The sequence below is a fragment of the Myotis yumanensis genome, unplaced genomic scaffold (genome assembly GCF_028538775.1).
Source record: "Myotis yumanensis isolate MYYU_CA2020_CCGP unplaced genomic scaffold, mMyoYum1.0.hap1 SCAF_5, whole genome shotgun sequence".
NCBI classification, from domain to species: domain Eukaryota; kingdom Metazoa; phylum Chordata; class Mammalia; order Chiroptera; family Vespertilionidae; genus Myotis; species Myotis yumanensis.
The window spans coordinates 100,234,856-100,299,838 of record NW_027223756.1 but is presented as its reverse complement, the minus strand read 5'-3'; the positions used below and the strand labels follow the sequence as shown (position 1 = coordinate 100,299,838).

Below are 64,983 nucleotides of genomic sequence, written 5' to 3'. Positions count from 1 at the left end.
GAGTGTGAGGACAAGGCTGGGGAGTGCGCAGAGGGCCCTAGTGAATCTCCCACCCCCACAGCGGTTGGTGGGGGAAGCTTGGTGCTCTTGGGGAGAGGTTAGAAGGCTTTGGAAGTTAAGTGGCAGTGAGGGGCAAGCAGGAATTAGGGCCTTCGGATCCCCCAAACACTACCCTATGCTGAACATAGCCCGAGTCAGGAGGGGTTTTCCTGGGTCATCCTTAATCTTCAGATTCCAGAGTTTGAGAGAAAGAGTGCCTCAGGTCCCCTCAAACCTCTCCTCCATAAACCCCGCATTGAAGTTAAACTCTCCCACGGAACAGAAGGCAGAGAAAAGTCTTCATGTACCAGAGAGTCACCCGACTGCAGACACCTCTGCTTTCTGTCAGACACCCTTCCTTCCTTCCTTCCTTCCTTCCTTCCTTCCTTCCTTCCTTCCTTCCTTCCTTCCTTCCTTCCTTCCTTCCATATATTTTTATTGATTTCAGAGAGGAAGGGAGAGGGAGAGAGAGATAGAAACATCAATGATGAGAAAGAATCAGTGATCAGCTGCCTCCTGCATGCCCCCCCACTGGGTATGGAGCCAGCAACCCTGGCATGTGCCCTTGACCTGAATGGAACCCGGGACTCTTCAGTCCGCAGGCCCACACTCTAGCCCAGGGGTGGGCAAACTTTTTGACTCGAGGGCCACAATGGGTTCTTAAACTGGACCGGAGGGCCGGAACAAAAGCATGGATGGAGTGTTTGTGTGAACTAATATAAATTCAAAGTAAACATCATTACATAAAAGGGTACGGTCTTTTTTTTTTTTTAGTTTTATTCATTTCAAACGGGCCGGATCCGGCCCGCTGGCCATAGTTTGCCCACGGCTGCTCTAGCCACTGAGCAAACGGCTAGGGCATCTGTCAGACTTTGTTTCAAGGGCAAGCAGAACAAACCAGTTCCCTCAAAGAAAATGGCCTGGTTAAATGGGTGGGGAGGAGATGAGTGGGCCAAGACATCAGACCCTTGCCCTGCATGTCTTATCATTCCATGGCCTGGTGCCTCCTGTTTCTTCCTTTAAATTACAAATTATCACTCCTGACTAGTGGAAGTTACTGGTAGCCACATTTGTCAAATGCCTGGACTCTGACATCAGCAGGAAATGAACAAAGCAAAGGATTGAAGCCCTTTTGAGTGAACAGTGATTGTATTCCCCCAAATGTCAGATACTGGCAGGATCACCCAGAGATGTCATCTGGAGCCTACGGATACCAATGGGAGCCACCCCTCTTTAGCCTCACTGAACTCAGTGGTAAACCCCCCTCATGAACACCAGCAGCACCATTGTGGCCATGGAGTAGAGGAGAGGTTCCCCATGGGAGGAACCAAGGACCAGTGAGGTAGGCTGGACTTAGGTGCTTTAGCAAACAGCCCAGCCTGTGGCACTGCTCTGGAGGTCCAGACCCTCTGCAGGAGCTCCCAGTTCTGTGACTGGCTGGGGAACCAGCTGTTGAGTGTTGGGAATTTGTGCTCCTCTTTCTGCCTAGAGCAGCCCTAAAGCAGATAAAATGCAGAGCCCAGAGATTGCTAGCACACAGCAGCAGGTCCATCCCCACTGCCCAGCCCAGCTCCTTCCCTGAACAGATACCTCCCTGCAAATTGTTGACCTATCTTATCTCAGAACTTGCATTTCTCTTGTATTTTGCTAAGCACAGGGTTTAAGAGTCAGAGCACCAGAGTTAAATCCTGCCTCCCCGACTTCTCACTAGATGATTTCAGGCCAACTTAACCTTTCTGTGCTTTAGTTTCCTCATCCAGAAAACAGACATGATGCTGTCACCTCATTGGGTGGATATGGAATTATTATTCAACAAACATACCTAGCACCTACTAGGCTCTCTTAGTGCTAGGTGCCTTTCCAGGTGCTCAGAGCACATCTGTGAACAAAAGTTTGGTATGTGTTGCAAAGGAAAAGGAAAGTGGAGCAGTGTCAGTAACAGTAAGGGGGTGCTGGGTCACTCTTAAAGAAGTCAGGGCAGCGCAGCTCTATCGGGAGCACACTGGTGCCTTTCCTGTCCCCCCAGGTACATTACCTTTACCTTTCTCTTTCTCCTAAATTGCAGGGACCCTTCTTTTGCCTTTGTACCATGTTTCCTGAGCCCATTTTTTCTACAGTTCACTTCTAGCTCTTTGACTTTCTAAATGAATTTTCTTATTTTTTTTTTTTAAAAAGGTAGGCAGGCTCCATTGCCACAGTGATATCTGAAATGAGGGAGCTGATTAAGCTCAAGCCTGGATAAGAACAGGGTTCCTAAGGGGAGGAGGTGGCATAGGGTGGTGGCCAGTGAACAAGGGGAGTGCTGTTGTCAGAGTGGGGACGGGAGGTGGGCACTGAGTGCCATGGGAAGGTGCTTTCCTCTGCAACAAATGGGATTGTGTTATTTGTCACAGGGGAAGCACCAGCAGGGAAACCCTGCTCTAAACCCTGCTGAAGGCCCACCAGCCAATGTGTATTTGGTTTATATTACTGCTGCTGATTGTGTATGTTTTTATAAAATGCTTGCTGTGTGCCACCGACTGTTCCATCCTTGGGGAGACCATGATGGACAGAAGAGCCTGGCATCTGGAAGGGGAATCCGATAGTAAATAAATGGCCCTTCAATATAATGCCATTGTTGATAGTTGCCATAAAAATAAATAAAATAAAATGGTAAGGAGGAGACTGCCATGGCAGTCAGGTAGGACCTCCATGAGGAGGTGGTATTTGAGCACAGAGCAGGTAGATGGAAAGCACAACAGAGGTATGTGGGAAGAGCATGTCAGCAGAGGGAACAGTTCATGCAAAGGCCATGAAGCAGGAGTTTGGTCTCCTTGGAACAAGAATAGTGCAAGCCTGAGTGGTGTGACTCAGTGGTTGAGTGTCGACCTATGAACCAGGAGGTCACAGTTTGATTCTGAGTCAGGGCACATGCCTGGTTTGCAGTCTCCATCCTCAGTAGGGGGCATGCAAGAGGCAGCCGATCCATGATTCTCTCTCATCATTGATGTTCTATCTCCATCTCCCTCTCTGAAGTCAATGAATATAAATATAAATATATATATTCATTGCAGCAATTCTTCTTGGCATTGACTCCACAAGATGTTGAAAGGTGATGTGAGGAATCTGACACCATGCTTGATGAATAGCACTGTCCAGTTGTGTGAAATTTGATGGTTGTGGAACCAGCTGCCTGATGGCTCTTTTAACTTCGTCCCACAGATGCTCAGTTGGATTGAGATCTGGTGATTGTGGGGGCCACCTAAGCAAGGTAAAGTCTCCCTCATGTTCTTGGAACCACTCCTGCACAATACGAGCACCGTGGCATGGCACATTGTCTTGTTGGAAGAAGCCATCTCCATTGGGATATGCCATCAACATGATAGGATGAACTTGATCAGCAACGATACTTGGGTATGTTGTGCTATTCAGACATTGTACATGAATTAAAAGGCCCAAATCATGCCAGGAAAACATGCCTCAACCATAACACTGCCCCCACCAGCTTGAAGGGTTGTACTCGTGCATGTGGGGTGCATGCTTTCATGCTGTTTCCGCCAAATTCTCACTCTGCCATCTGCATGATGCAACTGGAAATGTGATTCATCGGACCACATGACTTTTGTCCAATCCTTGTGTTCCTGTGCGAATTGGAGATGTTTTATCTTGGTAACTGCAGACAGCAAAGGTGTTTGAACAGACCTTCGGCTTCCATATCCCATATGATGAAGTGTATGGCTAATTTGCCTACAAACATCAGGTGGTCATAATAATCTGGCCACGCAGTGTAGTTCGAGAATGTCCAGGCTGGATTCAAGTAGGGTGTGGCCTGATGGGACCATCCTTTACCATGATCATTATTCAGAAGATGTTGGAGCAAAAGAAGCAGGTGCCACATTATAAGGGGCAGCAGAAATGCAGGCAGGAGATGGTGATCCTTAAGTCAGCTGGTGGAACAACTGTGGTTGAGCCTGAATTGGGTCCAGACATGGAAGTAGGTATCTGGGAGGGAGGTGGGAGATGATGGTGGGTTTGGTCCAAAAGACAAACAGTGATGACCCTCCTGGAAGAAGGCTGGAGCAGTTGAGACCCTAGGATGGACAAGGGCGATGGAGAAGCAGCTTCAGAATGGAGAGGGCTGACCACCAGGATCATGCCAGCTTTGGAGACAGGAGAAGAGTGCAAGAGGAGGTAAGGGAGAAGAGGGAATAAGGTGGGAGGGGGGGAGGAGGGAGAAGTAGTCACCCCGAGATGCAGGGAAATATGGACAGTGTCAGAATCCAGACAGGCAACTTCGGTTCAAAGAAGAGAGCTGGTCAGTGGGGGTGAGTGCTGTTTTGAGGTCCAATTAGATAAGGAGAAAGCGCTGATGAGATCACTGACCCAGGATTTGGTAGAGGCCCTGGACAGAGCAGAAGTGCTGAAACTTCTGGGCTAGAGCATAGTTTAGAGAATGGAGTGAGGGAGTAGAGATGGCTGGTGGAGAAAAGTAACTGTGACCAAGGGGGCCTGAGTCCCATATTAAAAATGAGAGAAATTACAGTGTAGGCCTAAAGAAGGGAAGGGCTGGGCAGACACCAAGGCCCAGCAGACAGGAGGGGTCTGGGTTCCAGGGGCATGGGAGCAGGGGAGGCTGGACAGAGTTGGGCATTATGAGTGTGAGGTGGACTTGTAAATGCTTAGACACTTTTATGTGTGTCTACTTGCCCAGGCCATGGTGCTCAGGCATTTGGTCAAACACTATTCATTTTAGATGAGATTCACATTTAAATTAATAGACTCTGAATAAAGCAGGTTACTCTCTGTAATGTGGGTGGGCCTCATTCAATCAGCTGAAGTTCTTAAGAGTAAAGACTGAGGTCCCCAAGGAAGAGGAATTCTGCATTCAGCCTGCCTTAGATTCAAGACTGCAACACTTCTTCCCTGTGTCTCCAGCTTGTAGATTTCAGACTTGCCAGCCCTACGGTTGCGTGAGACAGTCCCTTGTCTATATCTCTCTCAGAATCACAGAGAGCAGGCAGACAGCTCGGGTGGCGGTGGTATTTTGGGAAGATGGAGGATTGAGAAAAAAATAAAAGGAGAGAGAACTCATGGACATGGACAACAGTGTGGTGATTTCGGGGGATGGGAGTGGAGGGGATAGGGGAAGTGGAAGAGAGCGTGAGGATAGTGATGGAAAAATAAAAATGCCTCTCTCTCTCTCTCTCTCTCTCTCTCTCTCTCTCTCATCTCCACACACCTCACTGGTTCTGTTTCTCTGGAGAAGGCTGACCAACACATGAGGTCTGAGCTGACAGGGAGAAGGAGGTATGACATGTTCATATTGCTGAGGAAGGTGAATGGGCTGTAGCAAAGGAAATGACAAGTTCAGCCAAACACAAAATGAATAGTGCACGGTGAAGTAACCATGTGTAGCTTTCCTAAAACCCAGCATCTATACACAAAAGGGCAGCAATACATCTCCCTGCAGCAGGAGGTCAGCGTTCCACAAAACACGCTTATATGTAAAGATAAGCCACCTTGCCCTGGCAGGTGTGGCTCAGTCGTTTGGATTGTCGTCCTGTACACCAAAAGGCTGCAGGTTCTATCCACAGTCGGGGCACGAACATGAGGCAACCAATTGATGTTTTCTGACACATCAATGTGTGTTTCTCTCTCTCTCTCTCTCTCAAATAATAAGACATATACTTGGGTGAGTATTAAAAAAAAATACAGGCTCGGGCCTATTTTTAAAAAAAGATAAGCCACCTCACCATCTGGTCCAGACCTGCACACCTGCCTTTCCCAGAAGCACATTCAAAATAGAACCCTAAGGCCTCAAGCACAGCCTCCAACTAACTAGGCACCAGGACTGAGAGTTGTGCTCTGCAGTGGAGACACTCTGTTGTGAAGGGTTCAGCAAAGGGCCAGGGCATAGTAGCTGCTTAGTAAACTAGCTGTACAGGCAGTCCTAGGAATAATAGTACCAATATTACTCTGACTTATTCACAAGCTTCCAGGAGGCACAGACAGCAGGGCCTTGGTACTTTGGTATCTAGCAGAGGTTGTGGCTGATGCAAAGGCTTGGTGGGAATCCAGTGAGTGAAGGAACCGGGTGTTATTAAGGTTTTCGAAATGCAGACCTCCTAACTGTCACAAAAGATACCTATTCATCACAGTCCTCTTTCCTTTTCAATTAGCTGCATGTGAACTTTTAAACTTTTTAATGTTTTATACCTCTGTGTTAGCATATGTTTACTTTTCTGCTATTGAACACCTGGGTGCCACCACATATTTTTCCACCAGGCAGGAAGAATTTTTAATGCTCCTCATTCCTCAAACACTCCAAGTACATCTAACCATTGAACAATGTGAGGGCTAGGGAGTTTGACCACCTTACAGTAAAAAATTTACATATAACCTTAGACAAACCCAAAACTTAACGATTCTTGGTATCCATAGGGAATTAATTGGTTCCAGAGCCTGTCACATATATCAAAACCTATGGATGCTCAAGTCCTCTATATAAAATGGTGTAGATCAATACTGAATTAAGAAGAAACTGAAAATCTGAACAAAACAATCACTAGTAAAAACATTGAATCAGTTATAAAAAAACCCTCTGAACTAACAAAATTCCTGGACTAGATAGCTTCACAAATAAATTATAACAAATATTAAAAGAAGAATTAATATCTATCCTTAACAAACTATTCTAAAAAACTGAAGAGCAAGGAAAGTGCCCTGCCCAGGGATCAAACCCACAACTTTGGGGTATTGGGACCACGCTCTAACCAACTTAGCTACCCAGCCAGGGCAAGATAAGACCTCTTGAAAACTTTTGCTATTTGGGGGAGGAACTGTGTGGCAAACTTGGAGATGAAGTCAGAGGTCCTCATACTCCAGGCTTAAAGGGTTTAAAATTTTTTAAAAAATATATTTTATTGATTTTTTACAGAGAGGAAGGGAGAGGGATAGAGAGAAACATCAATGAGAGAGAAACATCAATCAGCTGCCTCCTACATACTCCCTACTGGGCATGTGCCCGCAACCAAGGTACATGCCTTTGACCAGAATCAAACCTGGGACCCTTGAGTCTGCAGGCCGATGCTCTATCCACTGAGCCAAACCGGTTAGGGCAAATGGTTTAAATTTTATTCTACAAGCGTTTCTCACACTTTTTTTTTTTTTTTTTTGCCTGCAGCCCAGAGAAAGGCACACACATCAAGATTCACTCTGATAATATGCTCTATTCTATTCTGCTAGTAAAAGGCTGGGCTGTTGCGGCAAAGAAAAAAAAGGGGGGAGGGGTGGAATTTATGGAAAGTAACCTCACAGATGGTTTGATCATAAATTTCTAACTGGGCAGATCATGGTGGGTAGTCATGCCTCAGGCATATAACGTTTTTAAAAAATATATTTTTATTGATTTCAGAGAGGAAGGGAGAGGGAGAGAGATAGAAACATCAATGATGAGAGAGAATCATTGATCGGCTGACTCCTGCACGCCCTGTCCTGGGGGTCAAGCCAGCAACCCAGGCATGTGCCCTGCCCAGGAATTGAACGTGACCTCTGGTTTATAGGTTGATGCTCAATCATTGAGCTACACCAGCTGGGCTATATAACATTTTTAGTAAAAGTTTCATCTTTGTCTTAAGCCCTGTTTATTGTTTCTGTGCATCTATGTGGGTTAACACTCCTTTGCAATGCACCTTCCTTCTAAAGAGTGACTACTCTCAGTCCTGGCATAGGAACTCAGTTGGTTAGAGTGTCATCTCCATATGCCAAGGTTTGGGGTTCGATCCCTTTTCAGGGCACATGCAAGAATCAACCAATAAATGCATAAATAAGTGGAACAATAAACTGATCGATCTCTCTCAAATTAATTAAAATATTAAAATTGTAACTGTTTTGTTAATAAAATAAATCAATAAATTTAAAAAATAAAGAAAGTAGCCCTAACCGGTTTGGCTTAGTCGATAGGGCGTCGGGTCCCAGGTTCGATTCCGGTCAAGGGCATGTACCTGAGTTGCGGGCACATCCCCAGTAGGGGGCGTGCAGGAGACAACTGATTGATGTTTCTCATAGATGTTTCTAACTCTCTATCCCTCTTCCTTCCTCTCTGTAAAAAATCAATAAAATATATTTAAAAAATAAAATAAAAAATAAAGAAAATAGAGTGACCACCATCAAGAGAGGACATAATCTTTCTTTTGTTGTGTTTTTCTTTTTAATCCTCACCTGAGGATATTATTTCCATTGATTTTTAGAGAAAGTTGAAGGGAAGGAATGGAAGGAGAGAGAGAGGGGAGAGAGAGAGAGAGAGAGAGAGAGAGAGAGAGAGAGAAAGAGAGAGAGAGAGAGAGAAAGAGAGAGAGAGAGAGAAATGTGAGAGACACACATCAATTGGTTGCCTTCTGCATGAGCGCTGAATGGGGCCCGGGAAAGAACCTGCAACCCAGGTATGCACCCTTGATGGGGAATTGAACCCAGCACTCTTTGGTGCAAGGACCAAAGCTCTACCAGAGACTCACACCGGCTAAGGTGAGAGCACATAATCTTATTATAATTGAATCTCCCACTTTCATGTAATCTTCCTTATGTTCCCTTTTAACTCCAAATGCATAAAAGAAGCTGCAGCCCTTGCCAGGTATCTCAGTTGGTTAGAGTGTCCTCCTGATACACCAAAGTTGTGGGTTTGATCCCTGGACAGGGCACATACAAGAATCAACCAACGAATGCATAAATGAGTGGAACAACAAATTGATGTTTCTCTCTCTCTTTCTCTCAAATCAATAAATAAGAAATTAAAGAAAAAAGAAACTGTAAAACTGTCATTTTCTGTAATTTTTGAGATTTTTGCTTCCTGGCAATTGTAAGTTTGGCTCAAAGAAATTCTTATAAAAATTCTCTACAGGTTTAAGTGTTCTTAAATTGACAAATCTCTCCTGAACCAAACTCTACTCAAGCTTCCCTGGGCATTTTTTCTAGTAGAACTGACTTTTGGGCTTCCTTGTTCATCTCTGCATTGTCCTATTTTAGTAAGAATCTTGTCAGTTTAGCCAGAACCTCCACCATCGAGATATCTGACCACCCTAGACATCTGGTCAGATTCCTCATCCCCACCCTCTCTCAGGTAATCCCTTCAGCAGGAACCTCCAGAGGTCAGCTCAGTTTAGTCAGAACCCCCATTGCCCTTCATGTTTCCTCTGAGTAATATTCTATCCTCTTACCCCCACCCTCCTTCTGGCTACAAATTTCTACTTTTTTAGAATTTGAGCCCATAAAGCTCTCCCCCCACTACAGGACCTTACTGCAGTGGTCCCTACACCTATCCCAATAGTCCCCAGAACAAAGACTGTCTTACAGTGCTCATCAAGTGTCATGGGTAATTAAAACATTTTTAATGCTGTTGCAAGCCGTTGTGGGGGTTCAGAACCAGTCACCTCAAGATGTGTCTTTGTGGCATGTGGATTGATTTGAACTAGAGGCAACCAAGATCCTGTGGGCTCAAGAGAAATGTCTGCCCTACTTAAAAGAACTTGAATTAGGGGCCTTGCCCATAATAAGAGAGTTATCAGAGATAACCCCCTATTTTTAAAAATGTATATATTTTTAAAATATGTTTTTATTGATGTCAAAGAGGAAGGAAGAGATAGAAAACATCAATGACGAGAAAGAATCATTGATTGGATGCCTCCCCCACAGTCCCCACAGGGGATCGAGCCCAAAACCCAGGTATGTATCCTGAATGGGAATCAAAAGATGACCGCCTGGTTCACAGATCGACACTCAACCATGGAGCCACACTGACGAGGCGAGATAACCTCCTTTGACCTATCTGTGGTAGGCAGTTAGGCAGACATGAGCAGAGTAAGAAGGATGGGCCAGGTACAGATGGTCACCAGGGTGGAAAGCCCTGGGTGCCTAGCAAAGGATGATTGTAAGGTGGGACCTTGCCCCCAGGGTGACTTTTCCTTTCCTAGCATATCACTGGTCATGTTGTTTGGACCCCCTGACCTTTCCTCTCTAGAGATAACGTCTAGGCCTCGGTTGTATTTCTACTCCAGGCCCAGTAAAGCAGCAAAACCAGACAAGCTTCACCATTGCTGACTTCAGGACCAGCTGCATTGGATAATGACCCTCTGCCCTGGCGCCGACCAATCAATCAATGGAGATCTAGATCCTGAAAGGCCACACCCGGAAAGCTCTGAATATTCGATTGAGATCTTTCCCTGGAATGCCCCTAAAATCTCTACCCTTAAACCCATAAGAGGGAGGACCCAGGGCACTCTCCCTCCCGGAGCATGCTTGCACTTTCCTCACTGCCAAGCTCCAAAGGCCCTCCCTTTAGCTCTATAACTTGTTTTGTAAGCTCGTTTTTTTTCTAGGAATTATTTTTTTCTACCTCTGTGATTTTACAAATAAATGTTATCTTATAGTTTGAGTCTTGCCTCTGAATTCTTCCTGGCCAGAACTCAAGTACCAAGGTTGCTGAATCTAGGTCAGCCTGAACCCAATGGTCTAACACCTGGTGCCATTCCCGCTGCCTACAACATATCTATAGGGCAGGACAAACTTCTAATTACTAAACATCTGCTCTTCTTATCATCCAGCACTGGCCCTCTGAAGCTCCAGAGGTATCTTCCCTCATCCCTAGCTCAGGATGTCTTATGTACCACACATTTTCCCTTTCTATCTCTGAACCTCTCATGCATTCGGAGTCCCCATGCATATGTATGTATTAGATTTTGTCCTCTTGCTAATTTGTCTCATGTCTATTTATATTATTAGACCAGCTGAAATAATCTTGAAGGTAAAGGAGTTTCTTGTCTCCAACACTGTAATGGGTCTTTTAATATAACGGAGTGTTGCCTTGGCCGGTTTGGCTCAGTGGATAGAGCATCGGCCTGCAGACTGAAGGGTCCCAGGTTTGATTCTGGTCAAGGGCATGTACCTTAGTTGCGGGTACATCCCCAGTAGGGGGCGTGCAGGAGGCAGCTGATCGATGTTTCTCTCTCATCAATGTTTCTAACTCTCTATTCCTCTCCCTTCTTCTCTGTAAAAAATCAATAAAATATATATATATATATTTAAAAAGTCAATAGGCAATAGATGTGTGGATTTATTTCCACACTCTCAATTCCATTCTATTGATATATATGGCTATACTTCTGCCAATACCACATGATTTTGATTGCTGTAGCTTTGTAGTATGTTTTAAAGTTGGGAAGTGTAAGTTATCCAACTTTGTTTTTATTTTATAAGATTGTTTTGGCTATTTGGGGTCTCTTCCAATTCCATATGAATTTTAGGATTAGCTTTTCCATTTCTGCAAAAATGGCTATTGAGATTTTGTTGGGGATTTTATTGACTCTGTAGATCACTTTGGGGAGTATGCCATCTCAGTTAGTTGGAGCATCATCCCATATGCCAGCAGGTTGTGGGTTTGATTCCCAGTAAGGGCACATACTTAGGTTTTGGGTTTGATCCCCAATTGGGGCATCTACTGGAGGCAACCGATCAATGTTTCTTACATTGATGTCTCTCTCTCTCCCTTCCTCTCTCTCAAAGGATTTTTAAAAACAACCTAAGTCTTCCAATCCATGAATATGGGGTGTCTTCCATTCATTTATGTCTTTCTTAACTTCTTTCAGCAATGAGACCAGAAAAGAAATAAAAAGCATCCAAATTGGAAAGGAGGAAGTAAAACTGTCCTTATTTGCAGATGACTTGATACTGTACATAGAAAACCTAAAGACCCAACCAAAATACTACAGGATTTTTTTTATTGTCTAAAGTTTTACATGTCTCCTTTTCTCCTGATTGACGCCCTCCCCCCTCAGCCATTCCCACCCCGGAGGGCAACCCCCCACAACCCCAGTGTCTGTGTCCATTGGTTATGCTAAAAACTACTAGATTTAATAAGTGAATTTGGCAATGTACCAGGATACAAAATCAACACCCCAAAATCGATGGCTTTCTTATACATCAACTAGAGGCCCGATGCATGAAATTCGTGTGAGAGTAGGTCTTCCTTCCCCCGGCTGCCGGCACTGCCTTCCTGGGACCCAGGCTTCCCTCAGGCTGCCAGCAGGCAACTGGGACCTGGGCTTCATCCGGAAGGTCATAGGAAGAATGTCTGGAAGGATGTCTGGTCTAATTATCATGTTATGATTTTGTAATGTGCTAATTAGGCCAAATTACCGAATGATCTTCCGGATGAAGCTGGGGCTGTGAGGGCCAAGGCAAACCTCTGTGGCTGTGAGGGCCGAGCTCCTTGCATGAATTTCGTGCATTGGGCCTCTAGTTATAGATAATAAATTCTCAGAAAGAGAAACTAAACAAACAATCCCACTTACCATTGATTTGCCATTGAAACAAAAAAATTAAGATTCTTTGAAATAAACTAACCAAGGAAGTAAAAGACTTGTACTTTGAAAACTACAGGACATTGAAAAAAGAGATAGAAGATATAAACAAGTGGAAAAATATACCGTGTTCATGGATTGGTAGAATCAACATCATTAAAATGTTCATACTACCCAAGGCAATCTACAGATTCAATGCAATCCCCATTAAAATGTTAACTGCATATTTCTCAGATCCATAACAAATATTCCAAAAATTGATGTGGAACCCAAAAAGACCAGCAATCTTGAAAAAGAAGAACAATTTGGAGGAATCACAGTACTAGATATCAAGCTATATTACAAAGCCACTATAATCATAACAGCCTGTACTGGCACAAGAACAGGCATATAGATCAATGGAACAGAACAGAGACCCAAGAAATTTACCCAAGCCATTTTGCTCAATTAATATTTGACAAAGGAGGCAAGAGCATACAATGGAATCAAGACAGTCTCTTCAATAAATGGTGTTGGGTAAATTGGACAGATACATGCAAAAAAATGAAACTAGACCACCAACTTACACTATATACAAGAATAAACTCAAAATGGATAAAACACTTAAATGTAAGTCCTGAAACCATAAAAATCCTAGAACAAACCATAGGCAGCAAAAGGTCAGACATCTCTCGTAGCAATATATTTACAGATACATGTCCTTGGGCAAAGGAAACTAAGGAGAAAATAAACGACAGAACTACATCAAAATAAAAAGCTTCTGCACATGCCCTAGCCAGTTTGGCTCAATGCATGGAATGTTGACCTGTGGACTGAAGGGTCCTGGGTTATATTCCCATGAAGGGCACATGCCCAGGTTGCAGGCTCGATCCCTAATAGGGGGCATGCAGGAGGCAGCCGATCAATGATTCTCTCGCATCACTGATGTTTCTGTCTATTCCTCACCCTTCCACTCCGAAATCATAAAAATATATTTTAAAATAAAGCTTTTGCACAGCAAAAGAAACCATCAACAAAACGAAACCGGAGCCCACTGTATGGAAGAACATATTTGGCAATGATACATCTGATAAAGGGTTAATATCGAAAATGTATAAGGAACTCATACAACTTAATAAAGGAAGACAATTGATTCAATTTAAAAATGGGCAAAGGACCTAAATAGACACTTCTCCAAAGTCAACATACAGATGGCCAAGAGACATATGAAAAAATGCTCAAAGTCACTGATTGTCAGAGAGATGCAAATTACACCAACAATGGCTACCATCAACAAATGACAAGTGCTGGCAGAAATATATATAAAAGGGAACCCTAGTGCACTGCTGGCAGGAATGCAGACTGTTTCAGCCATTATAGAAAACAGTACGGAGTTTCCTCAAAAAATTAAATATGCAACTGCCTTTTGACCCCAGGATCCCACTTTTAGGAATATATCTTAAGAACCCCAAAACACCAATCAGATAGAATCTATGCACCCCTATGTTCATAGCAGCACAATTTATAATAGCTGAGATCTGAAAACAGACCAAGTGCCCATCAGTAGGTGAGTGGATGAAAAAGCTGTAGTACATTTATGCCATGGAATACTATGCAGCAGTAAAAAAGAATATTTTACCCTTTGAGACAGCATGGAGGGACCTAGAGATTATCATTCTAAGTGAAATAAGTTAGTCAGAGAAAGGCAAGTATCACATGATCTCACTCAAATGTGGAATCTAAGTAACAAAATAAACTGATGAATGGAGTGGATCTAGAGACTTGGAAGTATGGAACAGAGTGTGGAACCTCAGAGGAAATGTGGGGAGGGTGGGAGGTAATCAGTTAAAGACCTTGTAAGCATATATGAATAACCCTTGGACACAGTAGGGTGGTGAAGACCTGGGGACGCCTGCCCTAAACAGTCACCTTTGGATTTGTGGTCTGTCACTCATCCTTCATCTCTCAATGGTCATGCCACACTTCCTCTGCACACTCACGGGAGAGATCACGCCCAAGTACCTCATTTTATTTTGTAACACTGTTTGGCCACCATAAACTAGATAATAGGTCTCAATGGCCTGAAAATGACACTTTCAATTTTAACACACTGAGCAATTTAGATAATTTCTGTAACTGCAATGAAAAATGGTCAGAGATTCCCTACATTCAGGCCTTTTGCAACCTCCGGTCCCGACCCTCTGTCAGTCCTTCTCTACCCATCAGAACCTTCTCCTTCAAATAAAACACCATACCCCTAACACTTCTGATTCTGAATCTACTTTTGACCCAGTAGATCATCAACCTCCAACCCGTTCCCATCCCCTCCCTCACCTGCAGGAGATTCCCAAAACCCAGATCCTCCTAACAAACAACCACTTTCTCCCCCAGCCCTGAGACCCAATCCCAAGAATGCAAGCTCCAAAACAGCCTTTTCCCACCTAACAATTGCTCTTGGGCCACCCAGAGACCACCCTCCTCAACAGCCTCTGCTATTCCCACACCCATTCTTCCCCTAAAGGAGGTAGCAGAAACTGAGGTTATTGTCTGGGTACACATCTCATTTTCCATGACCTCACACAGATTGAGAGGCATCTCAGGTCTTTTTCCACCAATCTGACCACGTTTACCAAGGAATTTGAGTACCTGACCCAGTCCTATGACCTGACCTGCTACATCTAACTCATCCTGTTCCTCCTCTCTCACCCCAGAGGAGAAGGAGTGTATCTGGCTAGCAGCTCAGGACCATGCCAAGGCCGTCCATAGACAGGACTCAATGGCCAATCTGGATGCAGTCCCCTGAACTGACCCGGGATGGGACTATCAGGTCAATTCTACAGGACACCAGCTCTGTGGCCATATGATCATCTGTATCATTGCCAGACTCAAAAAGGTTGCCCATAAGGTGGTCAACTATGACAAATTTAATTAAATCACTCAGGGCCCTGATGAAAACCCACCTCTGTTCCTCTCCTGACTCATGGAGAAATTTACCACCTTAGACTCGGTGGAAGGAACCACCGAGGGAACCCTTCCTCTGAACACCCATTTTATATGCCATTCAGTCCCTGACATATGTTGCAAATTTCAAAAAAATAGACACAGGTCCACAAACCCCTCAAAAAGACCTTGTTAATCTGGCCTTTAAGGTCTTTAATAATAGATGTGAGGAGACTCACATCAAAAAACAAAGGTGAGATCAGGCCAAGGCTGAGGGCCAGAGGAGGCCTTCCAGCTCCTAGCCACCACTTTCATGAAACCTAAACAAAGTGCCAGTCCTCCAAGGGCAAGTCAGAGGCTAAGCCTCCTTTGGGCCCAGGCTTCAAATGCAACAAAGAAGGACACTGGGACAAGTCCTGCTCAAACCCGAGACCCCTGCTGGGCTCTGCCCAAGGTGTGGAAGGGAAGGCCACTGGAAATCGGACTGTAGTCTAGCCCCTCTGGGTCAAACAGTAGTCTGCCAGTCCAGCAAGGCCACCCTCTGGATCCAGTTTGGAGCTCCCAGGCCTCCTGGGACTGGCCACCAAAGACTGAAGCTGCCCAGGCCCTGACAGGGCCCCACAGATTTACATCACCAGAACAGAGCCTAGGGCCGTGGTCAGCAAACTGCGGCTCGTGAGCCACATGCGGCTCTTTGGCCCCTTCAGTGTGACTCTTCCACAAAATACCACGTGCAGGCGCGCACATACAGTGCGATTGAAACTTCGTGGCCCATGTGCAGAAGTCGGTATTTTGTGGAAGAGCTGGTATTTTGTGGAAGAGCCACACTGAAAGGGCCAAAGAGCCACATGTGGCTCGCAAGCCGTGGTTTGCCAAGCCGCAGTTTGGCGACCACTGGCCTAGGGTAACGATTGTGGTGGCAGGTAAGCTGATCGCTCGTTAATTAACTTGGGGGTTACATATTCTGCCCTCCCCGAATTTTCTGGGACCCTTGTCCCCTCCTCAGTCTCAATTACGGGTGTTGACGGATTAATCTCATAGCTATTAGCCACCTCACCTCTACACTGCATCTTACTAAATACTCCGATTCATTCTTTTCTCATTCTACCTCTATGGGTGATCAGGGCTACAGCACATCCCCTCATAAAGCCCAATTGTCTCACCCCAAAGAACTGAGCCATTATCTTGGACATAAATGCCTTATCTCCTCCACCACTGTCCCCTCCTCTAGATAAGAAATAGGCTCCTTTTTCGGGCTCACTGGATACTTTTGCCTCTGGGTTCCCAACTTTAGTCTTCTTGCAAAGCTCCTCTACGACTCAGTGAAGAGACCACTCACTGAACCTTTAGATCCCAAGGCCAGCATTCTCACTTCCTTAATGCTCTAAAAACTGCTCTCACCTCAGCACCTTTTTACCCTCCTGCCTCCCAAAGAACAGTTTCTTTACTAAAACTGAAAAAGCTTACTTAACAGTGTAGCTACTATCAGGAGCTGAACTCATTATTACCCAAACCTTAGCATGTTATCTTTAAGGAAAAATGTGGCAGTTTTAAATCTAAGCAGCTGGAGGCCTGGAAACTGCAGTCCTAGAACAGGCTGTAGGGCCTGCTCTCCCCCCACCCCCCCACCAGCCTTTTCTCCAGCCTCATATGCCTATTCATAATTTTCCAAAGTCTTCATTGGCAACTTAAAAGCTTTGGAGCATTGCTGGGTTAAATGTTAAACATCTAAATATTTCAATAAGCGTCAAGTTCACCCGATTTTAGCTTTTGTTACAGAAAATCTATAAAGTAGATTTGGAACTGTTAATGTAATGTCTTGTGCTTTGTTAAAGGTATGTTTCTTGAAAGTGAGAATGTTCATAAATGTCAGTCTAAGAAATGCTGGCTGTTTACTTTTTTATTATCATTGGAAAATTAAGGTTTCTAAGAGTTGACAAAGAAGGCATAAGGCATGGACATGCATTCTGAAGGAAAAAGAAAGTGAGTTAAAATTGTAAGAATGTTTGTGAAAGTTGTAAGAAGGTTTGTGAAAAGTTGAAAGAAGGTTTGTGAATGTTAAATAAGGCTTGTAGGAAGAAATCTATCTACACTAATAAAAGAGAAACATGGTAATTAGTGTACGACTGCTACCCTTTTCATTGGCTAATCAGTGAGTATATGCAAATTAACTGTCAGCCAAGATGGCGGCCGGCAGCCAGGCAGTTGGAAGCGAACATGAGGCTTGCTTGCTTCAGTGAAGGAGGACTCCAACGTTCCCCGCCTGCGCTGCCGGCCTCTGAGCTGGCAGTTTGAAACTTTGTAACAAATATAGAAGCTAAACAAAACCTCGGGATCTCAGAGGTGGAGTTATACATTGTTTCGATTATAGAACGCAAACAAACCAGCGGAAGCCTCAGAGCTAGAGCCAGAGCTAAAGCTGGCCCAGAATAAAAAAGAAAAAAAGAGAAAAAAAAGGAGTGGTTGGGAGCTTCAGTCAACAGCCGCCAGCCTGAAAGCAGCCCTCAGCCCTTCACCCAGACTGGCCAGGCACCCCAGTGGGGACCCCCACCCTGAAGGGTGTGTGACCAGCTGCAAACAGCCATCATCCCCTCATCCAGGCTGGCCAGGCACCCCAGTGGGGACCCCCACCCTGATCCAGGACACACTTCAGGGCAAACCAGCCGGCCCCCAGGCCTCTATCCTATATAGTAAAAGGGTAATATGCCTCCCAGCACCGGGATCAGTAGAGCCTCGAGGCCTCCTGGCACTGGATCAGCGTGACAAGGGGCAGCGCCCAAACCCCCTGATCGCCCTGAGACTCTGTGTGTGACAGGGTGCAGCGTCCCAACCCCCTGATTAGCCCTGGTCTGTGTGTGACAGGGTGCGGCGCCCCAACCCCCCACCCCCCACAGGCCCTGCTCTCTGTGTGACAGGGTAGAGCCATAACCTCCCCATCAGCCCTGCCCTGAGTGTGACAGTGGTGGTGCCCCAACCCCCTGATCTGCCCTGCTCTGTGTGTGACAGGGGGTGGTGCCCTAACTCCCCTATCAGCCCTACTCTGTGCATGACAGGGGGGAGCTCCCTAATCCCCTGATGGGCCCTGCTCTGTGCGTGACAGGGGGGAGCTCCTCAACCCCCTGATTGGCCCTGCTCTGTGCGTAACAGGGGGTGGTGCCACAACCTCCTCATCGACCCTGCCTTGAGTGTGACAGGGGGCGGTGCCCCAACCCCCCAATCAGCCCTACCCTGAACGTGACTGAGGGTGGCATTGCAACCTCCCGATCCACCCTGCTCTGTGCATGACAGGGGGCAGCACCCCAACTCCCCAATCAGCCCTGCTCTGAGCCCGCCCAGGGGCTGCACCTAGGGATTGGGCCTGCCCTCTGCCACCCAGGAGCAGGCCTAAGCCAGCAGATCATTATCACCTGAGGGGTCCCAGACTGCGAGAGGGCACAGGCCAGACTGAGGGACCCCCCCTTCCCCCCCGAGTGCACAAATTTTTGTGCACCGGGCCTCTAGTATATATATAAAAGCCTAAGTGACCATTACGACTGAACGACTGGAATGACTGGTTGACCAGTCACTGTGATGTGAACTGACCACCAGGGAGCATATGCTCAGTGCACTCCCATAGCCAACCTCCCCCAGTTCCTCCCCCTCACTGGCAAACCTCCTGCTGTCCCTCTCCCTGTCCCTCCTGTCCCATCCAGCAGGCCCCGGCTGGCAGCTGGCAGGCCCCAACCAGCCTGGCCCTGATCAGGACTGGGTGAGATGGCTCTGATAGGGCCTGATTGCTGGCCAGGCCTAGGGACCCACCCATACATGAATTTCGTGCACCAGGCCTCTAGTGTTATATAAATGACACAGGCCAGTAAGAGGACAAGCAGAATAGGGAAACTGAGATAGTAAAACAGCAGTTTGCAACCATCTAGAAAACCCAGATGCCAAGAAGTTTGCAGTCATCTAGAAAACCCTATCTTCCCTAAACCAAGGACACTTAAGAGTAAATGATTTGAGGATAAACCTCATTTTGGTATATTAGACTACAGCCCTCCAAACCAATGTCTCTTTCCTTACACCAGACCACTTATCATAATTCTTGTTCTTCTAGCTTTTGTCCCAGTAATATTAAAATTTATAAAACAGTTTGTCTCCACCAGGTTACAAGCCCTACTTGTACTCAGGAAATTCCACCCCTTACACACCATCATAACTTCTTTTTGTGCCCAGGCCTCATAATCCCTTTGACCCCAGAGCAAGGATGATGGGCCAGGTACAGGTATAGAAACTCACTGGGCCAGAAAGCTCTGGATGCTAAAAAGGGACAAAACTGGGAAAAGAACCTCGCCCTCAGGGTAACCTATCTTCCCATAGCAAATAACTAGTCAGGCAACTAAGAACCCTGATCTTTTCCTCCCTAAAGATAACGTCTAGGCTTCAGTTGTATTTTAGCTCCAGGCCCAGAAAAGCAGCAAAACCAGACAAGTGATGCTGTGGCAGCCTCGGGAACATCTTTTACCTCCCAACTCACTCAACAGGACCATTTTTGAGCCTTCACCAACTAGTCTCTTGGGGAAATCATGCTGCCGTGACCTGTTGTCCAGCCCACTACTATTAAATCCATTCCCCTGTGATCTCGACATCCCACCTCAGCAGAAAGTAAATACGGAAGGTATGACTTTCGTTTCTATTCCATAAAACAAAAAAGCTGGAATGTTAGGTCTGATCAAATAATTGAATCAATAGCCTCTCCCCTGGGAACTGACCTTTAGGCCACTTCACAATGGGCATTCCACTTGCTTAGACCACATTCTACTTGCTAACACCATTATCTCTCCCCTCTGGAGTTTCCCAGAATCTGGATCTGCACAGAGAATTTTCTGCCCAGAAAAAGCCCACCCAGAGTCTTTTAAAAACCTCTGACTCCCTATCTTTGGGCGCTGGTGCCATTTTTTGTTTGTTTGGTTTTGTTTTTTAAAAAAATATATATTATTATTGATTTCAGAGAGGAAGGGAGTGGGGGAGAGAGATAGGAACATCAATGATGAGAGAGAATCATTGACTGACTGCCTCCTGCACGTCCCCTACTGAGTGTGCTAGGGGCAGGGACCATGGGAGAGAAAAATTGCTAATTATCTCTCTAGAAAAGCAATGTGTTATGATAGAACCCAGCCAGGTGTGACCCTGCTCGTAAATTTTATGTAAACTTTTTACCCTGCCAGTACCAGGAACGGCTAATGAACCACTTTGCAGTTTGTTTTTTCTTTTTTTAAAAAAATACTTTGAAGTCTTTGCAAATAAAAGGTCTTGCTGTACTCTCGGTCTGCACTGCAAGTTGTGGGACTCCTACGGGAGGGACACAATTGTGGTCAGCTGGCCAGCTTAATAAAGGCTCTTGAAATTTAAATTCTGAGTTGGTGTTCTATCTCGTTGAGCTAACCCATAACACTGAGGATCGAGCCTACAACCCAGGCATGTGCCCTTGACCTGAATTGAACCCAGGACCCTTCAGTCCACAGGCCGACTCTCTATCCACTGAGCCAAACCAGCTAGGGAGCTGGAACCATTTTGGGGCTCAGCCTATCTGGTATCCAGATGACCTAATACATTTATAATCCCTTACCATTTTGGCCTTGTGTGTTTCTCCTTTGGAAACTCTAACAAATTTGAAATTAATGAGGAAATGTAAGGAAGATTCCATGGAGGTAGGAGAAAGCTAGGTGAGACTGGGTTACAGAGTAATATAAGATTAAGAGGGTGGTTCCATTGTAGAAGGAAGGGTTTGAAAGGGAGCATTTCAATGGTGTGTTAACCTAGATGCACAGAAACAATGGACAGGGCTTGCTTAGCATTAAGGTAAAGATAAGTCTTTTACTAAAATGTTATATGCCTGGGGCATGATTACCCACCATGACCTGCCCAGTTAGGAATTTATGATCTGATCACTGTGTGAGGTTTCTTTCCAAAGAATCCCCCACTTTTTTGTTTGTTTTTATTTTGAGAGTACATTTATTAAAGCTGGGGACAGTGAAACAAGGAAGGGCTTAGGATAGAAGAAGCAATAGGAGAGAGCCTAGATAGGACTGCTTTGGCTCACTAAGAAATAAAAGTTACAAACAAAAGAAAAAAATCAAAAGCAAATGAACAAAATAAATAAGAGTCACAGTGACAGAAGTGAGCCAAGTTGGGGCTGCTATTAGTTCACTGGAAAGTCAGAGAAAAGGGGGCCTTGGAGACAGGATCAGGAGGCTGGCCCAGGACAGGCTGTGAATGCCCATTGCTCCCCTGAAAAGTGTTAGGTGATCAAATAATTGAATCGATACTCTCTCCCCTGGGAAGTAACTTTTAGGCCACTTCACAATGGACATTCCCTTTTGCTTAGACCACATTCCACTTTCTAAGGCCATATTCCACTTGCTATGCCATTATCTCTCCCCTCTGGACATTCCCAGGATCTGGACCTGCCCAGAGAATTCCCCCAGCAAAAAGCCCACCTAAGTCCTTTAAAATCTCTGACTCCTGTCCCTGGGTGCTGGTGCCATTTTGGAGCTCAGCCCATCTGGTATCCAGATGACCTAATACATTTAGAATCCCTTACCACTTTGGCCTCATGCATTCCTCCTTTGGAGACCCTAACAAAAAGAACGCCTTTTTTGCCCACACAGATTTCACACTATAGGAAGAGATGTTTTAAATGTACTCCCATTTCTATTTTTTTTTAATAAGAGAAAGTTTGTTTGTTTGTTTATTTATTTATTTATTTATTTATTTATTTATTGTGGTAAGGGATTATAAATTTATTAGGTCATCTGAAAACCCAGATGGCCTGAGCCCCAAAGTGGTGCCAGCTGAGAAAGTTTATTTAGAAAGTTACAGAGGCACAGGAAACAATTACAGAAGAAAAGGAAGGGCCTTTGAAGGTTAGGAGAGAGAAACATGCCTGGGGAGAAGAAGAGGAGGAAGGGAAAGGCATGGTCCTGCTCCCGAGAGGGAGAATAAACCTCCCCTTTCCTTTCCTTTCCTTTCCTTTCCTTTCCTTTCCTTTCCTTTCCTTTACTTTCCTTTCCTTTCCTTTCCTTTCTATATATTTATACGTATAGATACATATACATATACATATCCTATATAATAAAGAGGTAATATGCAAATTGACCATCACACCCTCACAAGATGGCGGCCTACAACGAGGCCAGAAGGGGGGTTAGTGAGGGATGACCAAACAACTGAACAGCAGGCTGCGTGGGGTGACCAGGCCAGCATGGGGGGCTGTGAGGGGCGACCAGGCTGGCAGGAGGGACAGTTGGGGGTGACCATGCCAGCAGGGGGGGGAAGTTGGGGGCAACCAGGCTGGTGGGGAGGGGGAAGTTAGGAGTGACTAGGCCAGCAGGGAGGGGGCAGTTGAGGGCGACCTGGCTGGCAGAGGGGGGTAGTTAGGTGTGGTCAGGTTGGCACGCAGAGGCAGTGGGGGCAATCAGGCTGGCGGGGGCAGGGGGACAGTCAGGGGTGACTAGACAGGCAGGCAGGTGAGCAATTAGGAGCCAGCAGTCCAGGAGTGTGAGAGGGATCAGGCCTAAACCAGCAGGGGTCCCGGATTGGAGAGGGTCCAGGCTGGGCTGGGGGGAACCTCCCTGCCCGTGCATGAATTTCATGCACTGGGCCTCTAATGTGTGTGTGTGTGTGTGTGTGTGTGTGTGTATGTGTATGTATATCTACACTAATAAAAGAGAAACATGGTAATTAGCGTACAACTGCTATCTTTCCCATTGGCTAATCAGCATATCCTTATGCAAATTAACTGTCAGCCAAGATGGCGGCCGGCAGCCATGCACTGAAGCGAACAGGGAGGCTTGCTTGCTCCAGTGACTGCGAACTCCAACATTCCCAGCCTGACTTGCCGGCCTCTCAGCTGCAACTCTAAGCAACTTTGTTGCAAATATAGAAGCTAAACAAAACCCCAGAAACCGGCTTTCAGTCAGCCGGGCTTCAGCCAACCTGACCGCAACATTGTATCAAAGTTTTCAGCAGCCAAGGTCTCAGAGCTAAAACTGGCCCAGAATAAAAAAAAAAGAAAAAGAAAAAAAGGAGCGGTTGGGAGCTTCAGTCACCCGCCAGCCGGAAAACGGCTGTCAGCCCCTCAGCCATCCTGGCCAGGCACCCCAGTGGGGGCCCCCATCCTGATCCAGGACACCCTTCAAGGCAAACCAGCCGGCCCCCACCCGTGCACCAGGCCTCTATTCTATATAGTAAAAGGGTAATATGCCTCCCGGCATCGGGATCAGCGTGACAGGGGGCAGCGCCCAAACCCCCTGATCGCCCTGAGGCTCTATGTGTGACAGGGGAAGGCGCCCCAACCCCCTGATCAGACCTGCTCTGTGTGTGACAGGGGGGAGCTCCCCAATCCCCTGATCGCCCTGCGGCTCTGTGTTTGACAGGGTGCGGCGCCCCAAGCCTCCCCCTCCCCCCCACGGGCCCTGCTTTGTGTGTGACAGGGTGCGGTGCCCCAACCCCCTGATCGGCCCTGCTCTGTGTGTGACGGGGTAGAGCCGTAACCTCCCCATTGGCCCTGCCCTGAGTGTGACAGGGTGCAGCGCCCCAACCCCCTGATCCACCTTGCTCTGTGTGTGACAAGGTGGGGGTGCCCCAACTCCCCTATCGGCCCTACTCTGTGAGTGACAGAGGGAAGCTCCTCAACCGCCTGATCGGCCCTGCTCTGTGCATGACAGGAGGGAGCTCCTCAACCCCCTGATGGGCCCTGCTCTGTGCATGACAGGGGGGAGCTCCCCAACCCCCTGATCGACACTGCTCTGTGCGTGACAGGGTACGGAACCCCAACCCCCCTGATGGGCCCTGCTCTGTGTGTGACAGGGGGAGCTCCCCAACCCCTTGATTGGCACTGCTCTGTGAGTGACAGGGGGTGGCGCCGCAACCTCCCCATCGACCCTGCCTTGAGTGTGACAGGTGGTGGTGCCCCAACCCCCCAATCGGCCCTGCCCTGAGCCTGACCAGGGGCTGCACCTAGGGATTGGGCATGCCCTCTGCCTCCCGGGAGCAGGCCTAAGCCAGCAGGTCGTTATCTCCCAAGGGGTTCCAGACTGTGAGAGAGCACAGGCCGGGCTGTGGGGGAGCCCCCCTCCCCACGAGTGCACAAATTTTTGTGCACCGGGCCTCTAGTATATATATATATTTTATATAATAAAAGCCCAGCAACCGAACTGCAGAATGACTAGAATGACCAGTCAACCAGTCGCTATGATGCACACTGACCACCGGGGGGCAGATGCTCAACACAGGAGTTGCCCCTGGTGATCAGTGTGCTTACCACAGTGGATATGCTGCTGGGCTGACCAGGATGAGCGGCTGCTCCTGCTGTGAACCCCAGGTCACGGCCAGGAACCCAGGCTGCGATCATTGCCTCCTTGCCCCAGGCTCCTCCTTCTCGCTCCCTGCTGCCTCCTCTGGACGCCCGCTCACAGAGCTGACCCCAGAGGCTGGGAAGCAGGTTTGTGGCTGCCACGGGACTGAGGCCTACTCCACCACTTCTCAGTGCTATTGTCCCTGGGCCCAGCCCTGGAGAGGTGAGTGCTCTGGCTCCATGGAAGATGCTGGACCAGGGAGCAGCCAGTTAGAAGGTGGGTCCACAGCCGCTTGGCTGACCAGGATGAGCAGTGCTCCCACAGCGGGCCAATCCTTGCAGGCCATGCCCCCCACCAGTGCATGAATCCTGTGCACTGGGCCTCTAATATATATATATATATATATATATATATATATATATATAGAGAGAGAGAGAGAGAGAGAGAGAGAGAGAGAGAGGGAAACATTGATGTGAAAGAGAAACATCAGTTGGTTGCCTACTGCACGCACCCCAACTGGGGATCAAACCCCTAACCTGGGTATGTGTCCTGACTGGGAATTGAACCCACAACCTTTGGTGTATGGGACAACACTCCAACCAACTGAGCTATAGCAGCCAGTTCTATTTATTGATGAGAGAGAGAGAGAGAGAGAGAGAGAGAGAGATTTGTTGTTCCACTTATTTATGAATTCATTGGTTAATTCTTGTATGTGCCCTGACTGGGGACGAGATAACAGTGTAACTGAGCTACCTGGCCAGGGCCCATTTTCTTTTTTTACATTACCTATTCTCATGTGGAAGGTTACAATTTACTTGTATCTTTAGTGTCATTTTATTTTTTGTTTTGTTTTTATTTATTTATCTTTAAAATATATTTTATTGATTTTTTACAGAGACGAAGGGAGAAGGATAGAGAGTTAGAAACATCGATGAGAGAGAAACATCAATCAGCTGCCTTCTGCACTCTCCCTACTGGGGATGTGCCCACAACCAAGGTACATGCCCTTGACCAGAATCGAATCCGGGACCCTTGTGTCTGCAGGCTGACACTCTATCCACTGAGCCAAACCAGTCAGGGCTGTTTATTTTTTTTTTAAATTTATGAAAACAAACACTTATGTTAAGGGCTGACTGTCAATAGAGTGCAATGAGGGAGTTGCACGTATAAAACCCTGACCTTATTGTCACTTAAAAAGAAATCTGCATGTCTCAGGATCAGTTATTATTCATCCCACAACTATTTGGTATCATTCCTCTAAAAGGTTTTTTGTTTTGTTTTAATTTGCTACTTCTACTAATACAGAGTAATACCGTGAGAAATGGTCCAGTATCCAACTCCTTAACTGAATTGAAACCAAGGCCCAGAAAAGTAAAGGACCCACACACAGGGCATTGGAGGAATTTCTGGGGGATATAACAGGTGCACCTCACCCTGATTTCCAGGCTGTTTTGCAGGGACCACTATGTGGCCTCACAATTTCAGAGCTTCCCCTTTGCTGGGCTGGACACTACAGGCCCTTTGGTCTTCCTTTCTCTGGCCCTGTCAATTGGACCCTGGCCTCACAGCTCCTCCTCTCCATCCCACCACCACAGTGGCTCTGAGAGTTCCTCCTGACCAGTCCCTGGGGATACTCCTTACAGACCTTTCCCGGTTCCTGAAGTGGAGGGAGGGGTGTGTGGCCACCTCTAAACTCCTGGCTGGGAAGGTGAGGAGGGTGGGATGATCACATACCCAAAGTCTGTAGGCACCCAGACAGGAATTTATGATAGTTGAAAACTACAGAATTCCCCACTGTTGGTCACCAATGGCCACCGACTTTGGTGCCAGGACTCAGTTGTAGTGATAAGTGGAGTTTGACAAGCAGACTCTCCCTCTGAGTTCTTGTCTTACAAAGTTTTGAAGAATAAAATTCGTGGACTAAAAGATTTTTAGGCAAAAGTGGGGAAATTTATTGGAAGCATATACAAATTTCCCCTGGTGAGGGGTCCCCAAAATGGGAAAACCTGCTCACTTTCTCTAAAATGGGAAAAAACCTACTTCTCTGAGTCTCTTTATCTACTAGTTTATAAAGGGTATCCCAAAATTCATGCAAGAAGTAATTTTGATAGAAAACACAGGTTTATAATTAAAAATTGTAAATTTTTTTATTGATTCATAAAGTATACAGTATAGGTTTATGTATGGAATAGCACATCGGGTAAATGGCCTCCACGGCTTTTCAGGCACATATGCAAAGCTGTGGTCTTCATTGGTCTTCATTGTCCCTGCTCCTGGGCCATAATTTGTACCTGGTAATGCTTATCAAATTGAAGGGAGTGAAATCAAAGGGCAACAGATATTAGAATCTGATTCAATAAACCAAGTAAAATTAGGCTTTTATTTTATTTTTTTGTTTTTTGTTGTTAATGCTCACGCAAAATTCAAATCTTGCGTGAATTTTGGGACACCCTTTATATGCTGGTAGCTTCCTTGTCTTAACATGATACTTTCTAATTGGACCCTTCCTTAATTTATGTCCCCTGTGCTCTCCTAATTGGCTACTTTACGGCAGGGTATCAGTTTCAAAGTTTAAAGCTCACCTGGTGCCCCCCTCTTCTTCTTCCCCTTATCTTGTAACATTCCTCCATCCTCTGTGTATGTATTTCTTCCTCCCCCATGGACCCCATTTCCCTAAAACTGCCTTTCTTGTCTTTAAAATTCCATTCAATAGTAAGAAGGGATAGGTAGGGCAGGCCCTTGCACACTGGGAGGGGTAGAACAGGTCTGAGGTAGCTCTCCCTTCCCCATAAATGAATGGAAAGAGAACTGGGGATGAACATTTATTTCCAAATTACTGTGTAAATACTTGAAATCAGAATCCACCAGCATTTCAGCCCCCACTTCTAGGGCAGAAGGTTTAAAGAAATTTAAAAAGCAAATTGTTTTCTTAGGGAATTTCCTTTAAAAAGGAGGCTACAGCAGGGTAATCTGTCTAATCTGTGGACAAAAAAGGGGTGCTGTAATCTCTATATATAAAAGCCTAAGTGACCAAATGACTGAACGACTGGTCAACTGGTTGCTATGATGCAAACTGACCACTAGGCAGCAGATGCTCAATGCAGGAGCTGCCCCCTGGTGGTCAGTGTGCTCCCACAGCGGGAGCGCCACTCAGTTGACTGATGGGCACCAGACGCCAGGCTCACGGCTGGCAAGTGCAGCTGCAGCGGTGAGTAGAGGGGCTGGGATGAGCAGGAGCGGTGCAGCGCCTGGCCCGGGCTCGGGCTCCTCCCCAACCACCTGCTGCTTGGAAACTACTACATCCTTTGGTGGATGTCAGACTTCCGGTATAGGCCCAATCCCCTGGGATCTGGCCAAAACATCCCCCGAGGGGTCCCGGATTGGGAGAGGGCACAGTCCAGGCTGAGGGACCCCACTGGGGCATGAATCCGTGCACCGGGCCTCTAGTAAATGATAACATCTTAAACTGGGTGGGTCTTGGTGGGTAGTCACACTCCAAGTATATAATGTCCTTAGTAAAAGGCTTACCTTTGTGTCAACCTAAGAAACATTCAAACCTATAGAGAATTTTTGTGAGTTTATTTGAGCCAAACTGTTGACAATTGCCAAGAAGCAAAATCTCAATGGATTGAGATAGTATTCCAGAGAATGGCAGTTTTGCACCTTATTTTATACATTATATTCAAAAGAGAAGATGTGATTGGGTTAGATGAAATTCGTTGGTATCAATTAGGGAGGCTGGAGAATGCAAGGACAGAAACCTCTGGGATTGGATAAAAAATGAAATGATAGAAAAACATTTTATTTCAGTGGGTATAGGATAGTTAAGAGTCAATAATTAACTCAATAACAATGAGGGGTTTTGTGGTTTTCACCTGTACATTGAGGGGTCTGGAAAAAGGAAAACGACTTTGACATTCCAAAGATATGTTATCATAGATGCAAAAAGACAATAGACAGGCTCAGTTAAGGTAAAGATTGACCTTTGTCAGGGAAAATGTGAGCCTAGGACATGACTACCCACCATAAACTGCTTTTAGTTAAAAAGTTTTAATTTCAGACCATCCTTTGTGGTTACTTTATGTCTCTAAATTTGTAAGACCGCCATACAGGCCTGCCCTGAACTCGTAAGGTTTAGTATGTGGTCCCTTTTCGTCCACATTTATTTAGGCAATCCCTGACAGTTGTTGTATCTAGGTAATATATCTTAGAAATGCCTCCTTTTAGACCTTTCCTTTTATTTTTTTAAAATTGATTTGAGAGAGAAACATTAATTTGTTGTCCCACTTGTTTATGCACTCATTGGTTGATTCTTGTATTTGTTGTATGTGCTCTGACCAGGGAATCAAACCTGCAATTTTGGTGCAACTGAGCATCCCACCAGGGTCAGACCCCTCCTTCTAAGAGGGAACCACCCTCTAGAGCAGGGGTCCTCAAACTACGGCCCGCAGGCCACATGCGGCCCACCGAAAACATTTATCCGGCCCGCCGGGTGTTTTTGCCGCCGCTGTGTGCATAGGAATTTGTTCATAGTTTTTTTTTAAACTATAGTCCAGCCCTCCAACGGTCTGAGGGACAGTGAACTGGCCCCCTATTTAAAAAGTTTGAGGACCCCTGCTCTAGAGCAGTGATGGTGAACCTTTTGAGCTCGGCGTGTCAGCATTTTGAAAAACCCTAACTTAACTCTGGTGCTGTGTCACATATAGAAATTTTTTGATATTTGCAACCATAGTAAAACAAAGATTTATATTTTTGATATTTATTTTATATATTTAAATTTTCTTTTTGTTAAAAAGAAAAATCAACCAAAAAAATGAGTTCGTGTGTCACCTCTGACACACGTGTCATAGGTTCGCCATCACTGCTCTAGAGAGCATAATCTTAACTACTCTGTAATCCAATCCCCACCTTGTAATCTTCCTTATGTTCCTTCTTCCTTAAATTCTTTCCTTCCTCCTTAATTTCAAATGCATAAAAGAATCTCAAAACCTGTTGAATACTCCAGGGCATTTGAGATCTTGCTTCTTGGCATATGTTGTCAGTTTGGCTTTCTACAGATTTGGATGTGATACCTTTCCTTTCTTTTTCTTTTCTTTTCTTTTCTTTTCTTTTCTTTTCTTTTCTTTTCTTTTCTTTTCTTTCCTTTCCTTTCCTTTCCTTTCCTTTCCTTTCCTTTTCTTTCCTTTCCTTTCCTTTCCTTTCCTTTCCTTTCCTTTCCTTTCCTTTTCTTTTCATTTCTTTTCTTTATTTCCTTTCTTTTCATTCCTTTCATTTTCCTTTCCTTTCCTTCTCTTCTCTTTTTTAAAAAAATATATTTTTATTGATATTAGAGAGAGAAGAAAGGAGAGGGAGATAGAAACATCAATGGGAGAGAAACATCAATTGGCTGCCTCCTGCACTCCCCTCCCCCTGCCCTGGGGGTTGAGCCGGCAACCAGGGTATGTGCCCAGACTTGGAATTGACCTCTTGGTGCATGGGTCAATGCTCAACCAATTGAGCCACACTGGTTGGGCTGGATGTGGTGTTTCTTATGTGGACAAATCACTGTGTTGAATACCTGAGACTAATGCAATGTTATATGTCAACTGTAATTGAAAAACAAATTTTAAAAAAAGAAGAAAGCAACCATGTCTATACCTCTCAATTATTCTGATGTGTTGTTATTGATGCAAATTAAAGGAATAAACACCAGCTGAAGGTGAAGTATGGTAGCAATCATGTCAGGTAGAAACTATAGTTTAACTTTAACCCTGCTGTTTGGCTTCTGTACTTATTTGCTTTGTTTAACAATAGAAAAGTTATTTTGATTTTCTGAATTATATAAATCATCCCATTCGATTGAATACCCTATTGATTGTAATGTGAATATCCCATTGGTTGTGGTCATACTGGTCTTAGAAAGTACATTCTTCTGTACCTGGGAAGGACAGCACAATTATCCCAAGGCCTGAGCACTCCAGATAATGTGTCCCTGTTGACTGAGTGGTCCCAAGACCCGAGGGCTCTAGATAATGTGTTTCTGTCAACTCAGTGATCCGGAGACCTAAAACTATAATTTAATTAACATGCTTAAGTCTGCTTCTGTAAACTGCTTTTTTTTTTTTTGCAAACCACGTTTCTCATTCCAAACCCTGGGGTGTAATCAATACCTTTGTGATCTTTGCCTATAAATCTAGTGTTGGGGCTGGGGAGGGCATTATGAGATTTGGGAGAGCAAAATGCCCCCTCATAGTCCCAGATTTGCAATAAATGTGACTCTTTAATTCGACTTCTTGAAGCATCCTTGTGTGATTTGCGGGGTACATTACAACATTTGGAGGCCCCAGCCAGATACAGCCCCCTAGGGTTGCTGTTTCGGATGCAAAGGGAGGCCGAACCTCCCCTGAGCCTGTCGTGTAGACTGAGGGGTCTCTAGGGGGTGCGTTCCCTGAGAAGTTCTAGGGCCCTGGAGAACTTCCCTTCGGATCCAGCTAGTGGACAGGGGACGTTGGCCCGTCCCTAAAAAAAAAATTTATCGGAGTCACCTGAGAAATCCTCTAGAGGTGAGTTTTGGCTTTTTGACTGGTCACTGGTGGATTGCAAGGAGGGCTGGATGCACTGCTTGGGATGCCTCACAATCACGAATGACAATGAGCTTCTCCCAGCCACGTGGCTCATTGCCCAAGAGCAAGGCTCCTCTTGGTTAGATCTTGTCTCCTTTAACTGTATCTCCTTACTGGGATCTCCAGACTATTGGGGCAGTGTGGCCTTCCCTCCCCTCAATCACCAGAGCCATTTTAAGACCAGTTTGGCTTCTTTCCTACTGGAGGCATATGGCATCCTGAGTCCAGTTTTTCTTTACTGTAGGTGGCCAAGCTCCAGTGGTAATAAAAATTAGGATCCTGTCTTTAAACCTGGAACCTCATAACATGTCCATGAGTTTCCCTATAGGTCCATGAGTTATGCTGGACTCAATCAAGGCATGGGTTGATGCCACTCTTATTGTTGTTAATTGAAGAGGCGAGTGGAGATGTCTGTGCACATTGTCCTAGCTGGGGAAATAAGTCCATAGATGCTGAGGTTTCTGAAATAGGACTTTCTGCAAGAAGTAAGAATCAGGGGAGCATCCAACGGCCCAGTCACTGACTACTTCCCACAGTTCTCTCCACAATTTGAAGGGTTCTTCTCTAGAATAAAAGAAGACATTCCCCTCTAGAAAGAGTGGTTTGGGTATCAACCTGGAGTCTGGAAAGTCCTCAGAAGTAAACATACAACCTGTGTTTGAAAAGCTACACAAGAAAAAAAAGAAAAACGACACAAGTACACGATTTGAAATCCACCCTAAATACCTAACGTTAAGGGTGTGCTATGCATTTGAAAAGCCATCCAAATATACATTTAAAAGAGGGATTAGAGAAATGCAGGCTTTATTCAGAGCAAAGACAAGCCTGACCTTGAGGGAAAAAAATGTAAGATTGTTATTGTTCATGCATTTGTATCTTTTGGAGCACATGACAAAGTTCTGGTTGTAGAGGGACCCTCATCACACTGCCAGTTTAGTATTGTTATCTGAAATTTCTTCCCATTTTATTTTTATTATTATTATTTGTTGTTGTTAATCCTCACCCGAAGGATATTTTTCCATTGGATTTTAGAGAGAGTGGAAGGATAGATCAGTGGTTAGGCCCCCATGCCAGTTCCAACCTTTGCTGTGATGCCAAGGGTTATTAGGAGAAGGATTATCTGAACTGCCCTTTTGTATCAGATATGGTGGGTTATGGGGACTGATTATACTGACAGGTAAAGACTGATTATTGGGGGCTACATCTACATTGGGTGATGTACAGGTTCCAGTCCAGTTGGTGGGGAGACAGAAGTATGTGTTCTCCTCACAGAGGAAGAAGAATCTCTGATCATGGAGACAAGCTAAAAGTTTTAGAGAGAAGAAGTGGATTAAAGGGTATGAGATTCCCTTTTGGGTTCCGTGATCCAAGCTGAGAGGGGAGTTGCCATGGTGCTACCAATAAGGGATGACAGATTAGTGGTTGAGATTTCATTACAGTAAAAGTGGGAGGGAATGCTAGAATGAGCTGTTATCCAATGGAAAAGAAAGGGAAGGAAAAGAGCAGTTGAAGTCACGGGCCTGGATGGTTGGATAAGAAGTAAAACAGACTGGCTTTAGGAAATAACCATTGGTTTCTGGGGAGACCTGGTAGTCAACCCACTGGGACCAATGGCTATTTGGTAATTCTAGGTCAAGGGTGGGCAACCTTTTTGTGAGTGCGTGCCAAAACCAGCAAAATCTCTGACTTAAAATTCTTCTGCGTGCCAACCCTAATTTTTTAAGAACATGTTATGCCTACTTGATATCTCTTAAGGTGTACATATGTGAAGAACCTTGAAGAAATAATAAAATTCATTCGAGCGACAAAAACAGTATATGATGATGAAAAATACATTTATTTTTTAATGTATACATGTACACTGATAGTCTGACAGAAAACTTTATGACTCCATTTGCTATTATCAGTGGGACTTTTGCTGCTGCATCACTGATGACAGATTTTACATCAGGTTTATATTTCGTGACCTTCAGAGATATGCACGAGCTACTACTTCATCTGTCAGGCTACTCCTATTGGGATACTTAACAAAATTCATCACTGAGAACAAAGATTCACAATTGTAAATGGAAGATCATAAGAGAGGGTTTTGTGTGCCAGCAAAAGTCACTGGTGTGCCCTGTTTGGTACGCGTGCCAGGGGTTGCCCATCCCTGATATAGGGTATAGCTAGGAGTTGTGGAGATGGAGGCTTTCTCTGAGCCACTGTCTTGGACTCTTGGTCTGCTTTGTTATTTCCCTGTATTACGGGATTATTCCTGACTCTGTGTCCTTTGCAGTATATGACTTTTAAGAAGGCTAGAAAAGGGGAGAGAGGTTCCTAAATGCCAAGCAGGAAGATCTATTGAGGCTTTCAATGATAGTGTAAAGGACTGTGAATGAGCAGTGGAAATAAAAAAAAAAGTCTATGCTTCAACTTAAGGACATAAGCAACAGGAGAGAGTTTGGGTAGGGCTGCTTTAGCTTAGGAGAGAAGGGGTCCCTTTAGGAGTTAGGGGAGATCAGGTCCTGATTCACTGGACAACACAAACCTTCTACCCATACACAAAGAACCAGCTTTTCACTAATCATCTGAGAGATGCAAATCAAAACAACAATGTGGTACCATCTCACACCTGTCAGAATGGCTATCATCAACAAATCAACAAATGACGAGTGCTGGAGAGGATGCGGAGAAAAAGGAACCCTTCTTCACTGCTGTTGGGAATGCAGACTGGTGCAGCCACTGTGGAAAACAGTATGGCGTTTCCTCAAAAAAATAAAAAATGGAATTTCCATTTGACCCAGTAATCCCACTTCCAGGAATATACTCCAAGAAAACAGAAACACCAATCAGGAAGGATATATGCACCCCTATGTTCAGAGCAGCGCAATTTACAATAGCTAAGATTTGGAAACAGCCTAAATGCCCATCAGCAGATGAATGGATTAGAAAACTGTAGTACATCGACACAATGGAATACTATGCTGTTGTAAAAAAGAAGGAATTCTTACCATTTGCAACAGCATGGATGGATTTGGAGAACATTATGCTAAGTGAAATAAGCCAGTCACTGAAAGATAAATACCACATAATCTCACTCATTTATGGGTAATAAAGAACATTACAAACTGTTGAACAAAAATAGACAGAGGCAAAGAAGCATCGAACAGACTGTCAAACTACAGCAGGAAGGTAGTGGAGAGTTGGTGAGGTAAGAGATCAACCGAAGGACTTGTATACATGCATATAAGCACAACCAACAGACACAAGACACTGAGGGCAAGGGGATGAGGGCAAGTGCCGGGGGTTAGGGGAGGCCGGGGGGAGGTCCGTTGGCAGGGGGGAAGAGACATATGTACTACTATTTGTAATACCTTAAACAATAAAAAAAAAGAACGAGCTTTAGTAAAAAAGTAAACAATAAGCATTTACATTTATGAATAGACTTTAAACACACTCTTACTCTCAAGAAAATATACACTCAACAAAGTATAAGAGACCTTCTGTAATAAAAACTAAGAGCAGATGAATTAAAACATGTCTAGCAATCAATGTTTCAGTGTTTTATGCTATTTTAAAATATTTAGATGTTTATTATTTAACCCAGCAATGCTCCAAACCCTTTGGAAAATTATGTATAGGCATATGAGGCTGGAGAAAAGGCGGAGGCGGGGGGGTGGGGGGAGGAGGGAAAAGGCCCAGCATCCTGTTCCCAGGCCTCTAGCCACTTGGATTTAAAACTGCCATTTTTTCCTTAGAGATAACATGCCTAGGTTTGGGTGAGAATGAGTTCAGCTTCTGATAGTAGCCAGACTGTTAAGTAAGTGTTCATAATTTTGCAGTAAAGAAAGTTGTTCTTGGATGGGGGTGGCCGGGGAGAAGTCAATGGGGGGAAAAGGAGACATATGTAATACTATATGTAATACTTTACATTTTTTAAATAAAAAAAATATACTAGTGCCCCAGTGCATGGATTTGTGCACATTGAAAAGAAATTAATTAGAATGTAGCCAGTGGGGTGGGACTGAGGGAGATGGGCCAGACACGCCCTGGAGCCAACCTCCCATGGTCCCTCCCTGGCCGGCCAAGTGTGGGGTGGTGCCTTGCCTCAAAGGGCATCTGCAGAGTGAGTGGGGTCCCTCCGGCAGGTGGGGTCCCTCGGCCTGGCCTTTGGGGATCGGGCTGAAACTGGCTCTCTGACATACCCTGAGGGGTCCCGGATTGCGAGAGGGTAGTTCTTGGGTGACATAGCCTAGAATTGGGCTCCCTCCTCTCTGCCAAGTCACTGCAGCTTGGCAGCTCCTGCCTTGAGCGTCAGCCCCCTGGTGGTCATTGCATGTCATAGCTACTGGTCAGATGGTTGGATGGTCACTTAGCCTTTTATATATATATAGATTTCATTTTGATTACATATTCAGTAGTCAGATTTTCTGCATGGTCTTCCCTTATTTGTATTTAAAACTTTCTTCTAATCAGAATTGAAATAAAGATGTCTCCTAAATATCTTTTAAAAAAAGAAAAAAGAAAGTTGTCCTTTGGGAAAGGGGGGGAAAGGGAGTGAGAAGGTGCTGAGGTCAGAGCAGTTTTCACAGCATTAAAGAGGTGAGAATGCTGGCCTTGGGATCTAAAGGCTCAGTGAGGGGTGGGGGTCCCTTTACCATGTCATAGAGGAGCTTTGTGAGAAGACTGAAGTTAGGAACTCAGAGGCGATAATATCCAGCAAGCCCTAGAAAGGAGAGTATTTCTTGTTTAGAGGAGGGGAAAGTCATGGAGGAGGTAAGGCGTTTACAGTTTAAGGAATGGTGCGGTTTTGTGGAGTGAGAGTCAAACTGAAGTAGATGTCAGCTGTTTGGGACAACTGGGTTTTATGAGGGAATACCTGGTAGCTCCAGTTGGGCATTGAGGTAGAACTAGAAAAGAGTGAATGGGGGTATTTAATAAGATGCAGTGTAGAGGTGAGGTGGCTAATGGCTGTGAGACTAATCTGTCAACCCTCATAATAGAGACTGAGTAGGGGATAAGGGTCCCAGAGAATTCGGGGAGGGCAGAATAAGTGGCTCCAGTGTCAATTAAAAAGGAGATCAGTTTTCCTGCCACCACAATCATTACCCAAGGCTCTGTTCTGGTGATGTAATTCTGTGGGGCACTGTCAGGGCCTGGGCAGCTTCAGTCTTTGGTGGCCAGTCCCAGGAGGTCTGGGAGCTCCAAACTGGATCCAGAGGGTGGCCTTGCTGGACTGTCTGAGGTCCTAACTGGAGGGGCCAGACTACAGTCTGATTTCCAGTGGCCTTCACTTCCACACCTTGGGCAGGGAAAAACAGGGGTCTCAGGTTTGAGCAGGACTTGGTTCAGTGTCCTTCCTTATTGCATTTGAAGCATGGGCCTGGAGGAGAGTAAGCCCCTGACTTACCCTTGGTTGGAGGACCGACATTTTGTTTGGGGTTCTTGAGGGTGGTGGCTAGGAGCTGGAAGGCTTCCTCTGGGCCTCAGCCTTGGCCTGATCTCACCTTTGTTTTTGGATTTGGGTTTCCTCATCTCTATTATTAAAGACCTTAAAGGCCAGGTTAATGAGGTCTTTTTGAGGGGTTTGTGGATCTTTGTCTATTTTTTGAAGTTTGTGGCATATGTCAGGGGCTGATCCTATATAATAAAAGCCTAATATGCTGTGTGTGGTCATCCGATCGGGTCGTCTGTTCAACCAATCAAAGCGTAATATGCTAATGATATGCTAAGGCCGCTCAACCAGTTGCTATGACATGCACTGACCACCAGGGGGCAGACGCTCCAACTGGTAAGTTAGCTTGCTGCTGGGGTCTGGCTGATTGGGACTGAGTGAGACAGGCCAGACACACCCTGGAGCCGTCCCGCAGTCCCTCTCTGGCTGGCCAACCTCCCCTGTCCCTCCCTGGCCCTGATCGTGCACCAGTGAGGTCCCTCGGCCTGGTCTGCACTCTCTCGCAACCTGGGACCCCTTGGGAGATGTCGGAGAGCCAGTTTCGGACCGATCTGCAGGCCAGGCCAAGGGATCCCATTGCTGCACGAATTCGTGCACTGGGCCTCTAGTTGGGATATAAAATGGATGTTCAGAGGAAGCGTTCCCTCTGGGGAGGTGGAGTTTAAGGTGGTAAATTTCTGTAAGGCCTCTGTGAGGTGGAAGAGAAAGAGAGCTGGGTTTTTGTCAGGGCCCTGAGTGATTTAGGTAAGTTTGTCATAGTTGGACACCTTATGGGTAGCCTTTTTGAGTCTGACAATAAGACAGATGATCATATGGCTATGGAGCCGATGTCCTGGAGAACTGACCTGATAGTGCCACCTCAGGTTAGTTCAGGGGACTGCATCAGCGCCAACCAGGTTGGCCATTGAGGACTGTCTATCGAGGGCCTTGGCATGGTCCTGAGCTGCTAGCCAGACACACTCCTTCTCCTCTGGGAGAGAGAAGACCAGATGACTTAGATGTCATGCCAGGTCAGGTCATAGGACTGGGTCAGGTACTCAAATTCCTTAGTCAGGTCAGTGAAAAAAGTCCCGAGATGCCTCTCAATCTGTGCAAGGTCAGACAGAGAATGGGAGGTAGACTCAGACTACGCTTTCAGTTCCTGCTACCTCCCTCAGGGGTGTAATGGGCGTGTGAATAGAAGAGGCTGTTAAGGAAGGCAGTCTTTGGTGGCCTGAGAGTGAGTGTCAGATGGGAAAAGGCTGTTTTGGAGCTGGAGTTCTCGGGATTTAGGCTCTCAGGGGTTGGGGGAGAAGGTGGTTGCTGATTAGGAGGGTCTGGGTTTTGGGAATCTACTACAGGTAAGGGAAGGGGCACATAAGGGGATGGAAGTCGGTGGTCTGCTGGGTCAAAAGTAAGTTCAGAATCAGAAGTGTTAGGAGTATGTTTGTGTGAAGGAGAAGGTTCTAATGGATAGAGCAGGACTGACAGAGAGAGGGTTGGGACCAGAGGTTGCAAAAGGCCTGCATGTAGAGAATCTCTGACCATTTTCCATTGTGGTGACAGCAATTATCTAAACCAGACAATGTGTGAAAATTTAAAGTGTCATTTTCAGGCCATTGAAAGTTATTATTTAGTGTATATTGTGGCCAAATATTGTTACAAAAGAAAATGAGGTGATTGGGCATGACCTCCCCCGTTAGTGTGCAGAGGGAATGTCGCATGGCCCATGAGAGAGGAAGTGTGAGTGACTGTTTAGGGCAGGCATCCCTGCTGCTAAACAAATCATTATGAGAAATTAGGGGTAACCCTCTGGACTGGGAGTCCCCAATCCAGAAGGACCCAAAGCCAAACAGCTGAGGAGTCTGCTGGCCTAGCGGTAGGACTTTTGAGATGAGAGACTTTCGACAAGTCAGTGAGAGAGAGTGGGCAGAAGACTTGAGATGAGAGAAACTGTGAAATGTCACTCACCTAGAGAAGATTGGCCAGTATGGGATGGAGGGTCAGCAATGGAGAAGGAGAGATTCTGGATCTAGCACCCTCCTTGGCTGGTTCGGGAGGGTCCATAAGCAAGGGAGGCCTAATCGAGGCCAGCAATCGAGTCACCCGAGTAGGATTTGGAGGCAAGCCCAGGTCAAGCTGCCACTGCCTACTGCTCTGAGTGGCAAACCTGGGGTGATCAAAGCCGGGACAATGGCTCCCCATCCCCATTGAACACTCCTGGGTTTTGGCACCAAATATTAGGGTCACTGAAGGCCAAAGTGGTAAGGGATTATAAATTTACTAGAGGCTCGTTGCACAAAGAGATTCAAGCAATAGGCCTTCCTTCCCCTGGCTGCCGGCACTGGTTTTTCTCTGGCACCCAGGACCCAGGCCTTTGCTCTGACTGCAGCAGAGAAGGCAAGCCTCTTTTTTTTTTTTTTTCCAAAATTAATATCTTTATTTATTTATTTATTTATTTATTTTTTTTTTTAAATCTTTATTGTTCAGATTATTACATTTGTTCCTCTTTTTTCCCCCCATAACTCCCCTCCTTCCAGCTCCCACCCCACCCTCCACCCTCACTCCCCACCCGCTGAGTTCATCCATAGGTGCATGATTTTTGTCCAGTCACTTCCCGCATCTCCCACACCCCTTTTCCCCTAAGAATAGTCAGTCCATTCCCTTTCTATGTCCCTGATTCATTATAATCACCAGTTCATTCTGTACATCAGGTTATTTATTGACTTGATTCTTAGATTCATTTGTTGATAGATGCATATTTGTTGTTCCTAATTTGTATCTTTACCTTTTTCTTCTTCTTCCTCTTCTTAAAGGATACCTTTCAGCATTTCATATAATACTGGTTTGGCGGTGATGAACTCCTTTAGTTTTTCCTGTGAAGCTCTTTATCTGACCTTCAATTCTGAATGATAGCTTTGCTGGATAAAGTAATCTTGGTTGTAGGTTCTTGGTATTCAGCACTTTGAAAATTTCTTGCCATTCCCTTCTGGCCTGCAAAGTTTCTGTTGAGAAATCAGCTGACAGTCGTATGGGTATTCCCTTGTAGGTAATTGAGCCTCTTTCTCTTGCTGCTTTTAAGATTTTCTCTTTGTCTTTTGCTCTTGGCATTTTAATTATGATGTGTCTTGGTGTGGTCCTCTTTGGATTCCTTTTGTTTGGGGTTCTCTGCGCTTCTTGGACCTGTAAGTCCATTTCTTTCTCCAGGTGGGGGAAGTTTTCTGCCATTATTTCTTCAAATAGGTTTTCAATATCTTGCTGTCTCTCATCTTCTGGCACTCCAATAATTCTGATATTAGACCGCTTAAAGCTGTCCCAGAGGCTCCTTACACTATCTTCACACTCTCGGATTCTTTTTTCATTTTGCTTTTCCAATTGGGTGTTTTTTGTCGAATCTTTGGTTTGATTCTTGTGCTCCTCTGGTCTGCTATTGGGTATAATATTCTTTATTTCAGTCCGTGTATGCTTACTTTCTAATTTCTTTATCGTAGCATCGAGGGTCTCATTAGTTTTCGTGAGGCTCTGCACAAATTTATGGCAAGCCCTCAAAATTGCGATTCTTAGCTCCATATCTTCCATTTCTGTCATGTTTTTTTGTCTCCGCATCTTATATGCTTTCTTGGTGCCCCCCCTTGTGGTCTCTGTGCGCAGTCTTGTTCTAGCCAAGCCTTAATTGTTGTAGTTAACACTAGAGGGATTTGACCACCAGGCCGACTGGCTGTAGGAATCAGCTGTGGAAAACGTCTGTCTTCTGGGGAGGCGTTATTCCAGCCTTTGCCTGAGGCGGTTGGCAAATGGTTGTGCGCAGGGCCTGGGCGGGGCGGGCTCAACAGGGCGGGGGGAGGGAGCAGCTATGGCTGCTCTCAGTCCATCCCCAGGGGCTCTGCCTCTCTGTCCCAACAACCGCTGCAAACCTCGGAGGGGCCGTAGCCAGACAGTCCCGCTTCTCCCATTTGAGTCTGGGTCCCTAGAGACTCGCCCGGATCTGTAGCCCAGAGTCTGAGACTCCTTCCTGATTGAAAACGACAACCGCGCCCTCAGCCGCCAGCCCGCTTTGTGCGCGCACCCTCAACACCGCACCACCGTACCTTTAAATTTTCCACACTGCGCCTCCGCTGAGCGTTGGAATGCTGTTGTTTTTGCTTCTAGTTGAAGAGACTCTCCTCAGCCAGCCTTCCCGTGGTTCTGGTTGATGTCCGCTCCGACTTTTAGCTGTATTTTTGAAGTGGTTGTCCGTGGCGGCAGTCTCCGGTGTTTACCTATGCCGCCATCTTCCCGGTCTCCCAAAATTAATATCTTAGTATTTGACTTCCGCACTGCGCCTCCTCTGAGTCTCGGTATGGTTTTCTCTTTCCTTCTAGTTGTAGAATTTCGCCTCAGCCAGCCTTTCTGTGGTTCTGGGTGATGTATGTTCCGTCTTTTAGTTGTATTTTTGAAGTGGTTGTTCGAGGCAGCAAACTCTGGCGTTAACCTATGCCGCCATCTTGGTTCCTCGACAGTAGTCTCTTGTCAATTCTTAATGAATTTATAAATTGACCCGGTTCCTCTGCCCCGAGTGGAGCCGCGGAAAGACCAAAGCTTCCAGGTGGCCGCTGTCTCCCGCACGGTGGCCAGGAGTCCGGCTAGCCCGCAGCCAACTCCTCGGACCGCTGAGAAGTCAGCAGCCAAGGCAAGCCTCTTGAGTCTTTGCTTGGGCGGAGCCTTCAGCCTTCCCTCGGTGCCTGCATATGCAAATTAACCACCATATTTGTTGGGTTAATTTGCATACTCATCCTGATTGGCTGGTGGGTGTAGTGGAGTGACACCAATTTGCATGTTTCTCTTTTATTAGTGTAGATTAGGTCATCTGGCTACCAGATAGGGCTGAGCCCCAAAATGGTGCCAGCTCTCAAACATGGGGAGACAGAGGTTTTTAAAAGACTCTAGGTGGGCTTTTTCTGGGCGGAAAATTCTCTGTGCAGATCCGGATCCTGGGAAACTTTGGAGGGGAGAGATAATGGTTTTAGCAAGTGGAATGTGGTTTAAGCAAGTGGAATGTCCATTGTGAAGTGGCCTAAAAGTCAGTTCCCAGGGGAGGGTATCAATTCAATTATTTGATCAGACCTAAGCAGGAAGCTTACAAATGGCCATTATGGATTGTATTGCCCTATAGTCCTCACAATACATGCCTGGTTATTTACATACACGTAAATACATAAGTACTAGATACGATGGTAAATGCATTTCTTTCTTTGGTTTTCAATTATAAAACACTAGAAGCCCAAAGCACGAAATTGTGCATGGATGGAGTCCCTCAGCTTGGCCGGTGATCGAGGCCATCTCACCGCCACCCACCCTGGTTCCCCATTCACCATCCAGCAATGGGAGCCTGACAGCCGGGGGAGGGACCAAGAGATCAGCCATTGCTGCCCGCTCGCCAGCCCCACCACTGCTGCAGGTTGCCCTCTGTGTGTGGAGCGACCAGTGGGGTGGGGGCCTTGGCCTGGCACCACCTGCATCCCCTGCCACCCACCCCAGTTCCCGTTTGCCATTGGTGATTGGAGCCTGCTGGCCGGGGAAGGGGACCAAGAGGTGATCAGTGCACCTCATAGTGACTGGTCAAGTGGTCGTTCTGGTCGTTCTGCCATTATGGTCACTGGGCTTTTATTATATAGGATGTGAAAGACATGTCGCACTATGAGTTCTTAAAGAGCAGTTAGTCAGTTAGTGAAGTGTGTTTGTTGTAATGCTGATGGCCAACAGCCTCCACAAACCTCCCCAAAGGGATGAACTAAGCAGGAGCCTTCAGAACCCACCTTTCCACCAGTAAGTATTTCTCAACATGCAGGGGGAACAGACTGTATCACCACCATCTAAGTATCTTTAAGGCCTAGGCTCCTAGGTCCTAAAATTGTTGGGAACGGGGTCAAAGAAGCCTTCCTTTTCCCTAAACTCCCCAGTTGAGTATCTTTTTTTTTTTTTTTTTGTAAGAGAACATTTATTTTTGAAATCACAGAGGTATAAGAAGTAATTTCCATAAGAAATGGGCTTAGGAAACAGGTTATAGAGGTAAAGGAAGGGCCCTTGGAACTTGGGAGTGAGGAAACTAATGGTAAAGCACCTGGGGAAAGGGGGGAGGGAGAGTGCCCCCAGCTGAGTATCTTAAACACAAAAGTTTGAGGACCACTGCTTTAGGTGATTTTGGTACATACAGAAAGTTTCCAATCATTGTTTGTGAACGCCATTGTATTTTTTTGTATTGAGATATAACTGACATATAACATTGTATTAGTTGTAGGTGTAAAATATAATCATTTGATATATGTCCCTTGGTATCTACCAATGCTTCCAGGACCCTCTGACACACAAAAATCTGTGGATGTCCTAGTCCCTTAAATAACCTATGTCCAATCATCTCTATAGAGTACTATATTACAATGTGAACGCAATGTAGATAGTTGCTATACTGTATTGTTTAGGGAATAATGGCGGGGGAGGGGGGGGAGTCTCCAAATGCAACAATTGTAGGCCTAACTACATAATATATGTCAGTAACAATGTAACTTTTTGAATATTTTCCATCATTTGGTTGAATCCTGTGATGCAGAACCCTGGGACACAGAGGGCCAACTTATATTGCTAAATAAGTTGAAGTTTAGTTAATATCCATCATCACACATAGTTAAATTATTTTCTTGTGATGAGAGAGTTTAAGATCTACTCTCTTGCTTTGTCCAGCTCTGTTTACTAGAGAGCTTAGGGAGCTCTGTTGACTAGAGCATCCTCCCCATATTCCAAGGATCCCTGGTCAGGGCACATACAAGAATCAACCAATGAATGCATGAATAAGTGGAACAACAAATCAGAGTTTCTCTTGCTCCTTTCTTTTCTCTCTAAAATCAACCAATACATAATTTAAAAAAATCTACTCTCTTAGCCACTTTCAGATGTATGACACAGCAGTGTCAACCACAATCACCACCCTGTCCATTACATGCCAGGATTTATTTATCTCATAACTAGAAGTTTGTATCTTTTGACCCCTTCCACCCATTTCACACACCTTCCCCAACTATTGTGTTTTAACATGGACCCAAGAAAAGTTCCCCTGCAAGGAGGAACTATAAAGCCTAAAGCATCACTCTATGTCCAAACTCCAGCTGTGGATTTCAGGCATTCTGTGGTTCCCCAAGAGTGGGAAGGCAAAGATGCACCTTGTCTTGGGTGGTGAGTGGGGCGTTTTCAGTTATGAGCTCCCTGCACAATGTCCATTCTTACTGTTTATTAAAAGTCATGTGCTCTTCTAAAATTAATTGGCTTGCTGACTCAAAGGTCAAAATATATAATATTAGAGGCTCTGTGCACGACATTCATGTACTGGAGGTGGGAGGAGGGTTCCTCAGCCCAGCCTGCACCTTGTTGCAGTCTGGGACCCCTTGGGGGATGTCCACCATGGGGATGGGGCCTAAGCCAGCGGGAAGACATCCCCCGAGGGGTCCTGAGCGCTGCCACAGAGGTGGGAGAGGCTCCTGCCACCACCGCTGCACTCGCCAGTTGTAAACCTGACTTCTGGCTGATCGGTGCTCCCCCTGTGGGAGTGCACTGACCACAAGGGGGCAGCTCCTGTGTTGAGCGTCTGGCCCTGGTGGTCAGTATGTGTCATAGCGACAGGTTGATTTGCATATTAGCCTTTTATTATATAGGACTAGAGGCTTGGTGCACAAAAATTTGTGCATTCCGGGTGGGGGGTCCCTCAACCCGGCCTGTGCCCTTTCACAGTCTGGGACCCCTTGGGGGATGTCCACCTGCTGGCTTAGGCCAGCTCCCTGGGGGATTGGGCCTAAGCTGGCAGTCAGACATCCCTCTGGCAGCCCGGGACCCCTTGGGGAATGTCCACTTGCCAGCGGGGAGCAGGCCTAAGCTGCAGTCAGACATCCTTAGCATTGCTAAGGAGAGGCTCCCGCCACCACCGCTGTACTGGCAGTCGTCAGCCTGGCTTGTGGCTGAGCAGAGCTCCCCCTGTGGAAGTGCACTGACCACCAGGGGGCAGCTCCTGCATTGAGTGTGTGCCCCCTGGTGGTCAGTGTGTGTCATAGTGACCAGTCATTCCCAGTTGTTCTGCTGTTAGGGTGAATTTGCATATTACCCTTTTATTATATAGAATAGAGGCCTGGCGCACAGGTGGGGGCTGGCTGGTTTGCCCTGAAGGGTGTCCCAGATCAGGGTGGGGGTTCCACTGGGGGGCCTGGCTAGCCTGGGTGAGGGGCTGAAGGCCTTTTTCAGGCTGGCCAAGCCCCCCAGCGGGGACCCTCACCCCATGGGGGTGTGGCCAGCTTGAGTGAGGGGCTGAGGGCTGTTTGCAGGCTGGTCACCATGCCTTCAGGGTGGGGGGGTCTCGCTGGGGTGCTTGGCCAGCCTGGGTGAGGGGCTGATGGCTGTTTTCAGGCTGGCCACTTCCCCCAGGGACCCAAGCTTCCAGCCTCTCCTTTTTTTCTTTTCTTTTTTTTCCAGGGCGGCCTGGAAACAGGTATCTGGGACTTATTTATCTTCTATAATTGAAACTTTGTAGCCTTGAGTGGAGCCCAGGGCGGGCCAGACCAGGTGGGAAGCTTGGCTTCCTCCATTGCCAGAGGCAACCCAAGCTTCCTGCTCATCCCAGTTCCGTGGCCACGGCTATCTTAGTTGGGTTAATTTGCATACTGACTTCTGATTGGCTGGTGGGCGTGGCTTTTGGGTGTAGCAGAGTGATGGTTAATTTGAATCTTTCTCTTTTATTAGTGTAGATTTTAAGAAGAGTACTGTGCCAGCAGCCTCCTGGCCAGATGCTGGCAGAGCTGCTGTGCAGTCCTGGTCTTGGGTATTCCTGAGGAGTCCAGTGGTCAGGCTGGGAGCCTGTCAGAATGCACACCTAGAAATCCCAAAAGGTGGGAAGGAGCATGCGGAGACAAAGGCACTATCCACTGTGCCAGCAGGTCTCCAGACCACAGGTGCTGAGGGAATGTCACATCCACAACAGAATCAGAGGGACATGTACATTTGGTGAAATGATGACCGTGAGAGTCATGAGCTCTGGATGCTTTTATTTTTATTTATTTATTTTAAAATATATTTTAGTGATTTTTTACAGAGAGGAAGGAGGAAGGGAGAGGGATAGAGAGTTAGAAACATCGATGAGAGAGAAACATCAATCAGCTGCCTCCTGCACACCCCCTACTGGGGATGTGCCCGCCACCAAGGTACATGCCCTTGACTGGAATCGAACCCGGGACCCTTCAGTCCGCAGGCCGATGCTCTATCCATTGAGTCAAACCGGTTAGGGCACTCTGAATGTTTTTAATACAAATTGCAAGGTCAGGAATTTCTGCCTGGAGGAACAAATCCATCCCTTGCACCCGAGTTTAGTGCTAAATTCCCCACCAGTTTTACTTTGCTGTAACCACCAGAGGGCAACAAGATGCTTCTGTTGCCTGCAGATCATCTGAGTCCAGCCCTAGGTTATAAAATTTATATAACAACAGGCTTTCCATCTGTGCTGCTCTGATCAAGGAGCCACAGAGGGCATGCGTGCCCAATCCACATGCACCAGAGTTCCCACCTCTGGCCTCCTTGAACTCCTCTTGCTCTCGCCTCTCACTGCTGCAGGGTACAGGCCCCAGGGCTGTGCACACCTGCATCTTTATTTCTCTTGTCTTTTTTTTTTTAGTTTAATTTTTATTTTTAGAAAGAGAGGAGGGAGGAAGAGATAGATGGATGGATAGATAGATAGTTAGATAGGAGAGAGAGAGAGAGAGAGAGAGAGAGAGAGAGAGAGAGAGAGAGAGAGAGAAACATCCATGTAAGAGTGATCTGCAACCCCAGCATGTATCCTAACAGGGAAGCCAACCAGCAACCTTTCAGGGTGCATGACGATGCCCAACCAACTGGGCCACACCAACTAGGGTTCCAGTTTTAAAAAGTATTTTTTATTGATTTCAGAGAGGAAGGGAGGGGAAGAGAGAGAGATAGAAATATCAATGATGAGAGAGAATCATTGATCAGTTGCCTTCTGTACACCCTACACTGGGGATCGAGCCTGTAATGTGGGCATGTGTCCCCACCGGAGTGGGAATGGATTGGGAATTGAACCCTGATCTCCTGGTTCATAGGTTGATGCTCAATCACTGAGACACACTGGCTGAGCTCTATCCTTCCTTCCTTCCTTCCTTCCTTCCTTCCTTCCTTCCTTCCTTCCTTCCTTCCTTCCTTCCTTCCTTTCTTTCTTTCTTTCTTTCTTTCTTTCTTTCTTTCTTTCTTTCTTTCTTTCTTTCTCCTAAAGGTACAGGGTTGACTTCAATTGAGCATGTGCCCTCTTGTGGACACACGTTGCCTCTTCCACACATCCATGTAAAAAGAGCAAAGGAATGGAAAGGACCTTTTCTCCTCTTTTGTTTTTCTTCTTATTTTTTTTTTCTTATTCCCCTCTCCAGTCCTTCCTTCCTTTCTTCCTTCTCCTCCTTCCCCTCTTCTTCCCAACTCCCTTCTTCATCTTCTGTTGTCCGTCTTTGTATTGAATCAGGGATTGAAAAGCTCTGGAGAGGAGTTCTCAAAGGAGGCCAGGAAGGTCAACTTTTAGTGTTGTGACTTTGGTTAGTCTCATGGTGTTTGTTTTTATTATTTTTTTGAAAAATTTAAATCTTTATTGTTGAAAGTATTACAAATGTCCCCTTTTCATGGTGTTTTTAGAGTTGCTTATGACAATTTTGTTTGAAGGAAATAAACTACAAAACTTTAGTACGTTAATTGTTTTATATATAGCACAGGCACAAATGTGAATATTGTATCATATTATATTAGGACCCTCTATAATTGAGGTTGTATCTTTCTAGATATATGATTATCTCTTTCAGATATTTGGGGGAATACTTTTGTGCACACTGAAAAATAAGATATTACCAATAAAAACTCTTTTTTTCTCTTTGTCTGTGAAAGAGAAGCTAAGGGACTAGTTGGCATAAGGAGCCAAAAAAAGCCTCAATTGCCTGCCTTGTTTGGCTTTTATTGTCCCAACAGCTTGAACTAAAATTAACCTCTAGATACAATTAGCAGGGTAAGCATCCTTGAGAAAGTATATGTATCTATCCTGTCCTCTAAGCAAAGGCATGTCTAAGTAAACATCCAGGGGCTCAGACTTGTTTGGTGGAAAAGTCAAGGTAGTGGCTGCCCTTTGGCAAGGTCCCCTAGAGGCCTCTGACCTTTCAGAGAATCTTCCTTCCAGACTTTCCAACCAAGTCCCATGCTTCCCCACAAGACAGCTGCTGAGACTGCCCCCTGGTGGGGGTATGAGCTTCAGCACAAAGGCAGGAGGAGTGGCAAAATTAGTCCTTTACTGGATTTTGGGAAAGACCTTGTTATTTAGGCTAGACTCTTGAACCTAAGCTTTCATGACTGAAGCTTGCTTCTACAGGCTCTGTTGGTCTCTGCTGCTTCCCATCTGACTAGAAAAGACACAGCTTTCTGTGTGCAGCCTTTTATGGCTTATGTGATAGTTACCATTTGAGATCCTATGAAATACCAAGCACTCTATATGAGGTATATTACATGTGCTATTTGACAAATAACTCCATCTTCCTGTCACCCCCCAAGGTGTAATTGACATAAGATTAGTTATCACAGCATCGAGGGTCTCATTAGATTTCTTGTAGATCTCAATAAGTTTATCGGCGGCTTCTAGACAGTTCTACAGAGAACTTAAAAGTGTGGTTCTGAACGCAATATCCTCCCTTGATAGTTTCGTCCTGTTTCTTTGTCTCTGCATTTTTTACGCTTTCTTGGTGCACCCCCTAAGTGCACAGTCTTGTTGTAGTTAAGCCTTGATTGTTGTAGTTAATACTAGAGGGATTTGACCTCCAGGCCGACTGGATGTGAGAATCTCTGGTTCTATTTTTGTTAATCAGTTTATGTTGTTCATTATATTGCACAAATGAGTGAGATAATATGATATTTATCTTTCTCCAGCTGGCTTATTTCGGTTAGCATGATGTTCTCCAGGTCCATCCATGCTGTTGCAAATGGTAAGAGTCCCTTCTTTTCTACTACAGTGTGGTATTCCATTGTGTAGATGTACCACAGTTTTCTAATCCACTCATCTGCTGATGGGCACTTAGGCTGTTTTCAAATCTTAGCTATTGTAAATTGCGCTGCTATGTACATAAGTGTGCATATATCCTTTCTGATTGGTGTTTCTGATTTCTTGGGATATATTCCTAGAAGTGGGATCACTGGGTCAAATGGGAGTTCCATTTTTAATTTTTTTGAGGAAACACCATACTGTTTTCCACAGTGGTCACACCAGTCTGCATTCCCACCAGCAGTGAAGAAGGGTTCCTTTTTCTCCACATCTTCTCCAGCACTTGTCATTTGTTGATTTGTTGATGATGGCCATTCTGACAGGTGTGAGATGGTACCTCATTGTTGTTTTGATTTGCATCTCTCAGATGATTAGTGACTTTGAGCATGTTTTCATATATCTCTTGGCCTTCTGCATGTCCTCTTTCCAAAAGTGTCTATTTAGAGCCTTTGGCCATTTTCTGATTGGATTGTTCATCCTTCTTTTGTTAAGTAGTATGAGTTTCCTATAAATTTTGGAGATTCAATCCTTATCAGAGATAACATTGGCAAATATGTTCTCCCATGCAGTGGGCTTTCTTGTTGTTCTGTTGATGGTTTCTTTTGCTGTGCAGAAGCTTTTAATTTTGTTGTTGTCCCATTTGTTTATTTTCTCCTTAGTTTCCATTGCCCTAGGAGCTGTATTGGTAAAGATATTGTACAACATATGTCTGCTATTTTGCTGCCTATGGATTCTTCTAAGATTTTTATGGTTTCCTGTCTTACATTTAAGTCCTTTATTCATTTTGAGTTTATTTTTGTGTATGGTGTAAGTTGGTGGTCTAGTTTAATTTTTTTGCATGTATCCGTCCAATTTTCCCAACACTATTCGCTGAAAAGACTATCATGACTCCATTGTATTCTCTTGCCTCCTTTGTCAAATATTAATTGAGCATAATGGCTTGGGTTGATTTCTGGGTTCTCTGTTCTGTTTCATTGGTCTAAATGTCTGTTCTTGTGCCAGTACCAGGCAGTTTTGAGAACAGTGGCTTTATAATATATCTGTATATCTGGTATTGGGATCCCTCCAACTTTGTTCTTCTTTCTCAGGATTGCTGCAGATATTCGGGGTCTTTTTTTATTCTAGATGAATTTTTGGAGAGTTTGTTCTAGGTCTGTGAAATATTCTGTTGGTATCTTAATGGGAATTGCATAGAATCTATAAATTGCTTTGGGTAATATGGACACTTTAATGATGTTGATTCTATCAATTCATGAACATGGTATATTCATCCATTTGTTTATGTCTTCCTCCATCTCTTTTTTCAATGTCCTGTAGTTTTCTGAGTACAGGTCTTTTACCTCCTTAGTTAAGTTTATTCCTAGGTATCTTAATTTTTTTGGTACAATGGTAAATGGGATTGTTTTTTTAATTTCTCTTTCTGTGAGTGCATTGTTGGCATATAAAAAAGTCATAGGTTTCTGGGTGTTAATTTTGTATCCTGCTACATTGCTGAATTCATTCATTAAGTCTAGTAATTTTTTGATGGAGTCTTTGGGGTTTTCTATGTACAATATCATGTCATCTGTGAATAATGACAATTTTACTTCTTCTTTTCCAATTTGGAGGCCTTTCATTTCTTCTTCTTGTCTGATTGCTATGGCTAGCACTTCTAGTACTATGTCAAATAGGAGTGGTGAAAGTGGGCATCCCTGTCTTGTTCCTGTTCTTAGGGGAAATGGTTTTAGTTTTTGCCTATTGAGTATGATGTTGGCTGTAGGTTTGTCATATATGGCCTTTATCATGTTGAGATATGCTCCCTCTAATCTAACTTTGCTAAGAGTTTTTATCAAAAATGGGTATTGGATTTTGTCGAATGCTTTTTCTGTATCTATTTACATGATCATTTGATTTTGTCTTTCAATTTGTTTATGTGATGTATCATGTTTATTGATTTATAAATATTGTACCAATCTTGCTTCCCTGGAATAAATCCCACTTGATCATAGTGTATGATATTTTAAATACATTGCTGGCTGCGATTTGCTAATATTTTTGTTGAGAATTTTAGCATCTCAGTTCATCAGGGATATTGGCCTGTATTCTTTTTCTTTGCAGTGTTTTTATCTGGTTTTGGAATTAAGATAATGCTGGCTTCATAAAAAGAGTTTTGAAGTGGTCCTTCCTCTTGAATTTTCTGAAATAGTTTGAGGAATATAGGTGTTAATTCTTCTTTGAATGTTTGGAAAAACTCCCCTGTGAAGCTCTCCAGATTGGGCTTTTGTTTGGTGGTAGCTTCTATTTCATCAGTTGTTATTGGCCTATTCAGGTTTTTTTATTCTTCCTGATTCAGTTTTGGGAGAATGTATTTTTTTTTTTTTTTAGAATTTTGTCTATTTCACCCACATTGTCCAGCTTATTGGCATGTAGTTGTTCATAGTATTTTCTTACAATTCTTCGAATTTCTGTGGTGTTCGTGGCTACTTCTCCACTTTTGTTTCTGATTTTATTTATTTGGCTCCTCTCTCTTTGTTTCTTGATGAGCCTGGCTAGAGGTTTATCAATTTTGCTTATCCTTTCAAAGAACCAGCTCTTGGTTTCATTGATTTTTTTGTATTGTTTTTTAGTCTCTATGTTATTTATTTTATTTTATTTTTTGAGGGGAAAAATACCAAAATTTATTTTCCAACAGTCAGCATCAGCAGGTAAAACTAGAAGGTTTTCTCTGTAGATCATACATTCACAAGGCCTAACAGTGACACACCTCTGGCATGTCCTCTGTAACAATATCCACTTCACAGTGTAAACAGGTTCTAGTATTGTGTTCATTTACAATTTCAGAAGGAATGGCACAACTTGGCAAAAAAATAATAATTTTTTTTTATCCTGAAGTCAGGTGCAATAACTCAGAGACCAACTTTTGATACACATTTTGATGTACATTTCCACATTGAGGGGAAAGACTCAGAAACCAGGGTCTTTCCTTCTTTTTCCTGGTTAAACCATCAGAGCAAAGTTTCAGCATTTGCTTATTATATATGCAAGAAAGGGATTAAAAAAATCACAAAACATCTTGAAGGTCCAGACGCTCCCACCAATACATCAACTCTTAGGTTTAAGACAGGGACTGGGAACACTTTCAGCGGTCATAAAATAGGAAAAGAGAGACTAAAGCTACAAAAATAAAAAATAAATGAGGTAGATAAATTAAAGCTTTCATACCCAGGACTCACCTGTTCCAACTTCGTAACATTCATGCAATACTCACGGGGGAAAAGAATCTTCACAATTACTTGGCATAAGTCACATCAAATTTTTTAAAAAATCAGTATGTGAGCCTCTTATCAGAAACATGCCCTCCATGAGTTTCTTCAATAATGAAAGACTCATTTATTCGCTAGAGTAGGCACTGGTGAACTAAAGCAAGTCACCTGAGGTCCCCTGCTCAGGTGCCCACCTGTCCTGGTGTTCAGGAAGGCGGCATCTGGAAGCAGGGAAGACACTGGCACTCTTAGGGCTCCAACTGAACTGTATTTCAACAAGCAGCAACACACACATTGACTCCCGAGGGACTAAGATCGTCCATTGGAGGGCATCCTATTTACGGTCCCAAGGTGGAAGGAATTTTGTAATTCCACACCTTAGTTAAAAATAAAAAGGAAAGTACATTCAAAAAGGAAACAAAACAAAAGATGGGAGCAGGGTTGAGGGACATACAAAGCAGGTCAGCAAGGACGACAGACCCAGTCCGTTTACCCGCACACAGTCCCGGAAGTATGCAGCTCCCCCTCCCCAGTTAGGCTAAGCAGTTTCTTTCCCATCTTGGTTTAGTAAGTTCCAACTTGAAACAGGGGACAATCTTTGGAAATAGTTCCTCTAGCTTGTACAAAGTTTTCATATATACAGTTTGTCTCAAGTAATGAAGCCACTTTGCAAGACCCGCTTCTTCCAAAATTAAAAAAAACAAAACTAGTCTGTGTTTGTTTTAGTGTGTGTGTGTGTGTGTGTGTGTGTGTGTGTGTGTTTGCAAAGCAGCATAGCAACATCATGATTGTTGGACGTGCCTGAGGTTGTGGTCACAACTGTAAACATTTGCACATCAGTAAAAAAACAAACAGGAGGAGATGGGTTTTTAAACAACAACAACAACGATGACAAAAACAAAAGATCCAGTTCAAGCGGTCACTCTGCATTTCTCCTTCACACGGGCTCTCCCATTGCTTAGCTGACCGCAATCTGTTTTCCTCCAGGAAGTGAGGGAACTGGAGTTTGGGGACGCTGTTAGCAGGACCTGGCTTTTGTCGCTGCTAACTGACTGGGAGCCATCAATCTTGGATACGGTGGTGTTGCTGACAACGGAGCTGGCACCTAGGGACACCGGGAGAGTCGGGATGCCTCTGCTCTGGATCACCGAGATCTCGTTGGTCTTCATGGCCAGACCACCGTTGAGCATGGTGGTATACTGGTTCCACACAACAGGGTCCACGTTCACTGAAGGGGCCATGATTTCCTTGGGAAACACCTCTGGGACCCTCTTTGTGTCTGTTCCTAGAAGAGCCATGGTGTTCTCGATGGCCAGCTTCCTCCCGTGGTGAGCAGAGCTGTTGTTGGCACCATGCGTCATATAGTGAACCTTCAAGTTGCCTTTGGTGGTGAAAGCTCGCCCACATATGTTACACACGAAAGGCTTCTCATCAGTGAGAGTCCGCTCATGAATCTGGAGGGCACTGGCTGACCAGAAGTTCTTCCCGCACCGCGTGCAGGCGTGCTGCTTGCCCTGGCGGCGTGGCTGGCCTGCCAGCAAAGGTGCCATGCCTGGGGACATGGTTGTGGGTCCAAATGCACCAGGAACTTCGACTTTGACATAGGTTGGCTGGGCTCGGACAAATGCTGATGGGAGACTGCTCCGACACTTGTGCCTGTAGAGGGTGGCCTCGTCTTTGGGTTTGACATCCACCGGGGACACGTTGGGTGGCTTCCCTTTCCCTTTCTTAGACGCGTCTAATGCCACCTTGGAGAAAGGGCTCTGGAAGAGCACAGAGCTTGGGGTCGGGGGTAGCAAAGCACAGGGGATGCGGTTTGGGAGCACCCTTGTCTTATCCGGCCTCAGGGCGAAGGACAGCAGCCCCGGGGACACCGAGCTGGTGGTGGAAGGGATGCTTGTGTGAGGTAGCTTGGCTTGTTTCAAGGTGTCCAGGGACAGACCTTGGCTTCCAGCTTTCTGGCTGAGCAAAGCCACAGCTGCAGAGACCTGCTGGGACACTTGGCTGCCTAAGGGCTCCAGGGTGTCAGCTCCCGCTGCATCAGAGTGGAGCGCATGGGGGGCCCACATGTTCCCCTGGACTCGGATCTGCTTGGTGAGCTGGATCTGCTGTAGCTGCTGCTGCTGCAGACACAAGATCTGCTCCAGGATCCATGGGATGCTGTTGGCACCGGGGGGGGGGGGGGGCGGGGGGGGGGGGGGGGGGGGGCGGGGGGGGGCGGGCAGCGCCTCTGTGCTCCACTGATTCACTGTCACCTTGGTGCCCTGTAGTGCTTGAAGAGTGATGTTAGTGTTGGCTACTTTGCCTTTGGGTAAATAGCTTAAGTCCTGGGCTGTGGGTGGCAGGGTGGGCTCCATTTTTAAGTACAGGACAGACTCTGCCCCTGGCTTCTCCTTCATGTCCCCTGAGCTGCTGACATTCTCCCTGTGACTGTCCTTAATGCTTAGACTGCGTGGCTGGTGGCTCAGCCCAGTCCTGGAGAAGTCTTCGGAAGGCATCGGCCCCTCGCTGTTGTTCATGATGAGGACAGGTTTAGTGCAATTTTTCTTATGTTCTAAGAACTCAGAGACGCTGAAGAACTCTCCGCAGCATTTCTCACAGATGTGAGTCTCCTCCTGAAGAGGCCTCTTTACTGTCGCTCGGTCCCCATTCATGTCATCACCAGGCTCGGGGTAGTTCACTGAAGCACCCGGCTCCCCTACCGCCAGCGCCGTTGGGGCAGGGAACCCGGGACCAGCTGGGGCGGCTCTGAGCCACGGTCCTTCTTGGTGTTGATGTGCTGGGGCTTCGCCTGCTTGCGCTTCAACATGGTGTGAGCATGGTGGCGCCAGCAGGGCCTGGGCGACTCGCCCGCTCCCAGGCCAGTTCCAGGCTTGGGGAAATTTACCTGCCTCTTGCCAGAATGCGCATGTCCCAGTAATTTATGTTATTTATTTCCTTCCTTCTCCTTACTCTGGGCTTTTCTTGTTGTTCTCTTTCTAGTTCTTTAAGTTGTAGGGTTAAATAGTTTATTGCTGATTTTTTCTTGTTTTTTATGGTATGCTTGTAGCACTATGAACTTCCCCCTCAGGACTGCTTTTGCTGTGTCCCAGAGATTTTGTGTTGTTGTGTGTTCATTTTCATTTGTTTCCAGGAAGTTTTTGATTTCTTTCTTGATCTCATTGTTAACCCATTTCTTGTTTAATAATGTGATTTAGCTTTCGTGTTTTTGAATATTTTTGGGTGTTTTTACTGTAGTTGATTTCTAATTTCATTCCACTGTGATCTGAGAAGATGCTTGATATGATTTTAATCTTCTTGAACTTGTAGAGACTTGTTTTGTGTCCTAACATGTGGTCTATCTTTGTAAATGATCCATGTGCACTTGAGAAGAATGTATATTCTGCTGTGTTGGGGTGAAGTGTTCTATAAATGTCTATTGAATCCATCTGATCCAGTGTGTCCTTTAAAGTCTCTGTTTCCTTGTTATGTTTTTGTCTGGAAGATCTGTCCAGGGAAGTCAGAGGGGTGTTAAAATCCCCTACTATGACTGTATTATTGTCAATCTCTCTGTTAAAGTCCTCTAGAAGTTTTTTAAAAAAATATATTTAGGTGCACCTATATTGGGTGCATAATGTTTACCAGGGTTATATCCTCTTGTTGGATCAATCCCTTTATTATTATGTAGTGACATTTGTTATCTCCTCTGATGGCCTTCATTTTAAAGCCTATTTTGTGGGATATGAGTATTGCTACTCCAGCTTTCTTTTCTTTTCTATTTGCATGGAAAATTGTTTTCCACCCCTTCACTTTCATCCTGTGTGTATCTTTTGTTTCAAGGTGGGTCTCTTTTAGACAGCATATACTCGGGTCATGTTTTTGTATTGATTCAGCTACCCTACACCTTTTGATTGGAGCATTTAATCCATTTACATTAGGGTTGTTATTGAGAGGTAATTATTTGTAACCATTTTAATTCTTTATAGCTAGATTTCTCTCTCTGTTTCTTCTTCTCAGCAATCCCTTACAGCAATCCTTTTAGCAGTTCTTTTAATGCTGACTTGGTGGTGATGAACTCCTTTAGCCTTTTTTTTTTGTCTGAGAAGCTCTTTATTTGACCATCTATTTTGAATGATGGCCTTGCTGGATATAGTAATCTTTGTCTCAGATCCTTGCTTTCCATTACCTTGAGTACTTCCGGCCATTTCCTTCTGGCCTGTAGAGTTTCTGATGAAAAATCAGGTGTCAGCCTTATGGAAGCTCCTTTGTAGGAAACAGTTTTCTTTTCTCTTGGTGCCTTTGAGATTCTCTCTATATCTTTAATTTTTGGCATTTTAATTATGATGTGCCTGGGCATGGGTCTGTTTGGATTCTTCTTGTTTGGGGTTTTCTGTGCCTCCTGAACTTGTGTGACTTTTTCCTTTACCAGGTTAGGGAAATTTTCTACCATTATTTCTTCAAACACCTTCTCTAGTCTTTTCTCCCTTTCTGCCTCTTCTGGCACACCTACTATTCTAATATTGTTACGTTTCGTATTGTCCCACAGCTCCCTTAAGCTGTCCTGTTTCTTAATTGCTTTTTTCTTTTTGGTTCTCTGATTGAGTAATATTTTCAACTCTGTCTTCTAATTCACTGATTTGATCCTCACCTTCCCCTAATCTGCTGTGTATTCCTTCCAATATGTTCTTCATTTGTGTTATGTCATTCTTTATCTCAGACTGTTCTTTTCTCATAGTTACTATATCTTTTTTTTCATTCTGTTGAGCATTTTTAACATCATTACTCTGAAATCTGTTTCAGATAAATTTCTTATCTCTGCTTCATCTATCTCTTCTTCTGGAGAATTTTCTAGTTATTTCATTTGGGGGTTGTTTCTTTTGTTTCCTCATTTTGGTTGTCTGTTTGGGTGTGTGACTATGTATTAGATAGATCCTCTACACCTCTCAATCTCTAGTGCAGGACAGTGTTAAAGGCTGTTTCTGACTAATTGGATCAGGCAAAGTCTCAAATCCTCCAGAGACCTCCTCTGTCTGCGGACTAATAGAATTCTGACTTGAATTGCCCCCGGCAATCATCCTCAGGTATAGCGAGAGTTTTTTCAACAGGGTGGGCAGTTGCTTCTGCCTAGAAGCTAATTGTTACTTTTAATCTCTTAAGTGGTCTCAGGGCAAGGTGTTTTCCAATAAAATGTGTCCATTGTCTTTTCCCAGGCAAGGCAGATGTCTATGTGGGAAAGATGTCCTCTGCTGTGTAAGGCAATTACTCATCCCAGCAAACTTGGGGTGTCTGCCTTCTGGGCTCCATCCTCTAAGTCCCTAGTCTTGGGTTCTGTTCTCACAGCTCCAGTCCACTTCACTCTTCCTCTGCCAGAGCACGAGGTGAGTGGATCCACAGAGAATTTTTATGCATTGGCCCTTCAAGAGGGTGCCTGAACGTTCAGCTGCCACTCCCTGGCAGACAGCACCCCACTGCTTTTCACAGCTAGATGTTATGTGGGTACCCTCCTCAGTTTAGTGCTCTCTGCTGGCGAGCCCAACTTTGGGATTAGATCCCAGAGTTCTCAGTAGCACCCTCCCCCCCCCCCCCAGCTGAGATATCCCTTGGGACTTCAGTTGCTGTCTGTGGGTGCCTAGCAAGCCCTTTTGCAACTCTGCCCCTCCTACCAGTCTCTATGTGGTTGGTCTCCATCTTCGGTCCTTGGGTATCAGGGTTCTCTCCTGTAAGTTTTTCGTTGGTTATTCAGGAAGCCTTTTCATATTTCAGTTGTATTTCCAGCTTGTTCCTGGGATTATGTCCATGCAGCATCCACCTACTCTGCTGCCATTTTTAATCACCAACAAAGATTTTTGTTGGTTAACTGGGCTCAAATTTAAAAAAACAGAGCCTGCTCTGGCTGTGTTGCTCAGTTGGTTAGAGTGTCATCCAGATATACCAAGGTTTCAAGTTCCATCTTCTGTCAGGGCACAAAGGAGAGTCAACCAATGATCCCCAGCCAGTTTTTCTCAGTGGGTAGAGCATTGGCCCTCAGAAGAAGGGTCCCAGATTTGATTCCTGTCAAGGACACATACCTCGGTTGCAGGCTTGATCCCTGGATCCAGGTCAGGGTGCATGCAGGAGGAACCAATCGATGATATGTCGAAACATCAACATTTCTCTCTCTCTCTGTCTCTCCTTCTCCCTTCTACTCTCTCTAAATGTCAATGGAAAAACACTCTTGGGTGAGGATTAACAACAACAAAAAAGTCAGCCAGTGAGTGAATGAATGGGTGGAACAATAAATTGAAATACCTCTCTCTCTCTCTCTCGTCCGCCTATCTAAAATCAATCTATATACATAAAAAGCCAGAGACCGTAACACTGTAACTGTTATGCCCAGATTTCAGGATCCCCAAGAAACCACATCAGGGAGCCAGCCATGTTCGATGCAAAAGCATAAGAGTCTTTATTAGAGCTAGCTCGGCTCCTCCACCTTGCCGACACAGCAGCAGGAAGCAGAGAGAGATAACTCTGTGTGGAGACAGGTTATATAGGGGGAGTTGGAGGAAGGGGAGGAGAAAGGACTGTGCTCTGCTGATTGGCCAGGCACAAGTCTGTGTCTTGTTCCTGGGTGTGGCTAGCAGAGGCTTAGACTTCCGGGAAGAAGCTCCTTGCCAAGCACGTGGCCAAGGTAAGATGGAGCACTTACCCTGGGGCAAGGTGGAGGGCATAGCCCTTACCCTGGGGCAAGGTGGAGGGCCTAGCCCTTACCCTGGGGCAAGATGGAGGGCCTAGCCCTTACCCTGGGGCAAGATGGAGGGCCTAGCCCTTACCCTGGGGCAAGATGGAGAGCCTAGCCCTCGCCCTTTCATTCCTCCCTTTGTCTTGGAACCTCTGGCTCAATCATGAGACGGACTGCATTTCTATTCCACCGTTGCTAGAGGCCCGAACTGGGCACACAGAACTATCAACTGAACTATCCCTATATGCTTAACAAATGGTCCGGTGGAAGGGAAAGAAACCATTTTAGCTTTAACAACTTCTATTGAAATAGGATTTTTCTTCTTAAAATTCCTCCATGGCTATCAAAAAAACAAATCAAGATTAATTTATCTACTGTATTCAATTTGGCCTGATGTTTGCATAAACACAACAAGAATGGTAACCGACCACCTTTGCTGGAATCTCATGGTTGAATCTTAATGTGCCCCATAGGGCCAGGAAGCCAAGCCATCCAGTTGCCATCAGGCCTGCCTGCAGTATCTGCTGAGTTAGGTGAATCCTTCACCTGTAGCAACTCCACCTGAGCCCACGCTCCAGGCTTTAAGGCCCATCTCAGTAGCCCTCCTACCCGTTGTGGCCCAGAGTGTGTGGGAGTTCCGCAGGGATGCAGAGGCATCTTTACTGCTCCCCTTCTACTCTTTCCAACCGCCAGTGATGGTAGGGCATGGGCCTGACGCTCCAGCGCCAGCTATCTTCAGGGCTCCCAAGCAGGATACCAGGCTTTCTTCGTGGCATTTTACTGGCTTCAAGTCTTTAGAGCTCAGACAGGGCTCTTTAAAACATGATACTCCAGTCAAAGTTTTCCATTAATAACCGGGCTTATTGAATCTATGCAAAGAAATGTATTGCCATGACTTATTTAGCATTGCCAAATTTCGGAGGAATTACATAAGGAGAAAAACATACTGATCTACTCTAAGATTTTCTGACTTTCCTTGCCAATTCCTTTTAACAAAACAGTAATTGTTGGCATTAAACTTTCTATGCATAACCATGCCTCAGACCTTCTATTCTAAACAGGCTGTTTTCAGACTACCCCTGACATGGGCATGGTCACGAAGGCCTGCAAGCAGTACACAGGCTGCCAACTGTTAGCTGTCTCTCAACAGAGACCAAAACCTGATGGGCACCGTTCCCTGCCCAATTGGGCACCTGCCCTCTTGGCAGCCAGACACCCTCTACTCTTGGGGTTCACCCCACACAGTCCCCTTCCAGGACAGCCAACATACATTCAAACCTGCAAGAGAATCAAAGGTCAATATAACATATCAATACAATGAAACATAATATTGGCATCATGGCCGCTTCAGGCAGCCAAATCCTACTAAAGTCTATTCTTGATCTTCCTATGAATTGTCCTTGTCTTTTTTGGAGCCATGTCCATGAAGATGCAGGCATCATCTAAGTCTATTACACAGTATTGTGGGGGCTCCCGGCAGCAGGAGTGATCGCGAGCAATGTTACCAGCATCAGGCAGGTTGAGCACGCCGTAGCTTGAGCTTGAGTGGGTTGCATTGATCTCAATTGATGCTCCATTTGGTGACGAAGTCTTCCCATATCACGGATGGGTCCGCTGACCGGACGTGAGTGTGATGGACCCAGGTCGAGACACCGTTTACCTTGAGAGCGGTGGGGGTCGTCAGCACCACGGTATAGGGACCCTTCCAACATGGCTCGAGGGTCTCCTGGTGGTGCCTTCTGTCATAGACCCAATCTCCTGGTCTGTGCTGATGAGGAGGAGTTGGGGTTGGGCTGGTCTCGTACAGATTCTAGGGCCCTTTGCCTTCCTTTCACAGGCAGGGGGAAGGGCCCCTGAAATCTCTGCCCTGAGGAACTGTGAGCCCCACCCTTAAATGTCCCAATCAGACTAGAAAAGCCACAAATACCTTTTAAATCTACCCCAGAATTCCAAAACCCCAACCCAGCACAGAATATCACATAGCCCCAGCAAACAAACAGACAGAGATGTTTACTAGTTAGGTGGGCCGATTCCACCTCTGACAGAGAGCAAGTGCCCTTGGGGAAAGATCCCAGCGGCCGCTCAGGGCGTTTTGCTATCGGTCAGAGCACTCAGCCTCAAAGAAATCAAGCCTGTGGTTTGTTTGTTTTTTTTTTTAGACATAAACAGAAATTTCACTAGCTAAACAATTTTCAATAAAGACAGATAACATTTCCCATTAAAAACTTTGAATCACCACAGGAGAAAACAAAACAAAACAGGAATAAACAAAAACACTTTTACACAGGCGCATGCCACATTTACAGCACAAAATACCAACAGATAACCTAGTTTGATTAACATATTATCTAGAGTCCGTGGGTAACCTGGGTTAAACTTAGGCATGTTATCTAAATTACAGTCCTGGGTCTCCAGAACACTGAGTTGATAAGTTAACTGGAGCCCTCCGATCCTGGGACAGCTGCGCTGTCCCTCCCAGGCAAAGAAAAATGTGCCCTCTAAGCCCAGCATGAAACCACAGTTTCTACCTGAAATAATCGTACTTTACTTTAGAAATTGGATTACTGCTATTAGTCCCTTTTAAAGACTTTGACATATTAAATAAATCCGAGAGGCAAGCACACTTCCTGCCCCATAAAACTCCGCCTTAAAGCTCCACCCTTGACTAAATCAGAGGGAGGGGCCTTTGCTGTTTCAAGATGGCGGCCCCCAGGGGAGCGGCAAGTCATGTGGCTGACATGGCGGCTGCCAAGTCATGCAGCCCAAAATGGTGGCTGTCTACACTTTTTTTTTGCAAATCAGGACCAATAAGCAAAGGCATTTAGTTACCAGAATTACACGAATTTTCCCAATTCAATCCGAACCTTAAACTTTTAGCTGGCAAGTCAAAATATTCAGCATTTCTCAATCAGTCTAGAATCTAGCTAGCATCCTTTTTTTTTCTTTGGGTAAATGATCAGTCTTGGGCTCCATCCTGCACATCTGCAAAGAGACTCTAGCTCAAAACTCTATCCAAAATCGGACAGTGCGCGCATTAGTTTTAAGCCAGCTTTTCTCTCTACACGTGCACAGAAATCCCAGACGCATTTACTTGGGGAGGGGGGTGACCTGTTTTCACAGATCCTCACTCATATGCCCACCTGACCGAAGTCGTGGAGCCACACAAAGGAGGGGAGAGGGAAAGCCCCCTCCCTTCACACTCACACACTTTCACCAGACATTCACTCAGAGTTTAAACAATAACAACTTCCCAACTCCTGAGGGAGCTCTAGAGCCTCCCCCAATCTCCTTGAAATGATCAATCACAATACCCAAAGGAGCAGTCTGAGTCCGTCCCATAACATCCGTCCAGTAAGTCCACAGAAAACAGAAAAAAACAGACACAGACAAACAGAGGGCCCCAAAGAACAGCCTTCCAACTCCATGGAAGCAACTAGACGATGGCCTTACGCCAAACCGGCGGGAGCAACCCGCCTCATCTCAGATTGAGGGGGTTCCTACAGACCTTCCGACTCCGCAGAAGCAAAACTACACCCCTCCAGATGGAGGGTCGAGGCGTCGCCCGACTCCTCCCGCCCTTGATCCCCCTGTGCGTCCACTTAGATCATTGCGGGCGATTACAGATTTCAGAAGTGAGCTCACACAGAACAGATACAGAACAAGTCCCTGAACAGAGGCAGTAGAAAACTGCCTAGGAATGCTTCTCTTCTACCTTTTTTAAAAGATAGGCCAGATTCAAACCTTTAGCCAGTCCGAGTTTTGATGGTGAGTACCATCTAGAAGCCATTCCTCCAGATACAGGATGAGTTCCTTAGAGATAACATATATCACACATAACAGAATACACAACACACAGACACTTACCGCGGCCAGTCAGACTCTTCGAACTGGGGGTCCCTGGATGGTCTTGGGAATCCCGGACGAGCCCCCAAATGTTATGCCCAGATTTCAGGATCCCCAAGAAACCACATCAGGGAGCCAGCCATGTCCGATGCAAAAGCATAAGAGTCTTTATTCGAGCTAGCTCGGCTCCCCCACCTTGCCGACACAGCAGCAGGAAGCAGAGAGAGATAACTCTGTGTGGAGACGGGTTATATAGGGGGAGTTGGAGGAAGGGGAGGAGAAAGGACTGTGCTCTGCTGATTGGCCAGGCACAAGTCTGTGTCTTGTTCCTGGGTGTGGCTAGCAGAGGCTTAGACTTCCGGGAAGAAGCTCCTTGCCAAGCACGTGGCCAAGGTAAGATGGAGCCCTTACCCTGGGGCAAGGTGGAGGGCCTAGCCCTTACCCTGGGGCAAGGTGGAGGGCCTAGCCCTCGCCCTTTCAGTAACAACTGGAACGACCAGTCACTATGGCGCCCACTGTGGCCAGTGAACCACCCGATCAGGGGGTGGAGCTAGCTGACCTACCTCCCATAGCCCCTCCCCCCGGCCGGCCTGCCTCTGATAGGACTCTCCCACCCCGATCAAGGGTGGGGCCAGCTGGCCAAATGGCCCACTCCTGCCCTTCTCCCGGCCAGCCCCATCCCCAATGGGCCACCAACACCCTGATTGGCCCGCAGCACCTCCCCCTGGCCTGCCCCGCAGCTGATGGCCTCTCCACCCAAATAGGGTGCAGGGCTGGCTGGCCAACCATCTGCAGCCCCTCCCCCCAGCCAGCCTCACCCCCAATGGGCCCCCACCACCCTGATTGGTCCACAGCCCCTCCCCTGACTGGCCCTGCCCTCATGGGGCCCCCACCCCAATAAGGGGTGGGACCAGCTGGCCAATTTCCTGCAGACCCTCCCCCCACCCAGCCCCATCCCAGATAGCCACCCCACCCTGATCAGGGGAAGGGCTCGGCAGCCAACCACTCATGGCCCCTCCCCGAGGCTGCTGGCCCCCGATCAGCACCCTCTACCCCATTAGGGGGTGGGACCAGCCAGCCTGCCATCCACAGCCCCTCCCCATGGCTGGCCCCACTCCCAGTCGCCTCCCAACCCCAATTGTGTGCAGGGCCCACCAGCCAATTGCCTGCGGCCCCTCCCCGCAGTCGGCCCAGCCCTGATCGGGCCTGGATCAAGGCAGGCCAGCTGGCAAATCTCCTGCTATCTCCTCCTCCCAACAGGCCCAGCCCCAATCCTCACTGATTGGGGCTGGGCTGGCCAGACCCCACCAGTGCATGAATTTGTGCACTGGGCCTCTAGTCAATAAATAAAATTAAAACAAAACAAACAAACAAACAAACAAACAAAGCCAGAGTATAATAGCTGTTTACAGAAGCCTCTCCTGAAAACTGCACTGCAGGGAGAAGCCTATACTGAACGATCTACCTCCGCACTGAACTGCCTGCTTGCACAGTGTTCTGCCAGCTGAACTAGCCCTTATAAAGGATTTCCTGGAATACAAGTCAACAAACAGGGCTGAGACTTTCCTGTCCAATCAGAGCTTTGTAGGTATACTCGTATCTCTTCCCTCCCCGCCCCCATTAGCACCTTCACTGACCAATCAGGAGTGGCTCCATTCTGATCAATCAGGACAGTGATTTTTGGGTGATTTGGACTCCTGATTTACATGAAGATGGACCAATCAGGGACCAGGAGTAGGAACTTCTCTCTATAGCTCAGCTCCATTCTGAGTCTGAGAGTGCACTTTGCCCTTTCACCTAAGGAGGAACACTGCTAGGTTTCCAAGGAACAGGGTGGAGCAGACCATAGCAGTGCAGAACTGTCTAGCCAGAGAGGGGCCTGGCCCCAGGGTCGAGTCATAGCTGTTCTGCTTCACAATTGAGCTGTAACACTACTGAGCTGCTTGCACTGAATAAAGTTTCCTTTTTTATGCACCCCAAATTGGGGATTCCCATTGGTGTTGAATTGTTTCCAATGGTCATTGGCTAACACTTTTTATCTAGGATGGCTCTGTGCACAGTCCTGGGGGTTGAGCTGTGCATAAGGCATGCAGATTTTCTGTACTTCAACGTGAGTGAGTGGGTGTATGTATTAATCACATAAATAAAAGAGTGTTTTAAAAAAAATTAATTTGCTTAAATTGGATCACAAGATACATATATTTGGCACAGAGTTTTCTTCACTTAGCAACATTTTCTGTACTCTGGATATACCATACTATTAAAGAATTCCCATTTGTGGGCATCCTGTTTGTTTTTATTCTCTTTGTACAGCAAACATTTCTTCCATGTGCACACCTGAGCCCAAATCTTGTGAATGTGAATCAATGTTTCTTCAGGAGAAATACCTAGAAGTGATGTACTCCATTAGAAGTGACTGCAAATTGTGCTTTTAATGTCTATTTCCAGGACAAGGTATAAGCACACCCATTTGCCT

The 64,983-nt window shown here is 45.7% G+C and overlaps 1 long non-coding RNA gene and 1 pseudogene across 1 annotated transcript; one reads left to right on the top strand and one right to left on the bottom strand.

Moving 5' to 3' along the window:
• The first annotated feature begins 3,354 nt into the window (after window positions 1–3,354).
• Window positions 3,355–10,406, top strand: LOC139009995 (uncharacterized). Its single transcript, XR_011471461.1, has 3 exons — window positions 3,355–4,209; window positions 5,285–5,325; window positions 10,068–10,406. It is a non-coding gene; the product is annotated as an uncharacterized lncRNA (long non-coding RNA).
• A 25,592-nt stretch (window positions 10,407–35,998) lies between these two features.
• Window positions 35,999–54,776, bottom strand: LOC139011526 (sal-like protein 4 pseudogene; annotated as a pseudogene).
• Between the last annotated feature and the right edge of the window lie 10,207 nt (window positions 54,777–64,983).